The sequence below is a fragment of the Gordionus sp. m RMFG-2023 genome, chromosome 2 (genome assembly GCF_954871325.1).
Source record: "Gordionus sp. m RMFG-2023 chromosome 2, tfGorSpeb1-WG-v2, whole genome shotgun sequence".
Lineage (NCBI taxonomy): Eukaryota > Metazoa > Nematomorpha > Gordioida > Chordodea > Parachordodidae > Gordionus > Gordionus sp. m RMFG-2023.
Window position 1 is genome coordinate 28,576,704 of NC_088776.1, and position 72,089 is coordinate 28,648,792.

Consider the following 72,089-nt stretch of genomic DNA (forward strand, 5'->3'; position numbering starts at 1 on the left):
TTTCGCGGAAATAAATTCGCGATAATAAGTTCGCGATATTGTCTTCGCTATAAATGTTTCGTGGAAAAAAATTCGCGGAATTGGTTTCGCTATATTACCTTCGCTATAAAATTTCTTCGCGATAAACGACATTCGCGATAAAAGTTTTGCTGAATGGACCTGATAAGTATGGAAAAGCCATTTTAAGGGAATCGATAGGCTAGGTAAAAGCAGGCGAAGTTTCCCAAAATGGAGGGTAGAGGGCAAAGCTCCCATAAAAACGAGGCCACTGAAATAATAATTTGCCCACGAGGCCGTAGCATAGCCAGTCCGACCGTGATGAATATGATTTTTGATGGATAATGTTCCATTTCATCATAACCATACAATTAGAGAATGGATAGAAACGAGAGATACAATAAAATATTTATGACCATTCAGCCTTTATCTCAACTAAATTAATCGATGCTTACTCAAAATGGATCGAGATCGATAGAATTAAAGATACAAGTAAGAATTTGATAAAGAGATTAGAAAAATGTGGTAACCGACAATGGTCCACTTTGATAAATGGTGTAAAAACAAAAATATACCGTATCATACGAGAAGTAATGATTTAGTAGAAAGATGCATTCAGATCAAAAATCGTTATTTCACAAATAAAGAACAAACAATATTGGAGAAAAATACTTAAATGAAGTGCTATTTACGTATAGAAATTCAGAACACTCAACGGGGCGAATACTAGCAAAACTATTTATGGGAAGGAGACTAAATACATTATTGGACTGGGTCAAACCTTCTATTATTAAAAAATTAGAAACTTCTTTAGTGAAACCTAACCAGTTAGACAAAGGAATACATAGACATTTTGGAGAAAACTAATAAATTTGGATAAAAAACCTAATTGAAAAAGGATGGCATGAAGGAAATATAATAAATCAACAACCTAAATTCTCTTATAATGTAGAAGAAAAAGAAAACTACGAACAAGGAAAGAACTAGTTGAACCCAAGTCAAGAAATTCAAAACCGATATTAAACGAGGGAACGAATAGTCAAGAAATTCAAAACCGATATTAAACGAGGGAACGAATACAAACAAAAAGATTAATAGACAAATTTGAACTTCGTGGGAAATAAGATATGTTATATTTCATATATATTGAAAGGTTATTTTATTCAACGTTATTTGAATAATATATTTATCACACAATAATATAGCGTTTTTATATTTAATATTATATAAAAAGTCAGATAAATTGAATAATTATAGATCTATATGTACAAGAATTGAGAATAAAAAACCATTGCCCATATATTATGAGGTTTCTTCAAGTAATTTCATAATACAATTAGCGGATCAATAAAAAGAAGAGGACATATATAAATATTTACCCTCATATAGCCCTTATCGTAATCATATTGAAAATGTATTTTTTCAAGGGAAGACTTTGTCAGAAACCAAATCCTAATCACGAAGAGGAATTTATTCGTTTTATTGAACATGTAGAGAGGAATATCTTAGGAGAATACAAGCAATTATTTTGAAAATATGGAGACCTATATTCCAAAATTTAGAAGAGTATTAATGATTAATATAAATTTTTGTTTCTTACTATATATATATATATACATCGTAATTGTAATGAATAATTTGATATGCAAAATATGTTAATTTGAAAAAATTATATTGCTAAAGTGAATAAAAATTAAGTAAAATTTAAAAAATAAATATATAAGGAGAGAAAAATCATAAAAAATTAAAAAGTTGTTAAAATGAAAAAGGAAACAAAATTGTTAAAAATAACATTAAAAAGGAGAAGTAAAAAAATAACGGAAAATAAAGAATTATTTTTAAAATGACAAAAAATAATTTTCAAAAAGCGAAGAAAAATAGATTGAGAAAATGTAAGAAAAATAAAGATTACAAATGCCTTAAAGAGATTGCAAAAAGTTAGAAATAAAATAAGAAGAAAATATAAAAAAGCTAAAAATTTAAGAAAAATTGAAAAGAAAAAAAAAAAAAGTAAAAATATTTTAAAAAATAACCATTTTCTTTTTTTGAATAGGAATTTTCCTTTTTTGATTGCTTTCCTTTTCATTTGGGACTTTCCTTTTTTTTGACACTTTTCTTTTTTGATCAGACTTTTTCTTGAGCCTTTTTTACTTTTCGATTGACACTTTTCCTTTTTTGATAAGACATTTTCCTATTTTGATCGAATCTCTTTTATGATTGACCCTTTTCCTTTTATGATCGGACCATTTCCTATTGTGATTGATAATTTTCCTTTTTTGATTGGGACTTTTTCTTTTTTGAATCGAAACACCTATATATAAATTTCAACGTTTTCTTAAAAATTAAAATTTTTTATATTAATTAATCTAGGCCCAATTCTAGGTCTATTTGAAAGGGTTGAAGGGGGGGGGGGGTTCAACAATTTTTTTAAAATTATTCTTATTGCATATTAAACTGATTTAAAACAGGTATCTCCAAATAAGCCAACATCTAATGGCGTTAAAAAGCCTGATTCGGGTTGATTTTAAAAAATGGCCGGATCAAAATTATTACCAAAGGAATATTATGTAAGTCTGGAGATTTTGCTCATAGGTGGTAGAAAGGTTTGGACATCTATTTGCCAACCCGAGGTTTACATAATATTATTTTAGATAAAATCTATATGGGTTAATTGGGGTATTTTGGTAAAAAAAACTGTTACTAAGAATGAAAGAAGATTTTCTTGAAAAAGATTTTCTTTAAAGTTTTATAAATACGTATAGGTGGAATAATTAATTGAAGCTGGTATAGTTTTTCGCTTTCATTGTGAGATCTATAACTTAAAGAATGGTGAATCAAATCTAAACCAAAACGGGTTTAACAACTGAAAGAAAATTCTTTTATGCAGGGGCCTTGAGAAACATTATAATTGCAGAACACATGTGATGTGAGTGACGATAAAATTTGAATATTAAAGTCGAAAAAAAGGATAAATAAATATAGATTTAAAATTGTTAATAACACGAATTAAATTATTTACAAAATTAATTTGAATAGAAATGAAGGATAATTGAATTTTTTAAGGTATTATAAAAGGAAAGAAAATTTTTGTGCTTGATATATATAATTCAATATTTTTAGTTGTGATAAATTTTATTGCTAATTAATAAATAAATTAAATTAATCCAGTGTAATTACAGTTATACGGCTTTACAATTTTGTCTTTTAAAACAACATGGAAGGAGAGGATAATAAGACTAAAAGATTTCCCCAATTGTTTTATATAAACTAATTAAAAAAATTAAATAAAATTTTCAAAAATTTTATTGGAATTGAAATGGAGATTAATTATTTGCTAAAACTTTAAAAAAATTTAAAGATTGTGTTGCATCAGATTTTGTCAAATTTCTATACTCATACAAAAATCCATTTCCAAATGTTTTTTAAATATTCCTTATGAGTTTAGATCTTCCACATCGAGTTGTGAGTAAACTTTACATCATTAAAGAGAATTATTAAATCTGATAAAAGTTCGAGTAGTGATATAAGATAGGACAACTTGGTTTTATTAGGACTTAGTGAAAACATAACTGATTAAGTTTGCAAATATTTTAAGATATTTAAAAATACATCTTAACCAAAATTATATTTTTAATTTATTTTTGTTAGTTTTACACTGCTCAATCATTGACAAAACCAATAATAATATAGTTATAAATATTTCCTAAATTACATATTTAATGGTGATTCTGAATATATATATATATATTTAAAGTGTTTTATTAAATAAGTAAAATAAGTAAAGTAAGTAAAAGTATCTTTAATACAAAATATCACGTATATATATATAATGAATTCAATCCTTCAGGTTATGTAATTTACAAACGAAAAGTTAATATTATATTCAATTTAAATTCAATTTACAATTACATTTATATTACAGTTCTCCCCACTATAAATTGAATTCATCGTGATAACGTAGTGGGGGTTTCGAAACTCTTTTTTCAAGAGTTGTATTCTCATGTTCTGCCTTTTCCACTTCTTCGGTCAACGTAACGGGTATTTCCTTCTCTTGTGTATGTGCATCCCTCAATTGATCTGCATGCTTGTTTTTAACGATCCCCTCTGATTTCACATCGTACAATATTGCGCTTTTTCGTTGTAACACTTTTCCTTCATGCCACCCTGCTGTCCTTTTGTTTGCTATCCAAACTTTTTGCTGCTCTTCAAACTCCCGAGGTTCAACACTTCTATCTTTGTAGTACTTTTGTTTCCATAGAGCGTTTTCCGTCCTTTCTCTCGTTGATAATTTCCACTGATCTAATGTCGTCCTAAGCGACCTTCCAAACATCATCTCGGAAGGGGATTCACCAGTAGTTGCATTGGGAGTATTACGGTGAGTAATTAAAACATTCGCTAAATTTAACTGGTCCGGAGTCGCACATCTCCTTCCAGCATAGAAACGCGTCTTTATCGTCCGTATATATCGTTCAGCCAAACCATTCGATTTGGGGCTATAAGGGGCCGATCTAAAATGTTTTATATTGTTTTTAAAAAGAAACGTTTTGAATTCAGATCCAGTAAACTGAGTACCGTTATCTGAGACAATGTAGCGAGGTAACCCAAATCTAGCGAAATAATTACGCAATTATTTATTACACTCGCCGAATTAATATGTGTTAAAATTGCAACTTCAACCCATTTGGTAAAAGCGTCTACGCAAATTAACCAATACTTTCCAGATACGGGGCCTGTCAAATCAATGTGTAATCGTTCCCAAGGTCGGGTAGGAATGTTCCAATTGTATAATGGCACTTCTTTAGCTCTCGGCCTTCCTTCTTGACAACTCTTACAATATTTAACAAAGTCTTCAACATCAGTATCGAGATTTGTCCAAAACACGTAATATCTACACAATGATTTCATCCCCACTATCCCAGGATGTCCTCGATGAATCACATATAATACCTCCTTTTTTAAAATACCTGGAATAATAATTCTATCATTATAAAATAATAATCCTTCTTCGAACGAAATATTATCTTATCGAAATATATTTTTTTACAATCTCCGAATAATTATTTATATTATCAATATACCAATGATTTTTTATTAATTTAATAATCTCTTTTAGGTTTATATCATTGCTCGTTTCACTTACGACTTTACTGCGTGTGAAAGATAAATCCTCTATTAAATTAATTTTTAATCCTCTGATTTCTTCTTCGAATTTTTTTGTAACTTCATTGGTTTTTGCTTTATCTACCCACAAACGGGACAGAGCTTCGGCACATTTATTTTAATTACCTGGTCTATATATTATCTCATAATAATATTTTAATAGTTTCGTCGCCCACCGTATTAAACGGTTATTTGTTATTTTGTTAAGATCTCTTTTATCACCTAAAATATATTGTAATGGTTTATGATCAGTAACCAAGATAAAATGTCTTCCAAAAATATATTGATGAAACTTCTCGATAGCGAACATGATCGCCGAAGCCTCCCGATCAATTGTGGAATAATTCTTTTCAGCCGTCGAAAGTGTCTCTCCTGGCCAGTAAGAAATCGGTGTGCAATAACAGCTCCTAGACCATCTTCGGAAGCGTCACAAGAAATCACGACAGGAATATCGGTTGAATAAGGAATTATTGTATCTTCTTTTGACAATATATTTTTAACTTTAGTAAATATTTCATTTTCTTTAGCTGACCAAAACCAACCAACATTTTTACTCGCTAGTCGGTGTAAAGGCGCACAAATAAAATGCAAATTTTTAATAGATGCCTCATGATAATTCACTATTCCAAGAAATGAACGTAGTTCTTTAACATTGGAAGGTGTTTTAAAATTTTTTATAGCGCTAATCTTATCTTCTGTAGGGTGAATTCCGAAACTGTCAATAACATGACCTAAATAAGTGACTGACTTTTCTCCGATTTTAATTTTATCGGTCGTCGTGGTCAGTCCAGCCTTCTCAAATCTTCTTAATACTTCTTCCAAATTAACTATGTGATCGGAATTATTCTCACCTGCAATAATTATGTCGTCTAAAAATACACTAACCATAGGAATTCCCTTTAATAGGTTTTTCATAAAGCGTTGGAATATTATCGGAGCGCTAGTCAAACCAAATGGAATTCTTTGGTATCGGTAATAACCGACATGTGTCGAAATTACTAAAAGGTCCCTATACTCTGGACTAACTCCGAATTGTAAAAATGCATCTCTTAAATCTATTGTTGAAAATATTTTACCACCCGCGATTTTATTTGTTAGGTCGACGAAAGTTGGTAGTAAATCGTTATCGATCGCTAGATATTTGTTGATTGTTAAACGAAAATCTCCGCATATCCGTACGGCACCGGATTTCTTTAAGATATTAACCGTTGGCGTAGCCCTAGTGATTGGAGTTATTGTTGGATCCACCTTCTCGATAACGCCTTCGTCTAAAAGTCTGTCCAACTCAGCTTCAATGGTTCGACGCAACAGAAAAGGAACTCTTCTTGCTGGTAATGCAATCGGTAACGTGTTCATTTCTATTCGGATGACTGCCTTTTGCAGTTTGATTTCACCTAATTTTTTTTTAAAAACTTGAGGGAATTTTGAAACAATCGTATTTAAAGAGGGAAATATTCATATTCATATTTATTTTATCAATACTAACTTCTTCCGGTAGTTTTATATCAAATTCTCTAATGAAAGGCATCCCAAAAATAAGGGAATTCTCCCCTTTAACTACCCAAATAAGTAAAAATTTCGAAATATTTTTTACTTTGACTTCTACGGTACATTTACCTAGTACTTCGATTTGGATATGATTATATCCCACTAATTTATAAGCCGGTGATAGTTGTGGTCTGCCAATACGATTCCAGGTGACCTCATCAATCACACTACACGCGGCGCCGGTATCAAACTCCATAGCTAGCTGCAACCCATTTATCTTCGCATCGATGGTTGCTTTATTTGAAAATGACAGAGGTGTCCGTGGCAGAATCATTTGTATGGCATGGGTTCTACAATCTTTCGCTATGTGGTTTGCCTTACCGCAACGAAATCATATCACTTTCTTTTGAATAGAGTTAGGTTTGATACTAGGTCTATAATTATTATTAGGAATATAATTGTTACTAAAGTGTTTATTATTATTGAATCTATTGACGTTTGTATAATTATTATTTCTAAAATAATAATTTTTCGAACCCTGTGTTGGCTTATTTTTAATTATTTTATTAATTTCAGTCTGGGTTTCATTTTCCAACGAAGACAGCGCGATCGCTAAACGCATGGTCTCTTCAAAAGTAATATTGCCTTCGATATACTTTGACCGAAGTTCTTTGTCCAACTCAGGTAAGCCTACTCCTAGGATAAATATATCTCTTAAAAGTTCATCAAAAGGCGGTTTAAAATTACAAAGAGAACAGACAGTTTTAACCATAATTGAAAAGTCAATAATCGTCACACTGCATCTTTTTAACGTAAAAAAATTTTTCTTATTACGAAAATGCTCGAACTATCCTTGAACACTAAATTTAAGCTTTTTATTAAAGTATCATAATTTATCATCTCTAAATTTATTGGAAAGTGAAAGTTCTTAATTTTGATAAGATTGTCTGTTCCGATATAGGCTAAAAGCAGGTCTTTTTTTGTATTTAAATCTATAATATTTTTTACTTTATAAATTAACTCCAAGTTAAATAAGTAGTCCTGAAAATTTACTTTTTCTTTGACGAATTCTGGAATATGGAATTTAATAGGAACTACTTCCATTGAGTCTTTAACTTTAATAGGAACTACTTACATTGAATCTTTAACTTTAATAGGAGCTACTTCCATTGAGTCTTTTACTTTAAATTTAATAAATCAAATAAATCTTCTCTAAAAATCGTCACCAATAAAATGTTTTATTAAATAAGTAAAATAAGTAAAGTAAGTAAAAGTATCTTTAATACAAAATATCACTTATATATATATATAATGAATTCAATCCTTCAGGTTATGTAATTTACAAACGAAAAGTTAATATTATATTCAATTTAAATTCAATTTACAATTACATTTATATTTCAATATACTTATTAATTAATTATATTTACTCAAATACTAGAAGTTTTTATCAATAAAATTATTTTTTTTACATTTATTCATTTTGGGTAAAATATTTTTTACCATTATATTTGATGACTGAAATTTTTTTTAGTTTTGACATATATTTTTTTTAAACATTTTCAATGCCTTTCCGATCAAAGTTCTTCTTCCTTTAATCTCTCGCCGTCAAAATTATTACATTTACCAAACCAAGGTCCTTCCTCCGTTCACCATGGTCCATCTTCTTCGAACTTCTGGCCCCTGCAATTAATTCTCACACAAGATAATATTACTCATGATACTACATTTTCATCTACACATTTTTCCCTCTCTACCTTATTCCCAAATACAAATAGAATCTTAGATCCTATTAAGAGTAAAATAATAAGTATAATAAAGAAACTAAAAAATCACAAGGCGTGTGGACAAGATAATATTCGTAGCGAATATTTAAAAACTGACCCTATATTATCCACCGAAATTCTTTTCCCAATCATAACGAGAGTATGGAAGGAAAGGACTTGCAATAGTGATTGGCTAACGGCTGTCCTAATTAATTTCCCAAATACTAAGCATCCTAAAGCTCTAGAGGATTGGAGAGGGATTTTACTGAACTCTATAATCTATAAGATTTTCACTAGCATTATCCTAAATCTTCTCAAACCTTTTGTGGAACGAGATTATGGGGATTCAATAGTTTCATTTAGGAAGGGACATAATGCTCTTGAAGCTATTCTCAATCTAAAAATACAAATAGAGAAATCTATTATACAGAAAAGGCAATTAATAATTATAGCTCTTGATTTTAGGAAAGCTTTTGATTCTATTATCCACGACAGTTTATGGAAAGCTTTAGAAGAAGTTAATACGCCAACTTTCGATCCAAATTATCCATGCAGGTCATAAATCATCAAAAATTCCAGTTAAGATAGGTCTGAAACAGGGATGTGTCCTTTCTCCTCTTCTTTTTAATTTTATTACAAATTATATCATAAAGAGTGACTAAACAATGCTTGGTTCAGATACCTATAGCGAAATTTAATATTCTGGCATTTGCTGATGATCTTTGCATTATGGGAGATTCTGTATCACACCTTCAATTGCTAGTGGATATGGTTATCCAAGCTGCTGGTTTTTTTGGTTTAAAAATAAATGTTGATAAAACTAAGTTGATGATATCATTATACTCCCCTTCAAATATGAATATAAAGATACAAGGGAGAAAAATAGTAGAAGTTCAACAATTAAAATATCTAGGAGTGATACTGGATAGAAAAGGAAATACTAAACTAGACTTAATAGCCAAATTAAATAAAGGAAGAATGAAATATAGATCTTTAATAAAAATATGGAGTTCTAATCAAATATCAATTCCTTTAAAGATTCGATTATTTAAAAATATTCCCCTCTCTATTTTATGGTATAGAAACCTGGAAAGATACTAAACAAGAAAGTAAAAAGATGCAAACTTTCGTTAACAAATGTCTTAGGTATATAACCAAAACATTCTATCCTTATAATACTATGAACTATAATCTTTGGTCCAGATGCGACACCTTCCCTATATATAGACTGGGCGAATATAGAAAAATCGAAGTATTAGGGCATATTCTCAGACAAGCCCCAAACAACCTAGTTTATCAAGCTCTTTTTATTACCCCTTTGGATGAGTCATCGCATAGTTGGTTTGGAAGATTAAATCGATCATTATCGGAAATAGGTTTATCTTGGGAATTCATACAACGTGCTTCTTCTGATAGGAAAACTTACAAAATTGTACTAAGACTTATCTATGAACACTTGACGAATAACTGCTGAGAATATAACTGAAAAGCTATTGTGTAGAAAGGAAGTGTAGAAGAAGTCATTTATTCTAAATAAACAAGTCAAGAAGAGTATGTTAATTTTATTATATTATTTAAAAATACAATTTCATATATTGTTTTGATCTATATCTAAGTGTAGAATTAAATTTGATTAGGGTTATAGTAAATGAAGGCGCATTAAAGTATTTCAAGTTATAAGAAAATTATAAATAGGTTAACCATTACACTATGAGAATCAAGGTACAAATAGGTTAAATAGGTATATTTAACTAAATAATTATAAAAACCAAAATATAATTTTTATATCTTCTAACTAATTAATTGGTAACAAATCATAAATTAACTAAATGAAATAAAATAATCCTATTAAATAAGATCCTTGCTCAAGGATCAACAATAAAAATAATTTTTATAATAATAATAAAACTAATAATTTGTATTGGATGATATACGTTTTCTCAAAATTACTCATAACTATTCCTTATGCTAATATTATTATTGGATTGGGTGAGTTCCACACCTTTAATAATTATATCTTACAAGGTTTGTTGGTATCCTTGAGGATTAAAATCGGCATAATTATTATGGAGGATAGGGCCTCTATAGTAAGTAACGTTCGCTCATTTGGGCAGGTCCATAACCAACGTTTAAGATAAGATAAGATAAGATAAGATAAGAAGAAATTATATATTGGTAGGGGTGCCTTTGATCGTAAGACACTTCATCGTATTTTTCGTCCAACTCGTCCAATTCGTTCAAAATGGAGATTAATAGGTTTGAAATGGTAAAAATTAAATTTTTACCATAATCTTACGTTAAATGTTAATAATTCTTTTGGAATGGTAAAATTTAATATATATTATTCAAATATAGAATATTTAGCAGGTTTCAAATGGTAAAATTTATCTTAGCTCTTACACAATATCAAAAGAACAACCTAGGATATAATTTCTACAGCAAATTAAGAAGATTAATAGGTTTAAAATGGTAAAATTTAATATATATTATTATTCAAATATAGAATATTTAGCAGGTTTCAAATGGCAAAAATTTATCTTTTTATCTTAGCTCTTACACAATATCAAAAGAACAACCTAGGATACAATTTTTACAGCAAATTAAGAAGCTTATTTTATTATTCAAATTTATAATGTATATGACATATGTTAATTATATGTATAAATCGAATACAAAAATATAAACAACTAATATTTATTTAGCATGTATAAAACAAATAAAAATTATTTACAATGTATAAAACAAATATAAATTAAATATTATCAAATACATTTGAATTGTATACTAATTTAATATAAGCTGATGATTTATCAGCAAACTCCAATTTATTAATAATATGATTATTATATTGTGTAGTCAGCTTTTCCAAATTTCTTTCTTTTAGGATATATTTGGAATTTGTTTTTTTAGAGTCATTCCTATGAGGTAATATAATGCCTAATAATTAAATGATTATAAAATTTGATAACTTGATATGGCATTAAGAGGTTGCATGTTAGGTGTTGAGATTGAGCAAATATATTACCTAAAAGTAATGAATATAAAAAGATAATAATTGATGATACAGTCAAAACCGTTTAATTGCGAAAACTTGGAACCGAAATATTTAAAAATTTGGCAATTATCCGATTTTTCGCAAATATACGATTAAAATTCAACAATTTATTTATTAAAAATCAGTTTGTGTTTTTTATAAAGATATTTATCATCTATATATATTTTAATCATATAAGCCATCAAACTTTGCAATAAATACAATTTTTAATTAATGTAACCAACTATATATTTTAATTTGAATAAGTTATGTAACGAATAAAAAAACTAAATTTTAAAAATTTATCTTATTTGTTGAAACATATGATCATAGCTTTTTTTTTCTTCCCACCAATAATCCTATATTTTTATCGTCAATTCATCAAGTTATTATTTTATAAAAAGTATTCAATTAATTTAGATCAATCAAATAATATTAAAATATCTGAAGCACTTGAAAGTAATGTGATATATTTTGATATATATATTTATATTTTCTCTAGATCTAGACATGATTATAGACAGAAAGGAACAAAGAAAACAAGACTTAATTATAAAAAGATTGTAATTATTTATGTATTAGCATTATAGTTGTTGATAAATTATTTTTTATTGAATAAAATTATAATTAAATTTGTTTACTTGATTTTATCTCATTTTTTATTTAAGATATGTAAGAATTAAAGCAAAAAAAAGCTTTTGTGAAAGATAATAACATTTTTTCCTTTACAATACCCAAATATTTATTTCCATTAATTTTAACTACTTTTGTCATTTTACCTTCATTAAATTTACTGAAATATAATTTTACACAAATATATTATCACTTTTTAAATTCTAATTTATTATTAAAGCCAAATTTTAAAATATTTTGCCTAAAAAACTGGAAACAATAAGATTAATATAAAAGAATTTAAGTTTATTAAGTGTTTTGTTTTCATTCACATGATATTTGATTTAAAATCCTATGCCTATTCAAATCTTATAAATTCTAATATTATAAATGTAAATGTATTAACAGACCATGCTGGAATGAAAGTTTATTAATGCTTTATAACATAAGATTTTATTTGAACTAATTTTATTATACATGTATCACAATTATTATAAAGTAATATAAGATTTAATAAAAAATATTTTGTGATAAGAGTTTGGCTAGACTCTGGAGTAAATAATTCCTTTTCCACTATATTCTCTAGCTTTCTTAGTGAATCTTGATCCCTTAGATGTTCATGAGCATATTCAAGAAAAGTATAATAACCATTAAGAGCCTGATTTTTTGTAATTAAATGATCAGATATCTCTAGGTTCCCTTCGTCATTCTCGAAGCTTTCATAACCTTCTATAAAAAATAAGATTAATTAAAATTTTAAGTAATTAAACCTTCCAACTCTAATCTTATCTGATTACAAATATCCTGATCATCTAAAATTCCATGGCAGCTAGCATCATCATTGTGTAACACATATTCTTCAAATATGGGATCAAATTCATCTTCTTCGTTGTCAGTTAATGCTATATCATCCTCCGATTCCTAATCAAATGCCATAGACTTATCAAAAAATTTATAAAACACTTTATGATTGTGGTACTTGTCACCTCACCCCATGCAAATTTTATAAGATAGAGGCTATCATAAAGTGTAAATCTTTTATAAAAAGAAATGGTGTCATTTCCTTCCATCAATGTTATCATTTTTCTCATGATACCCTTTCTATAATGACATTTAAAGGATCTAATTGCACCCATGTCCAAAGGTTGAATTAATGATGTTGTATTTGCTGGTAAAAAAATTAATTTTATATTGTTAAATGTTAATTTTGTTTTGTGACAAGATGCATTGTCACAAAACAATAAAATTTTCTTCTTTAATGAGGAATCCCATTCTTTAAGAATATCTTCAAAAGTTGAGGTTGTCATCGAGCTGCTTTTATTGGAGTAGTATTTAACTGGTAATTTTTTATTTTTAAAGCACCTAGGGTTTTTAAATTTCCCTACAACATATAAATTTTTATCAGATCCATCCCCATTTATGATAAATAGAACTGTGACCTTTTCCTTGTCTGGTTTGAAGCCCAGTGGTTGAGTTCCACTAAATTCCATTGTGCCCTTTGGTAATGCTCGGTAGTATAGTCCTGTCTCATCACAATTGTAAATATTACTCCTTTGATAATCTTTAATCAGAGATGGGAGTGTATTTCTGCTCCATTCATTTGCATTAATAATATCTGCACTCCCCTTTTCATTGCAAACATTATGAAAATTTATATTCTGTCTTTTCCTAAATCTCTGCAACCAGCTGCTAGGAGGAATGCCTATAATTTATATATATATATTATAAAAACTTATAATTACCTTCATTGAATGTTTGGCTAAAAAACATAGCTTTTTCTAACATCACTGGCCCATTTAGACAGCAATTTTTACTTAGCATTTGTGTAAACCAAACCAATAAAGCTGCTTCTGTCTTTGGGTAACAACTCATTCTAACTCTTTTAGTTGTAAGAGGTTTATTCCTTAGAAATTGTGAGCATAGATTTTCTTTATTCGCTATTAAACGGTAGATTGTCGAGACGTGGCATTTGTAATTTGATGCTAATTGTGTTTTTGATGTAGTGTTTAATTTATCAATTATTTCTTTTTTATGCTTCAGGGTTAATGTTTGGAATGATTTTTTTACCATTTTTATATTAATTTCTGGCGTGGTAATGAATGAATGAATGAATGGAAAAAGGTTAAATAAAAAAAATGATGAATAATTTTTTTCGATAAATTTTTTTTATTTTTTCACTTATCCGATTAAATTAACGTTATTGTTATATAAATGGGACCTGAAAAATTTTGCAATTATCCGATATTTCGCAATTAACCGATTCGCAATTATAAATGTAATTTAACATTATACCATAGTAATTATTATCAAAATCGCGGGGTTTTTTCGCATTTAAAAGTTTTTGCACTTAAGCGATATGCAATTAAACGGTTTTGACTGTACTAGTTAAAGTTGGTTGAGAGTTTGTGACAAAGAACTGAGACTGAGTAAACATATTGCCTAAAAAAAATTGATTATAGAAATTTTATTTTGTGAAACTTGATATGGTATTAGCAGACTGCATGTTGGGCATTGCTAGAATTTGAGATTGAGTAAGCTGATAGTCTAAAACTATATTGATTTTAAAAATCTAATATTTTATGAAACTTGATAATGAAGGTTGTATAATTTGTTGAGATAATTGGAATTGAGTTATTGGTTGACTATCAGACATAAGTAGAAGGTTATTGACTAAATAATAGGTGTTATAGTGAATTATCTATAAAAAAAACTTACCAATAGGGGATTTACATTGTTCTAAGGTATGATCCTGAGTTTCTGTGAACTTACTGATTGAAAAATACCCCGTCCAGAACAACTTTTTCTTCTACATCAGTAATATGATTTGGAATTAATTACTCTATGCAATATATACTCCAAATCATTAAAACATAGAATATCATGTCCTCTTTTGGATTTTTTATTAGTAATTTTGTTTTCTAAAATTACATTACTAAATTGATTATATCTAGATTGTTAACATTGAATTTTATTGGGATTAATTCTTTTCTCAAGAAGAATTGTGATACTGTTTGATACCGTTTTAATTTCCATTACAATGATTATAAATAAAAATATTTTTAAACTATTACTTTTCCCGCACTTTAATGAACCAATCACAGAATTGTACGAAACTTTACGATGAAGTGTCCATACGATCATAGGCACGGAAATCTATATATTTTGGTACAATTCGGATTAAAATATTAACCGATAATGAATACCTCCACAATTATTTTCAAGACTTTATTACCTAAATTTTCTGTATTTCCATTAATTAATCTAAGTATTTCGAGATACAGTTCTTCCCTCCCATTTAATACAATGATGATGTTTGTGCCTCAGCAAGAGGCATGGATAATTGAAAGAATGGGCAAATTTAATCGGATATTACAACCAGTAATATTTATATTTTAATTAATTTTTAGTTTGAAGATATCCTAGGGTCTTAATTTTCTTTTACCTTTTATTGAAAGAGTCAGATATGTACAAAATTTAAAGGAAATACCTATTGAAATTCCACAACAGGGTGCTATTACAGCTGGTTATATATATTAATATAAAATATAATATCTTTATTACAGATAATGTTGGATTAACTTTAGATGGTGTTCTTTATCTTAAGATATTTGACCCTTACAAAGTTTGATATTATTTTAAATAATTAGATTTTGATATCTAGGCAAGTTATGGAGTTGAAGATCCAGAATTTGCTATATCTCAATTAGCTCAAACTAATATGAGATCAGAAATTGGTAAGATATCATTGGATTCTGTTTTTAAAGAGAGGGAATCTTTGAATATAATGATTGTTGGTAAATAACTAATTCATTTTATAAAAATGATTTTTTATGAAATAGCTTCAATAAATAAAGCATCTGAAGCTTGGGGAATCAGTTGTTTAAGATATGAAATAAGTATGTAATTAAAATAATTGTTGCATCTTGTAAAATTATTATATATGTATTATAAATGTTGCAAATTCAAAATACGAGTATACTTGTTAAACATATTTTTTTACCCTCCCCTATGACCCCTCACCCTTTTTCTTTAGCCATGCCACAGGTTTTCTTAATTAGCATCATACAACAGTTTTAATCTATGATTATGTTTTATTAATAGGACAATGGATTACAATTTTGCAAGATACATCAATATTTGTTAATGTTTATATAAATATAAGAGGGCTGAAAATGGTCCGAATAGGCAAACTTTAAACCTGGCCTGGGCTTAAATGCAGCCTTTGAACTTGCTAGATGTTTAAAAGAATAAAGATAGCAGGATGATAGCCAGGAATTTTTAACTGGAGGGCCATCTGTTTATTCTGGGGGTGAGGGGGGCAATATTTTTTAAAATAATTAGCTAGGTACTCATAAAATTTTAGCTATTTTTATCATAGACCTGCAGAGGCAGCATTTGCACAGCCTAGCCTGGATTTATTTTCCGCTGTCTGGGTATGATTTTTATAGCTAATAATGTGATTTTAAATTTTCTGCCTAGCATGGGAATTTTTTTAAAAAAAATTTCATGGCATGGCCCGAGTATATTAAAAAAAATTAAAATACGACATGACCTGGCAGCTCTCTGATTTTTTATTAAAAATTTGTAAATGTAAATATGAATTATAAAATAATACTAAGAAATGAATAAACAAAATATTTTATTATAAATTTTAACGTAAATGAATTAAAAGCTAAATTTTGTTGTTGCTCCATAGAACTTTTTAGTATGAGTGAGGCAGCCGTATATATCCCAATGGTGAAGGCTGACAATTCCTTAAATTCAAAATATTTTTTTATATATAATATTTATGATATTTTTAAAATTATAAACTTTAACCTCTACAGCTAATAATCCTTTTATTATTTTCATTTTGTGATTTAACACTTTCATTTAAGTTTAATAATGTTTATCTGATATAAAATAACCAGGGTCAAGGGGGGACAATGAAACCTCAGCAGTTATTCCACTTTGTTTTTTATTTAGCCACTACCCAATTTATAAAAAGTGTAATGAGGATTTTATATATTTTGACTTCAGAATAGGCAGAACAAAATGATGCTTGTTTATGCGCCCTCCTACAAATAAAACGATTATCCAAAATAATTCCAAATATCCCATTCTAGCTCAATCTTGCTGAATTTAGGAACTGATGTTATCATTTTTAATGTACAAAATACATTTCTAAAATTTGAAAAAAAATTAATATGTGTTAAAATTAGCTATTAAATTAAATCTGGCTAGAAAGTTTGTACCTAATTTTAAACTAGGATGGGGCATAGCATAGCGATATTAATTTATTAAGCTTGTGCATGCTGAAACACTTTTTAAGAAAGTTTTGATGGCCCGCCGAACGGTCTATTATTTTGAATCCTTTTTTTAATACTGGAAATTATTTTAAAATTTAAAAAAAGAAAAGATTTATATTTTGATTTAAATTTCAAATTAAAAAAAAAATTTCTAATATGAAATTAAAGAAAAATTAAAATTTTTTTTTATATTTTTGAAGTGGGGTTTATTAAGTTATGAATAATTTTGATGTTTATAATGAAATATGTTGACGATAAAAATAAAACCCCTTTAGATAAAAATATTTTCTTTGCAAAAATAAAATAAAATTTACTATTATATAAATAAATTGTTGAGAAAATCACTTTTGCTTAATTTCACAGCCTTCTTACTCACATACGATAATACACAATGTTGTGATGAATTAATGAAACATATTGACGATTAAATTAAAAACCATCCATATAAAATTATTTTCTTTGCAAAAATAATAAAAATATAGACAAAGTATTATTGAAAATTCTTTTATTACTCCTTTTGTTATTTTAATTATTTTTGCTAAGAAAATAATTTATGAATTTTAATTTAATTGTCAATATGTTTCATTAAATCATCACAACACTGTATATAAGAGGAAATCCGGTCTATATCTTTGAACGACTAATTTAATAGATAATTACAACACTTCACTAGATTATTACAGTGTTGTGATGATTTAATGAAACATATTGACGATTAAATTCAAACCCATTCATATAAAATTATAATATTTGCAAAAATAACAAAATGAATAATAAAAGAAATTTCAATAATGCTCTGTCTATATTTTAATTATTTTACAAATATAATAATTTTATATGAATGGGTTTGAATTTAATCGTCAATATATTTCATTAAATCATCACAACACTGTATATAATATTATGTTTTAAGTATGTGTTTGATTTGATTTTTATGTTCTGTTTCAGTTTTAATATGATTATTATATTTATATAATTATAATACGAATGAAGCGATGATGATGTTATTATTAATATTTTTTGATATTATGATACGAGTTTTTAACTTTAATAAAATCTCTTCCGAAATTTTTAAAAAAGGAAATAAAATGATTTTCATCAAATTTATAATTATAACTGTATCCAACGAGAGTGTTGCATATTGTATAATACATTTGAGATCTGCAAAATTAGGCCCGGCCTGAACGGGCTTCGGGCCAGGCCTATTTTTAAAAAAATCGGGTTCGGTCTGGGTCGGGCCTAATATTTTTAAAAGAAATTCCGGCCAATTAGGGATGGGCCTTAGAAATTTTTTTTTAAATATAACTAAATTTATCAATTTTATGTTGAATTTTATATGTAAAATAAAAATATTTGATTTTATTTATAGAAACTAGACGCCACGCTATATAACATATATCTTTTATTTTGAGTAATTATAAAAATTAATTTATATATTTAGATAAATTCTGCCCTTGCCGATAAATTTTTTTAAAAAAAAATACAGGTTCATGTCGGAAAACAATTTAAAAAAATATCGGCCGGCCGGGCTTGAAAAATTAAGCCTGATGCAGATTACTATAATAATTATGGTAATATATTTTCCTCTCGTTAACCAGCAATTAGTAAGTAATTACTATGTTTAGACCCGGGGTTCAGATGAAACACATTTGCATTTTATATATCCAGTAACAATTTAAATTTTTCTTTATTTCATATTAGAAATTATTTTCTTTTTTTTAAAAAATTTTAAATCAAAATATAAATCCTTTTTATTTCAGTTTTTAAAATAATTTTTGGTATAAAAAAAGGATCAAATCAACAGGCCGGTCGATGGGTCATGGAAACTTTCTTTAAACTTGTTTCAGCATGCCCTGGCTTAATAAATTAGTATCACTATGCCCCTTCATAGTTCAGAATGAGGTGCTAACTTTCTAGCCCCTGTTTAATTTCTAAAAATGCAACTTTTTCTCCTGCCTATTCTGAAGTCAAAATATATAAAATCAATACTTTTTATATAGTTTTAAATTCACATAATTATAGTTAATTTATTTTCAAAGTTTTTAAAGGTAAATGTGTTATTTTAATTATTTTTACAAATAAAATATTTTTAACTTAACAATGGGTTTTATTTTTAACTTAATCAACACAACATGTTTATTAAATCGTCACTACACGAAAAATAATAATTAATAAACAAAAATATAAAAAACGCATGATTGTTAATTAAGGACCCCGGGTCTGAACCCTGGGTTCGTTCTCAGAGCAGGCCTGAGCAAATAAATGGGTCGTAAATTTTACGACCAAGCAAATTAACACTACCCCTTATCTTAATTGCTTTGTTTTATCTATAATCAATATAAATATGAGATTTTAAAAATAACGGCCATACCATATTAGCTTATTTTTATAAATTGCAAAATTTAACAATTAAAAACTTTTTTCAGAGTTGTTAACGTTCCTTAAAAGTAGCTAGCTCCCGCTCCCACTCCTACCTTCTCAAATGTATGATTTTCATTTTTTTACGAAAAAATCATATTTTTTTTATCAAAAATGTTTTATTTATATTGAATGATATATCAATATATTTATAATCTTTTATTAGCTCTTAAAAGTAATAAATTTTCTAAATTTGAATCCAACAAATATCCACGTTTCTGCCCTAAAGCCTGTTTAAACAGGAGCACTATAGGGAAGCGGGGTATTGTATTTTATAAAAATATTTTTTAATTCATGGAATCCAAAAAAATCTTCCAAATCATTGTAGGGTTCCCATGAACTAGCAGCTATTTTTGCATCAGGAATTTGTTTTCTTAAAAAATTAATTAATTTGTATTTTAGTTCCATATTTTGTGCATTTTTATCCATTCCCAATTTAATTTAAATGCAGGTTCATCATTATAAACAATTGAAAATCTGCAATATAGTTATCTAAATAGATAATTTATTTTTTAAAATAAACCTTTTATTAATAGCGCTTATAAGTGACTCTACAAGAGGTTGACAAAACTCTAAATCTGCTAAGCATTTATTTTTAACTAAGTTTAGAAATGGTTGGCGTTAAGAAACCTATATCCATATGAAGTTCCCCTTCAAGGATTTTTAGAGCTTTTGCCAAAGGTTTTATTTTTTTCAATAAGATAACGATTATAATAATATTTACATGGCTATACTCTTTAATAAATTTACGTTCTTGAGAGTTATAACGTATAAGCCCATGGTTATCATATCACATAACTCATCAAGACCTTTTTGTTTTCACTTAATATTTTATCTAACAAAATCATTGATTCATAATACGAATTCCAACTATTGAAATTTGAGCATATCAGATACCTACCCAATTTTTTGATAATATTAACTGCCATATTAATTAGTAGAAATATTTTGTTCATTCCATAAAGATTGACACTTTTGGAAGGAACTTATATTTTAACTGATAACCAATATAAAACTCGGTTTAACATTTAATATTGCATAAATTTAAATAATATAAAATTTCAATTTTTATTAAATTTTAATTAATAAATAAATAGATTTATTAATTCAAAAAATAATTTAACACTAAATTTAAAAGAGCGAGAGCGGCGCTCCTCCACTCCAACCCTAAATGGAGCTATCTCCCGCTCCTGGATTTTTAAAAGGAGGGGGCTCCAGGTGTTTTTTAAAAAGTGAAACAACTCTATTTTTTTAAAAAAAAATCCCCTCTACATTTTTTTAATTTTTGAAAAATAAATCCATAATTAGTATAATTTTAGTCTAGGAGTTTGTGTCCAAAAATTTATTTTTTACTAAAATTACCACAATTTTTAACTGTAAATCCTGTTGGTGATTTATAGACTGTATGAGTGAACGACAGGTAAAGTTATAATAGTGTTAAAATGAAATTCTATAACCAATTGTCGATCAAATGGAGGTGGTAATATTTTTACAATGTAATATAATATTAGCCAAAAAATGTCATATTAATAAAATATGTGGATTAGCAGTCTTAGTTCGAACATCTAAAGACTGGTTTTAACCTTTTTATATACAAACTTACATTATATGTACAAACACTAACATTAAAAATAATGCCTAAAAAACTAATAAAAAAACAGGGATCCAAATCGAAACGAATATCGGTTCGGGTTCAGGTTCGGATAAAAATAACGGTTCAGGTTCGGTTTGTAAAAATTAAAATACCTGTTCGGTTCGAACCTCTAAAAACCGGTTTGAACACTTTTGTATTCAAACCTACATTCGAATTATGTATAAGGAAAATATTTTTTTATTTTATCATTAATTTAAAAAACATATATAAAAACTTCATTTTTATTAATTGCACATTATAAAATAATATTTGATTTATATAAAAATAAAAATATATATCAATGATTAATCTTAATATGAACAATATTTTCCTTTTTTTAACTTAAATTTTTTTTATTAAGCCGCACAATTAATATATTTTCAAAATTCGTCTCACTCAAATTACATCTATAAGGAGATAGCATAAATTTAATTATTGAAACATCTTCACTAACATGGGTAGCCGGCACTGCCAATATGATATCAGATTTGATGTGTCATTTATAATATTTTGGATTTAATTTTTCTCTATGCATTTAAGCTTAAAATATTTTAAAATGACAATATACTAAAATTTATAAAAATTATGACCGACACTTATCAATCAAATATGATTGACGATAATCTTTAAAATAATTCGAATATAATTGAAATCTAATAATAACTTACATATTATTTTATAAGCATAAAATTATGAGACTCGAACCGGTTCAGAGGCATTTTAGCGGTTCGGTTCAGGTTCGGCTGGAATTTTTTTAGAGGTTAGGTTCGGTTCAGGTTTAATAAAAAATACCGGTTTTTAACGGTTCGGTTCAGGTTCGGTTTGGATCCCTGAAAAAAAATATTTTTTTAAAAAATAAAAAAAATCATGCACAATAAATAAGCTAAATAAAATAAGTCATATATATAATATATTTTTAAAAAATAAATATAGTATAATAAACCACCCTTAATTCCTAAGAAAATATATACTAAAAAAATACCTAAAAATCTATCCTTAAAAATCATGCATAAAAAAAGGTAATCTAAAAAAAATAAATTATTTTATTAAAGAAATATATAGAGAAAACTCAGCTTAAAAATCATGCATTAAAAAGTTAAAAAAATAACCTAAATAAAATATAATAAAAAAATTAAAATTTAGTGTTGTTGTTAAATGTCTCGATATGAGCCGATTTTTAAAGACGGCTATAATAGATGTCCAAACCTTAGAGCCATCTACGATCAAAATCTTCAGGCTTGCGTAATATATTTGTTGATAAAATATTGAGTTAATCGTTTTTAAAAATCGACCCAAATTGAACCGTTTAAGAAAAGAAAAAGAGTGAAACTACCTGAAACAAATATATAATTTACATAACAGAGCAGAGTCAACTTAGAGTCGACTAATGCGACTCTTTAAGTCAAGTAGGAGTCGTTTTTTCGACTAGAGGCTCGAATCGCAGCTAAGTCGACTTGGCTTAACTATTTAACAACACTATTCACAGAGACCTGCAGGCCGCCCTTCGGCCGGACCGTATTTTAATTTTTTAAAATATACCCGGGGCGGGCCTGAAAATTTTTTTAAAAGAAAAATCCGTGCCGGGCCGTGCAAATGGTACCTCTGCAGGTCTCTGACTATTCTATATCATTTTTTCAATTTTTTGTAAAAATTTTTATTATGGCAAAAATTGGAGAAAATCCCAATGTTGCCAATTGTCATTTTCTTTTTAATAATCATATAAATATTAGCGTTGTTAAAACTTATTTTTGGAACTTAACTAGTTACAGTTATATTTCAAAAGGAACTAATTACATTATAAATATATAATTTATTTATATAAAAATATAATTACACTGAGAAAAAATCCGGTGAATAGAATATATTTACACGGAAATAAAATATCAGAATATTATATATATATCTGCACTGATTATTTTAATAAAAATTAGGAAATTTTATTAGCTTTTAATAATAACCAATTTTAAAAATTTCTGTCCAACGGGCGGGCTTGTTTCTCTTTAAAAATAAGCCTCCCTAGAGTGAGAAAACGTTCTACGGGAGCACTTGGTTGAGTAGAAAATTATATTTAATTACAAGTAATCATTTAATTTCTTTTTAATTAGTTCAGATGATGGCACAGTTTGTAAATTCCACACTGTTGGAATTTTCATATGGCAATGTTATATGCTTTCTTATAATTATATAAAAAGATCTTGCTGATATCTTATGCTGTTAGTAAGTATAATGTATGACAACATCATTCCCTGAGAAGGTAGTCAAAGTAATTTTAATTATTAAGTTAGTTTAATTTAATTGATAATAATTAAGTCAAACAAAAATCTTGTTACATGGACTTCTAACTAAAACTTAGTACAATTATTTAAGACATATTAATAGATTAAAATTTTGGCGCGTAAAAGGACTAATTTTCAAACTTGTATTTTAATAGGCCTAAGATCAGCATTAAGTATTGCCCTTGTTTCCTTCATATCATCAACCAAATCAGTAAAAAATATTACCGCGCAAATTATTGATAAAGATAATTTATTAGATGAAGCCATACGTTATGGGTTATGTCTTACCAAACACAGTCCCACCAGTTTCAACGAAACAAAAATATTGGGATCAAACATTGGTATCTCGTTCCTTCAACTTGAGCAACCAATATAAATACCTAAGAACACTTAATTTTAACAACTCCGGCCATGAATGGTTGGACTCATATCCCAGCATTTTAAATAACCAACTAATAGATAACCACTCATTTCGTTATGCAATCAATTTACGCCTGGGCGTACCTTTCCTAAACCAATATACTTGCATTAAATGCAATCAATCGGCTGACGCATATGGGAGACACGCTCCAGCCGACATGATAAAATAAATTCAATAATAGCTTCTTTTTTGAATTAAACCAATTTTCCTTGTATTTTAGAATCGACATCTTTTTTAGAAAAAACGTCCCGAAGGCAAAACAATCCTACCGTTTTTAATGGGAAAGCCTTTAATGTGGAATTTTACCTGCATTGATCCCATGGCCCCATCTAATAATTTGCACGTACCACTTAATAGAGCTGAATCTCTAAAAAATCAAAAATACTCGCACCTAATGTGTGACAACCAATTTGTTCCTATAGCAGCTACATCAACCTGCTCTTTGACAAGCGGCATTAAATCGCTTCAAAATAATATCCAAATCAATAAAAAAATCATAGCTTTCTCCATTTTATAAACTCAAGCAGAAAATAACTGTCTCTTTGATTAGATCTAACTATCAAATATTTAAAACATCCTGGTCCGACCTCGACACCTGTTTATTATCTTTTTATAAATATATAGTGTTGTGATGATTTAATGAAACATATTGACGATTAAATTAAAACTCATCCATATAAAATAATTTTCTTTGCAAAAATAATTAAAATAGGAGTAATAAAATTTTCAATAATGCTTTGTTTATATTTTAATTATTTTTGCAAAGAAAATAATTTTATATGGATGGGTTTTAATTTAATCGTCAATATGTTTCATTAAATCATCACAAAACTGTATATATTTTTTAAAAAAACTTGTACTTATATGTGACATATATGACATATTTTACTATATACTTTATATTATACCATCCATGTTATTAAATAATAATATTTTATCATATTTGTATATGAATTTTAATATAAATCAATAGAATGTAATAACATAATGATTTTGACAGATTAATGATAAAATACGAATAATTAATATTGTTTTGTATATTACATCAATGTGCTTTTTTAAAAAAATAAATTGATTAAAAAATGTTGCCAAAAGTACTCATTTAGCGCGAAAGGGTTAAACACCCCTCAATAATTTTAAAAAAAAATAATTGTTAATTTTACTATATTTGAAATTATCATAAAATAAAAGTGTTATTCATGAAGTTTAATACAATACTATCAGGGCATGGGAAGACTTTAATATGGCTAAAAATATATTTAAGGATAAATGTGGATAAAATTCTAGAATGTTTTATTATTAAAAGCTAATAATATTTTTTAATAATTTAATTATGTATTTTATGTATAAATAAAATAATTTGAATAAAAAATATTTGGTTTACTTGAAAATTTTTTAAGAATGTAACTGTGTCTAGATATAGTTTTATGCCAAGTATCTCTTAATACGTTTGAAATATCTTTTAACATTTAAGGGGATGTTAAACTACCTAATAGGGTTCAGGAGGCAATGCAGATGCAAGTTGAGGCGGAACGTAAAAAGAGAGCGGCTATATTGGAATCGGAAGGTTATATAATTAAAATCATTATTTTTAGCTTTCTAAATTTTTAATGGCATTAAAATCATGTATCATGCCTAATTATACAAATATTATATTGACACAATGATACAGGTATGAGAGAGTCAGCCATAAATATTGCAGAAGGAGAAAAATCCGCCAGAATTATGTCGTCGGAAGCAGAAAAGGCTGAAAAAATTAATGTTGCAAATGGTTAACATCCTTAACTTATTAAATAATTAATATGTTAGATAATTTTTTTAATTATTTATTTTATTTATAGGAGAAGCAGAAGGGTTGATAGCTAAAGCAATAGCTCGATCCAAATCATTGGATATAATTTCCAAAGCATTAAGTCTGAAAGTGTGTTTTAACATTTATAATCTTATTTATTTATTTTTCTATGACAAGGATGGTAAAAGTGCAGCATCGTTTGCTATAGCTGAACAGTATGTTAAGACTTTTGGGAATTTGGCAAAACAAAATAATACATTGATCCTACCTGCTCAAACCGGAGATGTTTCAAGCATGGTGGCACAGGTTTCCAATTAATTTGGCCCATTAAAAAACTTGATATTAGTGATCTGCATCGGGCCTAATTTTTCAATGAAATTTTTTTTTAAAAATTTTGCTGGCTCGAACCCGAAATTTTTTTTACCGGTCCAGCCCTAATTTATATAAATATAGAAATTAAATTTTATAATTACTCAAAATAAAAGATATATGTTATATGGCGTCTAGTTTCTATAAATAAAATCAAATATTTTTATTTTTCATTAAAAATTCAACTTAAAATTCATAGATTTAGAAATATTTTTAAAAAAAATACAAAGCTCGACCCGACCTGGCCCGATTTTTTAAAAAAAACATTAGGCCCGACACAGTGCGAACCTGATTTCTTTTTAAAAATAGGCCCGACACAGTGCGAACCTGATTTCTTTTTAAAAATAGGCCTTAAGCCCTTCCGGGCCAGCTACTTTTGCAGATCTCTACTTGATCTTCTCCATTTTATGTCGATTTCCAGGTTTACCTAGGTAGGTCAGTTTTCCCTCTGATTTTTCTTTTCTATTTTTGAGGGTCCTGAGGACATCGCTATCACATTTGTCCACATCATCTTGGGCCTTCCTCTAGGTCTTGATCCTCCTACTTCCATCAAGGTACATCTCTTTACCCAGTCATCTTCATATGCTCCACATGCCCAAACCATCTTATTCTACGCATTACAACTCCATTTATTTCTATACCCAATCTTGCTCGCAATTCCTTGCTGGTTTTTCTCTCTCAGAGAAACCCTACACATCCATCTAATCATTATCTCTGTTCTTTCTAATTTGGCTTCGTGAGTCGCTTTCATTGCCCATGTTTTGCCGTCATAAACTAAACAACCTCACACAGCTTATGTAATTTTTCCCCTTTAACTTCAGAGAAACCTTTTTATTTGTAAGAATAGACTACATCTCTGAACTTTTTCAAAGCTTGTCTCACCCTTGCAACAACGGTAGAATACCACCATCTGCGTTTAGCATATCACCCAAATAACAAAACTTATCCACTTTCCTAGGGTTAACCCATTGCCAATATCCAGACCACCATTTTCTTCGCTATCATTATTATGTACCCCTTTTATGCACGTTCTACAAATAAAGGTCATTCTTGCTAACATCAAACTTCCTTTTTTCCCGTTACATCTATTGCACCCATTTCTGGCATCTGATGCATTGGATTTAATTTCTAGCAACTCTTTTCCCACATACACCACAAGGCCAGGCCGGATTCCTCCATCTTCATATTATCCACACCAATCATCACCTTTGTCTTTGCTGCATTCATTTTCAGGCCCTTTGTTTCGATGGCCATCTTCCATTTACTAATTTTATCCCTCAATTCTTCCTCACTGTTTGCCATTAATACAAGGTCATCTGCATATAATAGCACCCAGAGAAGTCCTTCATGCCTTCTCTAGCCACCACATCCATTACTAAGATAAATAATAATGGACTCAGTACGGATCCTTGATGAAGTTCTACCTTCACTTCAAAGCTTTCACTATCTCCACCATCCGTTCGTACTGCTGTTTGTGCTCCCACATACATGCCATCACTGCGATAATCAACTATTCCTCCACACCTAATTTTTTCAAGGCCTATCTAGCAACCTCGCGCGGCACCCTGTCAAATGCTTTCTCCAAATCAACAAACGCATACAGCTTCTTTTCCTTCCTAAAATACTTCTCTATTTGTCTCACCACAAAAATTGCATCTGTCGTGCCTTTCCTCGATGTAAAGCCAAACTCCATTTCATCAATTTCAGTTTGTTCCCTTATCCGCTTCTCTAATACCCTCTCAAATACTTTCATTGCATGTTCCAAGAGTTTAATAGCTCTGTAAAACCCGTAATCTAAAGGATTACTTTTTCCCTTTTATACTGGGAAAATTATACTTCTTCGCCAGTCCTCGGGAATAGTTCCTTCTGTGGCAATTTGATTTGCCAAATTCATTAACCATTCAATCCCTAAGTCATCAGAACCTTTAAACATCTCTGATACACCATCGTTAAACCCGATGCCTTCCCTTTTTTCATCTTTTTCACTGCTCTCTTTATTTCGTCCATGCCAAATTTACACCCTGGACCTTCTACCTTTCCACAACTAACATTATTATCCCATTCATTTTTTTCGTTCAAAAGTCCTTCCATGTAGATCTTCCAGGTGTTACCATTACTATCAATCACCATTTTTCCTTCCATATTTTTTAAACATCTAACACCTACCACATTTTGCCATCTGCTTTGCCATTCGATCCACATTTCCCATTCCTTCAGCGCATTCTATTTCTTTAGCAAACTCCTACCTTTTATCTTCTTGCGCCTTCGCTATTAATTTCTTAGCATTTCTTTTTGCCATCTTGTAAATATCGTTATCACTATTATCTTTACTATTATACCATTCTTTGAAGCACCTGCGTTTCTCATCCACAGCTTTCGCTACCTCTGGGTTCCACCACCAAGTTTCCTTATGTCTAGGGCCCTTTCGTCCATCAAGTACCTCCTCAGTTATCATCACCCAGGCTTTCTTCATGGCTTCCCACTTGTCATTTACTCCAGATATCGTGCCACCTCCACCTCCTTTATCGCCAATGTCATATTGAATTGTCGTCTTGCACAAACTTTCTTTTATTGATCCTGGCACCTATAAAAGTAAGATCTCCTATAACTAGTCGATGCTGATTAATACATTCCTCTCCCAGTATTACTTTAATATTTTTTATTATACATCTATCACATCTCCTTAATAACAAATAATCCACCTCACTTTTGGTACTACCCGATTATAAGTCACAATTTCTGATTCTTTCTTAAACATTGTATTACAGGCAATCATATCCATAGCATCTCTAAAATCCTCTCCCCAGATTCCTTCCTCATGCCGTAACTACTCTTCTTGTACTACTTCATAACCCTCACTACTCGCTCCTACATGTCCACTGAGATCACCAGCCAGGATAATCCCCTCTTAATTTGCCAGTCTCGATGTAACCACCAGAAGACTGTCCCAAAATATATCTTTCTCTTCTTCACTTCTTCCAACCTGAGCAACATATGCCGAGATAATATATAGCTTTCTACCAAAATCATCTTGATAACCATATCATCTAGCCTTCTCACGATTACTTTGTCTAGCAATTTCTCTGCAATCAATACCCCAACTCCAGCCTTATTATCTTTACTTCCTTGCCAAAAGAATTTATACCTTTCACTAGTTTTGCCAATCATTCTTGAGCCATTTCCTTTCTACCTGGTCTCCTGTATGCTGCCCACATCTATATGCCTTCTATGCAATACATCGACTATTTCTCCCGCTCTTTCCTTCATACTCCCAACATTCCATGTCGCGACCCTTACTCGATCCCCCTTAAACTGGTTTCTCTACATATTATCAGGTCGTTTATGGCCGTCATAAGTTTCATTTTATGAATCGTGGTTCCACCAGGTTTCCCATCTATATTTTGTCGTAGGCGGATGAGGAGGCCCCCGCGGTATTTTGGGCTCTACCCCCCCCCCCCCCATGCTTTGTTGTAACCATAGGGAAATTTTGTAGCAAGATTTTTACAATCGGATGCCCTTCCTGACATCAACCCCTTTAAGTGGTTTTTACACCCCGTTGAGGAGACGGTGATCCTATTCTAGACCCAGATCACAGGGAACCTTTAACACCTCCATTAGCCGCCAAAAGACGTTGCCACTCCCCCACTACGATGAGGCTGAAGGTAAGGTTTGGGAGAGAGATCTCTACTTGATATTAATATAAAATTAAATAAACTAAAAGAACTTGATTTCAAGTAAAATTAAATAAATAGTCTAATATATAAAAAATTGTGTAAGATAATATTAATATATAATTTTAAGATAAACTGTAGCAAACATTATCACAACTTATATAGAGTATAAATTTTATCAACATATACTTAAAAAGGCTTTATCCATTTTCAAATCCATATCAAATGCGTCTAAATCAGATGCAATAAAAAATGAAGAAGAAATGCTTGAATCACCTCAATCAGGAGAATCTAGAAATGATATAAAAGATAAATTTATTTCAAATAGTCATCGAAAATGGTGATATTACAAAAATAATTTTATCATACTATTTTATAACTATATCGATCAAGAATAAAATTGGGAAATGTGTAATTGTTTCATTGCCTAATTTTGCTGAATAACATTTTATATTAAAAGTGTTTTGAGTTATTATTTTTTAAATTTAATCTTGTAGTCTAAATTTTGGCTATTGCCTATAATCTTATTTTTTGAAGATTCCATCAATAATAAATCAATTAATTATAACAAGATTAATACTCAATCCAATCAAATGTGAATTTTATTCACCTTTAATTGTTAAATCTTGAAATTAACTTAAAAAATACACTTGAATTAATCCTTAAAAAATTTCATGGCCCCCTTGGATGCAAGCTTCACTTCCATCTAATAGGCATTGGTTGACTAATACCATTACAGCTATCCTTATGTCACCTGCAAAATTTAATCTGGCGATTCCTTTATTGTTGATTCACATCAAGTCATTGCGCTTGGCTTTGGATTAGAAACGCCCCAAACAGTACATGTCCTAACTCCTGCTGACAAAATGACTGGGATTTAACTTTAACACAACATTCCGTTGAATACCTACACTTGAATGCAGTGCAAAAGAATTCCCCATCTCTCTTGGATCATTATAAAAGTCCTTTAACTAAAGTACCAATAATTCCATTCCCGAATCAAGCATATTGACTACTAATATATCTCCACTTCACATAGGCTGCATTCACAATGGAGAGCGACACAACATTAAGTGACAGCAGCTAATTTGTTGTAAGTGACATTGCATTTTTCTTTTTTTTAATCGACTCTGAAATTGATCTTAGTATATCGTTTTATGCTAAGGCGAAGAAAGAATACTTTAAATAAGCAGAGGAAGGAGAGTATGGTGTGCTTTTCCAAACTTTTTAAACAATCCTGATTTTTTTTAAAATTATATGTGGTTAACCAAAGTAATTCATATTTTTAATTTTTTAATCACGTTTTCTCACGTTTTTTTAGCAAATTAAAATAATCACACTTTTTTCACGTTTTTTTAAAAAAAATTTAAAAGCAAATTTAGAATGATCTGCATAGGGCCTAATTTTTCAGCACGGCCCGAAATATTTTTAAAAAAATTTTCTTGGCCCTGTCCGAACCCGATTTTTTTTTGCTAATCCCAAAATAAAAATTATTTGTCCGCCCGATAGAAATTAATTTTTTTATAGTTTTTTACTATTAGCTTGTAGCTTATTTTTGTATTACATACAATAGACATTTATTTAGTATTTAATTATTTTTTTAAATACTACTATTAAAAATAACTATTAACCAATCAAATAATTATTATATTATAATATTAAGTTATGTATGTTGTATGAGGAAAGTTAAAGGTATTGAATTTTATAAAGATGACATAAATTTCTTATTATAGCGTCCAATAAAAATTTACATCACATGTTCCAAAGGGGTCAGATAATTTTAAAAAGGGAAAAATAAATATCATTATCTTGGCAGGGGATAAAAAAGAACTATATGTATATATTTAAAAAAATTAGTTTATATCTATTTTTTTCTAGGAAAATAAATATTTTATTTTGTATATAATACAGACTAGATGACTGCATCCCAATATTTTAAATAAAATTAACCCGTCCACCCAGCTCGCCCATAATTTTCAAAATATATACTAGCCCTCCCTTTCCATTTGTCTAAAATTCCTTACCCGCCCGCCCATTAGTCTAAAATTTTTTACCCGCCGACCCATTATTTAAAAAAAATTTAACCCAAGCCCTCTTATAAAATTTAATTATAGCCATTTCAATTTTTTAATCATCTAATAAAAATATTTCAATTAAAAAAATTTAGTAAGGAGATTTATTATTTTTAATAAAAAAGAACAGAAAAAAAATAATTAAAATTGATAATGCTAAAGGCATGTGTTTAATTGTGTATATATATACCAATAGATATTTTGTCTATATTATATATATAGTATATTAATCTTCTTATCTTATCTAGCACGTTGATTATGGACCTGCCCAAAATGAGCGAACGTGAATTACTATAGAGGCCCTATCGTCCATAATAATTACGCCGATTTTTTCCCTCAAGGATACCAACAAACCTTGTAACCCAGATATAATTATTAAAGGTGTGGAACTCACCCAATCCAATAATAATATTGGCATAAGGAATAGTTATGAGTATTTTTGAAAAAGCGAAAACTGAAAAAAAGAGGTACTGTATCATTCAATACAAATTATTAGTTTTTTTATTATTATAAAAATTATTTTTTATTGTTGATCCTTGAGCATATTTAATAGGATTATTTTATTTCATTTAGATAATTTATGATTTGTTACCAATTAATTAGTTAGAAGATATAAAAAATATATTTTGGTTTTTATAATTATTTAGTTAAATATACCTATTTAACCTATTTGTACCTTGATTCTCATAGTGTAATGGTTAACCTATTTATAATTTTTTTACAACTTGAAATACTTTAATCCGCCTTCATTTACTATAACCCTAATCAAATTAAATTCTACTCTTAGATATAGATCAAAACAATATATGAAATTGTATTTTTAAATAATATAATAAATTTAACTTACTCTTCTTGACTTGTTTATTTAGAATAAATGACTTCCTTTACACTTCCTTTCCACACAATAGCCTTTCAGGTATATTCTCAGCAGTTATTCGTCAAGTGTTCATAGATAAGTCTTAGTACAATTTTGTAAGTTTTCCTATCAGAAGAAGCACGTTGTATAAAATCCCAAGATAAACCTATTCCCGATAATGATCGATTTAATCTCCCAAACCAACTATGCGATGACTCATCCAAAGGGGTAATAAAAAGAGCTTGATAAACTAGGTTGTTTGGGGCTTGTCTGAGAATATGCCCTAATACTTCGATTTTTCTATATTCACCCAGTCTATATATAGGGAAGGTGTCGCATCTGGACCAAAGATTATAGTTCGTAGTATTATAAGGATAGAATTTTTTGGTTATATACCTAAGACATTTGTTAACGAAAGTTTGCATCTTTTTACTTTCTTGTTTAGTATCTTTCCAGGTTTCTATACCATAAAATAGAGAGGAGAATATTAGAATTTTAAATAATCGAATCTTTAAAGGAATTGATATTTGATTAGAACTCCATATTTTCATTAAAGATCTATATTTCATTCTGCCTTTATTTAATTTGGCTATTAAGTCTAGTTTAGTATTTCCTTTTCTATCCAGTATCACTACTAGATATTTTAATTGTTGAACTTCTACTATTTTTCTCCCTTGTATCGTTAGATTCATATTTGAAGGGGGGTATAATGATGTCATCAACTTAGTTTTATCAACATTTATTTTTAAACCAAAAAAACCAGCAGCTTGGATAACCATATCCACTAGCAATTGAAGGTGTGATAAGAATCTCCCATAATGCAAAGATCATCAGCAAATGCAAGAATATTAAATTTCGCTATAGGTATCTGAACCAAGCATTGTTTAGTCACTCTTTATGATATAATTTGTAATAAAATTAAAAAGAAGAGGAGAAAGGACACATCCCTGTTTCAGACCTATCTTAACTGGAATTTTTGATGATTTATGACCTGCGTGGATAATTTGGATCGAGTAATCATTATAGATATTTTTTAATATTTTTACCAAAGAAGTTGGCGTATTAACTTCTTCTAAAGCTTTCCATAAACTGTCGTGGATAATCGTATCAAAAGCTTTCCTAAAATCAAGAGCTATAATTATAATAGCCTTTTCCGTATAATAGATTTCTCTATTTGTATTTTTAGATTGAGAATAGCTTCAAGAGCATTATGTCCCTTCCTAAATGAAACTATTGAATCCCCATAATCTCGTTCCACAAAAGGTTTGAGACGATTTAGGATAATGTTAGTGAAAATCTTATAGATTATAGAATTCAGTGAAATTCCTCTCCAATCCCCTAGAGCTTTAGGATGCTTAGTTTTGGGGAAATTAATTAGGACAGCCGTTAGTCAATCACTAGGGCAGGTCCCTTCCTTCCATACTCTCGTTATGATTGGGAAAAGAATTTCGGCAGATAATATAGGGTCAGTTTTTAAATATTCGCTACGAATAATATCTTGTCCACACGCCTTGTGATTTTTTAGTTTCTTTATTATACTTATTATTTCACTCTTAATAGGATCTAAGATTCTATTTGAATTTGGGAATAAGGTAGAGAGGGAAAATTGTGTAGATGAAGATGTAGTATCATGAGTAATATTATCTTGTGGGAGAATTAATTGCGGGGGCCAGAGGTTCGAAGAAGATGGACCATGGTGAACGGAGGAAGGACCTTGGTTTGGTAAATGTAATAATTTTGACGGCGAGAGATTAAAGGAAGAAGAACTTTGATCGGAAAGGCATTGAGGATGGCAGTATAATAAAGAAACTAAAAAATCACAAGCGTGTGGACAAGATATTATTCGTAGCGAATATTTAAAAACTGACCCTATATTATCTGCCGAAATTCTTTTCCCAATCATAACGAGAGTATGGAAGGAAGGGACCTGCCCTAGTGATTGACTAACGGCTGTCCTAATTAATTTCCCCAAAACTAAGCATCCTAAAGCTCTAGGGGATTGGAGAGGAATTTCACTGAATTCTATAATCTATAAGATTTTCACTAACATTATCCTAAATCGTCTCAAACCTTTTGTGGAACGAGATTATGGGGATTCAATAGTTTCATTTAGGAAGGGACATAATGCTCTTGAAGCTATTCTTAATCTAAAAATACAAATAGAGAAATCTATTATACGGAAAAGGCTATTATAATTATAGCTCTTGATTTTAGGAAAGCTTTTGATACGATTATCCACGACAGTTTATGGAAAGCTTTAGAAGAAGTTAATACGCCAACTTCTTTGGTAAAAATATTAAAAAATATCTATAATGATTACTCGATCCAAATTATCCACGCAGGTCATAAATCATCAAAAATTCCAGTTAAGATAGGTCTGAAACAGGGATGTGTCCTTTCTCCTCTTCTTTTTAATTTTATTACAAATTATATCATAAAGAGTGACTAAACAATGCTTGGTTCAGATACCTATAGCGAAATTTAATATTCTTGCATTTGCTGATGATCTTTGCATTATGGGAGATTCTTATCACACCTTCAATTGCTAGTGGATATGGTTATCCAAGCTGCTGGTTTTTTTGGTTTAAAAATAAATGTTGATAAAACTAAGTTGATGACATCATTATACCCCCCTTCAAATATGAATCTAACGATACAAGGGAGAAAAATAGTAGAAGTTCAACAATTAAAATATCTAGTAGTGATACTGGATAGAAAAGGAAATACTAAACTAGACTTAATAGCCAAATTAAATAAAGGCAGAATGAAATATAGATCTTTAATGAAAATATGGAGTTCTAATCAAATATCAATTCCTTTAAAGATTCGATTATTTAAAATTCTAATATTCTCCTCTCTATTTTATGGTATAGAAACCTGGAAAGATACTAAACAAGAAAGTAAAAAGATGCAAACTTTCGTTAACAAATGTCTTAGGTATATAACCAAAACATTCTATCCTTATAATACTACGAACTATAATCTTTGGTCCAGATGCGACACCTTCCCTATATATAGACTGGGTGAATATAGAAAAATCGAAGTATTAGGGCATATTCTCAGACAAGCCCCAAACAACCTAGTTTATCAAGCTCTTTTTATTACCCCTTTGGATGAGTCATCGCATAGTTGGTTTGGGAGATTAAATCGATCATTATCGGGAATAGGTTTATCTTGGGATTTTATACAACGTGCTTCTTCTGATAGGAAAACTTACAAAATTGTACTAAGACTTATCTATGAACACTTGACGAATAACTGCTGAGAATATACCTGAAAGGCTATTGTGTGGAAAGGAAGTCATTTATTCTAAATAAACAAGTCAAGAAGAGTAAGTTAAATTTATTATATTATTTAAAAATACAATTTCATATATTGTTTTGATCTATATCTAAGAGTAGAATTTAATTTGATTAGGGTTATAGTAAATGAAGGCGGATTAAAGTATTTCAAGTTGTAAAAAAATTATAAATAGGTTAACCATTACACTATGAGAATCAAGGTACAAATAGGTTAAATAGGTATATTTAACTAAATAATTATAAAAACCAAAATATATTTTTTATATCTTCTAACTAATTAATTGGTAACAAATCAGAAATTATCTAAATGAAATAAAATAATCCTATTAAATAAGATCCTTGCTCAAGGATCAACAATAAAAAATAATTTTTATAATAATAAAAAAACTAATAACTTTTTTTCAGTTCTCGCTTTCTCAAAAATATTCATAACTATTCCTTATGCCAATATTATGGATTAGGTGAGTTCCACACCTTTAATAATTATATCTGGGTTACAAGGTTTGTTGGTATCCTTGAGGAAAAAAATGGCATAATAATTATGGAGGATACCTTTATAGTAATTAGGCCTAAAACGAATTATTTGTTATTTTATATTCGATTCGTATTTTACGAATACGAATAACACAATTATTCGATTCGAAATTTCGAATATGAATAATGAGGAAAATTATTCGAAATTATTTATATATAAATATTCGTAATTATTCGCAAATATTTTATTGCAAGTAAAATAAAAAGAAGTTTAAATTTTCCTAGTGGATATCATTTCGTTTTATTTTATTTCCTATTATCAAATATCAAATCATAACAAGTTATATTTGCTGAAAAAGTTTAATGGAAGAAAAGGAAAAGCTTCAAAGTAAAATATAATTATTTTATTTTGATTGTTTCTCTTTAATCATTTTTGATGTTATTGAACAAGTCAAAACATTTTTATAGTGTGTGCCTCTTTCCCATATTCTCGAGCTCCTGACATATAAATAACTAAATTTTTTTGACTAGTTCTTATTATTTGATTAGGAAAATCCTTTTCACATTTAGTAACCTTATTTTTGACAAATTTTAAAGACAATTTACATTGTCATAATCACCTCTAAAAATTATATTAATAATTAAATAAAGGAAATTTATGCTACTAAAGTATTTTTAATAAATAAAATCTATAATGAAATACTTTCTAAAATTTTGTTATATTTTGTATGCAAATATTAAAAATGTAAATATTTTAAATAGATTATAATTTTAAAAATTTTATTTTGTCATAATCACCTTCACTAAATATTTTTTTATAAGCAATTCTAATTCTAAAAATCGGATATTTTGGTCAATTTGTTTGGTTAACGTTATATGAAATCATTGGGTTTTATTTCGTTTATTTTCTATAAATTTTTATATTGTAATGACAATTAGTTTAGAGAATCCTTAAAAGTGTCATCTTTAAACATCTGTAAAATTTTTTTTGCAAAATATTTTATAAGCTTTAGAAAAATTTTCGAATCGAAACGAATAATAATTTTATTATTCGTACTAATACGAATAGCATTCGAATTTTCGATCATTTTTTTGTAGGCCTAATAGTAATTCACGTTCACTCATTTTGGGCAGGTCCATGACCAACGTGCTAGATAAGATAAGAAGATTAATATACTATATATAATATAGACAAAGTTATCGGTATATATATACACAATTAAACATGCCTTTTGCATATAAAGAAAGATTAAAATACTATACTGGTAGAGTGATACCATAAAACCTCATATGTTGTTTGTTTTAAATTTACAACAATATGTTGTTGGATATTATTAAATGACTTTTTGACTATTATTTTGCTTATTATGTATATTGATATTGCTAACAAATATTTTTATTGTATTTAAACCTCGCCAATTAAAATAAAATAAGAAACGCTTTCATATTATGTATACTATACTTTGTTGAAATGTATATTTTCATAGTTGATTTTTTTTTGAAAAACAATCATAAATTTACACGGATTTTTTAATAAAAATTATACGAGATATTTATTATGAAATACTTTTAAAACAAATTATATTCAAAACACCAATAAAATCCAATATAATATATGTGATGATTTACCTCATAAATGACTTTAATAAGTTTATCTCATAAAGTATATTTTCGTATAAACACATGTATTGTAACTAATATTTCATGTCAAATAGAAAGTACTATGAACGATAAAACAGAACAAAAATCGATATAATTCGAAGGTGCTATTCGGTAAATGATATACGAAATGACTCATACCAAAATTACGATAATGGACGAATTGGAGGATCGATAAATTTTAAGAGATGGATACTGGGCTTATGAAGGGTGGGCGTGTCGCAGTTGTTTAATAAAATACTGCGAAGAATAATATTTTTTAATGAACGTCAATCAAAATATATTTTGTTTTTTTTTAATTTTATTTTTTTTATAAAAAATATTATGATAAGAATTTTGATTTGGAATAAAAGACTTTTGAGTTTTGGAAAATTTTGTTTGTTTTATTTTTATTAATACAAATATTTTAACTATCTAACCCCAGAAAACATAATTGCGTTTTGTGCATCTTTACTTTTGGTAAATAATTTAATAATATTTATTTAAACTATTTGGAATAACATTATACATCTGAATTTTGGGTCCAGAACCCATGTCTGTGCTCGGGGTTCGTGCTCAGAGCAGGTTTCCATTAACAACACCACTTGACCACTATATGGTTGCTTACTATATTTATAAAAGTTAAAAAAATTAAAATATTCATATTTTAAACAACACATGTTTTATTCATCATTAACAATATATTTATTTTAAAAAAATTTATAATCTTCTAAATAATTTTTTTTTCTCATAAATTATTTACTACTTTCAAGCGCGTCTACATGAGCTAATTGGGGAGGGGGGGGGGGGGGGTAGGAGTTTGCATCCAATTTTTTTGAGGGTAGGGTGTAGGCGCTTTTAAGGGGGTAGGATAAATATTTTTTTTTGGGGGGGGGGGGTTATCTATTAAATTTTTAAATGAAATAAAGCAAAATATATTGCTGTAAAAATTAATATTTTATTATGGGCCTATTGCTGAACATCGACCAAATCTATATATTTTATACAATCGACATTATTTTTCAAATAAAACTTTCTGCATCCTTTTAGATGTAATTTAAAACTATAATTATGCATTCATTGTAAATGAGAAGGGTTTTAATTAAATTAATGATCTAAAAAAGAATTCTTTTATACTCACAATATTTATATAGTTGATAGTAGAGATAATAATTGAAGTTATTCTTTTTATAAAAGGATGTATTTAAGCATGTAGGAATATCGGCACCGAAAACAGCGAAATTTTTTTAAGGAGGTAGGTTTTGGTTTTTTATGGAAGGGGGGGGGGGTTACACCCAGTGAAAATCATCTCATGTTAACGCTGCTTTAAGCAATATACCTTAATCTAAAGTGTAGTGCAGATTTCATTCAAAATATTTCAATATTTTTTAATTCCTTGTAAATAAAATTATTTAAACTTGTAAAAATTGATAAGAATATATAAATATTAGTGTTGTAAACGATGAACGCGTTCGTGAACGAAGTTTGTTTTTTTGAAAAAAATGATGAACGGCGTTCCTTTTATTTTTGACGAATTTTGAACGTGAACGCGTTCCTTTTTTATGACGAACGCGTTCGAATTTAACGTTCGTTCAATTTTAAAAATATTTTTATTTTTATTTATTTGAAAAATTTAATATTTCCGAATTTTTTTTAAAAATATATTATTTATATTTTTTAATCGGCTGTGTATTTCCTTTTCACATTTCAATTTTTTTTTAACATATAGTTTATTAATTTGAATATTATTGTTTATATTTTAATTTAATAGATTAACATAAGCATGGATATTATTATTTAATCCTCATCATCTGATTCTGAAAATCCAAAATCAGATGAATTATCATTACTATGGCCAAATATGATAAATGTTTTACATTAACATCCTATATTGAAGGAACTAATCCAATGCTTACCAAGTGTAAAATGTGGCCAAAAAGTATTATATTGTCAAAATCTTCAGGTTCCAATTTAAAACGACATTTGATTTTAATATTAATTATTTGATTTTATATTATATAACTAAGTTAATTGAAGAAATAATGCATTTGAATTTTTATTTTTTTAAAGATTTGAACATATATATAAGGATCAATATGTTCTTTCTGCAATTATACATCCAGCATTCAAACTTCAATGGCCATGGATAAAACTTTCACAGAACGAACCTATTAATAAAAATAAACTTTAGCGTTATTGAAAAAAATGCTTTGAAAACCCTAAGAGAACTGTTAATTTCGAGATATCCTTTTTTTGTCGAGAGTAGAGAATGGATTGGAGGAGGATAACTTATCTCAATTTTTTGCAAATAACAAAACAATAGTGCTGTAAACATTTCTAAAAAAATCGAACGCGTTCAACGTTCATTGACAAAAATCGAACGCGTTCACTTTCATAAAACCGTTCTAAATTTTTTTTAAATTTAATTTAGTATAAATAAACTTATAATTTTTAATACAATATATTTTAGCCATGTTAAAAAATAATATAGTTTTATTTTGATAATTTAATTATAAATCAAATATAATATAATATAGCGAATAAAAAGATATTTTTATTTATAAAAAATTTTTTTTATTAAATTTTAATAACAATTGTTTACAAAATATTGATCTGATAGACAGGAACACTTGGCAGTTAATACGGCATTAGCTATACTAAAAACGCGCTCTACAGTGGCAGATGAGGGGATTGCGGTATTATACTTAATAAACAGCTCTTTTAACGTGGAGAATTAATTAAAAACATAGTTTTGTTATTTGCAAAAAATAGAGATAAGTTATCCTCCTTTAATTTATTCTCTACTCTCGACAAAAAAAAAGGATATCTCAAAATTAACAGTTCTCTAGGGTTTTCATAGCATTTTTTTCAATGACGCTATAAGTTTATTTTTAATAGGTTCGTTCTGTGGATGTTTTATCCATGACCATTGAAGTTTGAATGCTGGATGTATAATTGCAGAAAGAACATATTGATCCTTATATATATGTTCAAATCTTTAAAAAAAATAAAATATATATAATTGAGAGTAATAGGTTTAATACCTTTTATTAATCCCATTTAATACGGCGTCTATTAATGGTTGACCATATTTGAGGCCACTAATTTTTTTAATTTTAAAATAACTATCGTTATTGTTGGGGTCAAGTATCCCAAATGCATTATTTCTTCTAAATTTAATGATTTAACTTAGTTATATCATATCATATAAAATCAAATAATTAATATTAAAATCAAATGTCGTTTTAAATTGGAACCTGAAGATTTTGACAATATAATACTTTTTGGCCACATTTTACACTTTACAAGCATTGGATTAGTTCCTTCAATATAGGATGTTAATGTAAAATATTTATCATATTTGGCTATGGTAATGATAATTCATCTGATTTTGGATTTTCAGAATCAGATGATGAGGATTAAATAATAATGTCCATGCTTATGATAATAAATTAAATTAAAATATAAACAATAATATTCAAATCAATAAACTATGTGTTAAAAAAATTGAAATGTGAAAAGGAAATATACATAGCCGATTAAAAAATATAAATAATATTTTTTTTAAAAAAAAATTCGGAAATATTAAATTTTTTTTTCAAAAAAAACGAACTTCGTTCACGAACACGTTTACAACACTACTACAGAGCGTCCCAGCAACCCTCTTGAGGCATTACAATTATTAAAGGAAACTTTAACTTAAGAACAAATTTCAAGACACTCTTAATAATATTAGCAACACTTCTCATAACTACTTGCACCAATGAGAGGTCATTTTCATCATTTACTCTACTAAAAGTTATTTAATGGCAACCTCTGGCCCGGCGGGAACCAATGGATTAGCTCTTTTGAATATATATAGTGATCTTAATCCTACCCCTAATGAGGTCATTGAGGAAATGGCTAAAGGGCCACTAAGAATTAAAATATAAAGTTTTTTAACAAAGTATTTATAGTTTTTTTTAATCAAAAGCAATGGAAATATTTTTTCAAATAAGCTCTTATTTTTATAAATTTGTTTAGTTTACATAAAATTATATTTATTTATAAATTGTTTTATAATAGTTTATATAAAATTTATGTTTTGTTATATATATAAATTTTTTTAACATTTATTTTATTATATATAACATTTATAATATTTTAATCTATAATTTAAATGTGTTATATAATACTACTAATCAGTAGCGTCGCTAGGGGGGGGGGCGCAGGGGCTCGAGCCCCCTGAAAAATTTGAATAGCCCCCTGAAGCAAATTTTTTTTTAAATGACTCCTTAATATCCCCTTGAACTAATAATAAATTATTTTAATTGCTCCCTGAACAATTTATTTTATAATTCTATTGAGTAATATATAGATTTTATTTTATTATTTAAAAATTAATAAGACTATCTAAATTTTTATTAAATTAATACTATTTTAATTATTAGATTAGATTAATACATATAAATTATATTTTCATTATGTCAGCTTGCGATCAATTTTTGTGTTAAAAAATATATCAATATCACTCACTAAATATTAATTTAGCATTAACAGCTGAATCTTAATTGACTTTTATTATTTAAATTATTATATTATCCTATAATTAAATAAATATAATCATTTATTAATTGAAAACTAAAAAAATTAATATTGTAATTAGCCGAGGTCAAAATGACTAATCAACTATATATTTATTTTTAAATTTTATTACCATACCTATTCCTAAAAATATTTTCAAGGTCCAAATAAGTATAAGAGATTTCTTTATAAAAAGTAAGTAGACATATAGTTTATAATCTTCTGTTATATACAGTTGTTTATAAAATAATAGATAAAATGCCACTTTTATAGACGTATTTAACAGTTATATTATATATCACAGTTAATATTATAATGAATTTTACTAATAATTGATACTAAATATAATATTATACAAATATTTAACGCCATCTATTTAGTTATAAATAATTTTAAAAATTAAACATTTTATTCATCCTTCAATAGATGTAATAAATTTGATATCTTTTCTTCTCTTTTTTTAGGTGTTTTTATAGGAAAGCTATTTTTTTTTATTTTTCGAAAACAGTTTTGAGTTAAATTTTTAAACTCTATTATTTATGATATAATAACCAACTATATATAAAATTTTAATTGCTCATGATATCACTCTGGTTCTTATTTTATAGTTACAAAATGTTTCATTTCTAATATGTCATCCTTACCGTGTAAATGACTCAAGGTTTCAATATATTTGCATAATTTCTTCTAAAGATTTTTAGTGTTTTTGTTTCATAGCATAATAAATTCTGATATGGGTTACCATCGTGAGTGTCATGGCTATTACTGTAAATTAACCAGCATCTATTATTTGTGTGGCTAATTAAAAGATTATTACTAGAGCTGCTGAGAGCATATGATTGCATATTTTAGATATGCAATAAAATATGCAATCATGGTCAACTGTGTAGTCGTTTAAATATCATTAAAAATAGAAGATAATCTTTTAGAAATTTAATATCTCACAATAATTTTCTCTATTACTTATCTAGCTTCCATCATGTCATCTAATAGGAAGCTCTAACTACCATATAGTTTTATGATTTGGATTGGTCGTTTATATTATCTTCTTCAAGAATTGTTAATTTGGTAAGGCCTATAATTTTTTCTTATTAATCCATTTTATAAAACATTGTCTAAAATAGTAACAGAGAGTTATATTAGTTTAATGACCTTTTGTTAATGTGCTAAGAATTATATAGCCTTATGTGGTTTTTAAAATCCATTATCAATTGAGGCATATGTATGAATTAATTAACCTTTTTTATCACTTGTAATTTTTTAAACGAAAATTTTTTTATATCAACCATTGAAAATATTTTATACTGTAATAAATAGATTTTGTATTAAAAGATATTATATTTAATATGTCTTGTATTGTTATAATTATTTATATGTTAGTTTATTTTTTATGCAAAATATAATATAGTACAAAATATGAAATTCAAAATAATTGTTTAGAAAAAAGTATAATATATTAATATAAAACCCAGCCAAAGGCCGGGTAAAAGCGGTCCGAAGCCCCGCAAATTGTGGGTATGGGGGGCTTAGCTCCCATAAAATTTTTTAGTTGAGCCCCCCGAGATTGTAAAGGCTAGCGACGCCCCTGCTACTAATTATAAAATATATCATTAATACCAATAGTTATAAAGTATATAATTTATAATTAAGGCAATATAATATTTATAGTTAAAGCAATATATTATTTATATTTTAAATAATCGCTTTTTATTTGTATATTGATTTCTATAAAAGTACATAAATTGAAACGTATATCTGTAAAAGTTATGTCGAAATGTGATATTTTAATTAAGCGTTGTTAATGGCTCAATTTGAGCCGATATGGCTAACTCAATATATTAGAAAAAATTTTGCTCATGGATGATATAAAGGTTTAGACATTATTCGTAAAATCTCTAGGCTTGAGCAATTTTTTTTGGCTAAAATATTGAGTTAGCATAAAAATCGGCTCAAATCGAACCGTTTAACCATAACTAATTAAATGATCAATAATTCTAGGACTTTTATATTACAAATATGATTTTTAAGATATATCCGGCCGAAAGCCCAGGCTTTTATATGTATGGACCCCATCTAAGGATAATTCCTAGCTACGCCCCTGCCTTTGGTCTTAGTCTCATAAGTGAACATTAACTTGATAGGTGGAATACCCGTCGTATTTGGTATGTTTTTGTAATTAAACAAAAATTTTTCTAGCGATATATCGGCATCTGTATTCTTATCTTTAGCTAGTGTAGTAAGGTAGTGGCATAATCGTCATCTATAGTATAATTACTCTTGAAAACAAGTTCAATTTTAGTTATGTATACATCAATGTTTCCTATATATTTAGGCAACGTCTACATAACAGGATTTTCACTGGGTGCAAACCCCCTTCAAAAACCTTTGTCTGCCCCCCTAAAAAGTTCACGCCGCCTTTGGCGGCGGTGTCTTTTTATTATTATTTTCACCTATTTATTTATTGATATTCTTTTCAAAGAATTTATAAAGAATAACTTAAATTAATCTATCTCTACTACCAACTATCGATATTTTGTGAATATAAAGAATTTATTTTTTAGATAATAATTTCAAATAAAACCTCCATTATTTACAATTAATTAATTATTATGGCATTATGAGCTTGCTGAAATATCTAAACCTTTTAAATTACATTTAAAAGGATAGTTTATTTGGTAAACAATGTGTATGATTGTTTGCAATATATAGATTTGGTCGATGAATTGTATTATAATAATACTATAATAAAAGTATTAATTTTTACAGCAATAAATTTTGTCTTATTTCATCTCAAAATTTAATAGATAACCCCCCAAAAAATTTATCCTACCCCCATTAAAGCAGCTTACCCCCTCAAAAAAATAGGATGCAAACTGTTCCTACCCCTCCCGCTCATGTAGACGCTGTATTTAGGAAACTCACATTTATATGATACAGTATCATTAGAAAGAATGGGGTTTTTAATATCCACCATTTTTAAGTAATTATAAAAATATCGTCAAAATTATTAATCTATAATCCTAATGTTAGATAAATAATTTAAAAAAATATATATTTTTTCGTTCAAAGTTGTATGCAACTCGTCTAGTGTCATGTGTGTAAGTTTGAAGACATTAATGATTTTCATCCCATATCTGCTGTAAGAATTTTAGATGATTGATATCTTTCAGGTATAAGGAAAAATCAAGACTTTTTTTAATATTTTTTTTTTAGAAAAAAGAAATAATTAACATGAAACTCATCTCTGTATTTTAATAAAATTTTAATTTAATAAAGATAGTCGCTCATGTAACAAGCAGTGACCAACAATAGTTGTAAAAAATAGAAATCTCTTTATTTCAATTTAAATAATAAAAGTTTACAAATATATATAACAAATTTAAAATTATATATATAACAAAAATGATTAGTTAATTTGAATACATTAATATAAAATTATTTAAAAAATAAATTGATATATAAAAATGTAAATATACTTTTAACTCGAAGGTTGTATAAAACGAATTTAAGTTTTTATTTAAAAATTTATTTTAAATCATCAGAAACCATATAAATTGTGAATTTAAAAAAATGCAAATTACTTCTATGAACCTTGACAGTTTCCTAATGTAAAAGCTATTACACTTATCAAAAAAATTATCTTTTAAAATTATCAATAATATTTTTTATTTTATTTTCAATTGTATGTATGCTATATACATCATTGTCGTGATATAAAAATCTAATTTTATCTTGTTCTATAGATGGTTATTAAGCAAATGATTAGTTTTTATTTTGAAATAAACCAAAATAGAGTGCCATAGTTCAAAATCTGTTTAGTCTGGGTGAAACAACGAGAAGTATACAAAATAAGTAAAACCAGGTTTTAAGATTTTTAATAAGTATATTTCAAATTTTTATTATAGAGATAGATAGTATATTTTTTTTTTAAATTTCAAGATTATTAATTAAATAAATTTATTTAAAAAATATTTAACCATAAAATATTTATGTTAACAAATATAGAATTAAATAGAATTGCTTAAATAATATAAGATAAAAATAAATATTTTTCTGATATGTGTAATCCCTAATACCAGACGCGTACGCAGTGGGGGGTGGGGCAGGGGGACAAATCCCCCCCCCCCCAAGCCATAAAATGCAGATGCCGGATTATATTTTACAAAAATATTATTGTTAATATTAATTTATATTTGTTAATATCTATTCCTATCTCATATATATATTTAATGACATTATTTTTACATCTAAGTTATTTTATCAATTAATTTCGATTTCAAGTTTTCCTTGGCTTAAAATTTACCTATTATTTTCAAATATTAGTGGCATTTCTAGTCAAATAATAATTATCTCCGAAACTCCTTGTCTAACAGGGAGAGAGAAATTGCAAGCTTGTCCAACGAGATCGAGTCTCCGCCATCAAGCAGTAATAGCTTTTATAGAGTTAGAAGAGCCTTTGATTAATGCTATTACTGAAATATCACAATAACTTGAAAGAAATATTTCCACAGAAGCAAGAAAATTATTGGATTTAATACTTATTCCAAATTTTTTTTCTCATTAGAATGTATTATTTAATTATACAACTCTTTTATGTAATACTTTTTAAAAACATGACTTTGAGTTGATTAAGAAGATGAGAATAGCGGAGAGAATTTTATTAGAACTCAAGGAAATTAAAGCTAATGTTGATGAAGAATTTCGTATATTATTTTATTGTTGAGTCAAAAGCAGAGCTATAAGTGTTTAATATTTGTCCCCCACGACTTGCAGCAAGCAAGCTCATCGTCAAAACATTAATATAGGATCAGTAGAAGAGTATTATAAAACAAATGCCCCCTTTCTTAGATACATTTATAACCCAAATAAATGAATGGTTTTTAATTCATCATGCAGCACTTACAAATCCACAGATATTACTCCCACAAAAGCCTTTCCAACCTTTTTCAGATGGTGATAGAAAAAAAAGAAGTATATATTTGTTAGATTTTTATCATGAAGATGTTAAAGTATCTTATGATGCCTTATTAGCTGAATAACTATGAATAAAAGATTATGTGGTTTATTGAACAAAAATTCATTAATTTTAAATATACATCCTAGATTAGTGTAACTCCATTCTGTCACTAGATATCTGAATTAATTTACATTAAACAATAATTAAAAATATATCATTACCTAAATGTTATCATAAATTTTTCTTGACCCAAAATTGAATATTCTATATAATTAGGTTTTTTGCCCTGTATTTTAATATATTAAGTTTCCTATATTAGCAAAATAATTATAAGTAACATCAAAATAAATATTTTACTGAATAAGTCATTGTAAAATAAAATTGATGACTTTATAATTTAAAATAAAAATGAGAATATTTTTAATGTAGTTGACTAGTGAAAATAACAAGATGTAATATTCGAAACACTTAATATTTATAATATTTTATGTTAAAATATAATGTTGAAGACTCATATACGTATTATACCTAGTTTAGCTTGCTTAAATTTAAAATGTTAACTTTTTAATAATTTTTTAAAATTCTAGATGTAAGAGTTTATTAGCTACGAATCATGTGTTATAGTGCGCACAAATTGAGCGTTTCAAACGTTGCGTTGCAATCGCAAATATTGCATTTCAAATGCATTCAAAAAACGTAATTTGGTTTGCTTTGGCAAATAGGTAGCTAGATATTGTCTTAGGTGCAATTTTTTATATATTTTGCTGTGATATTATCCTGCCCCGGAGCTTTAATTTTCCTTAGTCTTTACCACTTGTAAATTCATTTATGGAGGAACGAGACGAAAGTGGGGCAAAGTTTGTATTTATGTTTGTTGGTAGAGTTGCTTTCCGTGAGAGGTAGACTGAAGTGTTTTATTAAATAAGTAAAATAGGTAAAGTAAGTAAAATATTTTTAATACAAAATATCACGTATATATATATCATGAATTCAATCCTTCAGGTTATGTAATTTACAAACGAAAAGTTAATATTATATTCAATTTAAATTCAATTTACAATTACATATATATTACAGTTCTCCCCACTATAAATTGAATTCATCGTGATAACGTAATGGGGGTTTCGAAACTCTTTTTTCAAGAGTTGTATTCTCATGTTCTGCCTTTTCCACTTCTTCGGTCAACGTAACGGGTATTTCCTTCTCTTGTGTATGTGCATCCCTCAATTGATCTCCATGCTTGTTTTTAACGATCCCCTCTGATTCCACATCGTACAATATTGCGCTTTTTCGTTGTAACACTTTTCCTTCATGCCACCCTGCAGTCCTTTCGTTTGCTATCCAAACTTTTTGCTGCTCTTCAAACTCCCGAGGTTCAACACTTCTATCTTTGTAGTACTTTTGTTTCCATAAAGCGTCTTCCGTCCTTTCTCTCGTTGATAATTTCCACTGATCTAATGTCGTCCTAAGCGACCTTCCAAACATCATCTCGGCAGGAGATTTACCAGTAGTTGCATTGGGAGTATTACGGTGAGTAATTAAAACATTCGCTAAATTTAACTGGTCCGGAGTCGCACATCTCCTTCCAGCATAGAAACGCGTCTTTATCGTCCGTATATATCGTTCAGCCAAACCATTCGATTTGGGGCTATAAGGGGCCGATCTAAAATGTTTTATATTGTTTTTAAAAAGAAACGTTTTGAATTCAGATCCAGTAAACTGAGTACCGTTATCTGAGACAATGTAGCGAGGTAACCCAAATCTAGCGAAATAATTACGCAGATTATTTATTACACTCGCCGAATTAATATGTGTTAAAATTGCAACTTCAACCCATTTGGTAAAAGCGTCTACGCAAATTAACCAATACTTTCCAGATACGGGGCCTGTCAAATCAATGTGTAATCGTTCCCAAGGTCGGGTAGGAATGTTCCAATTGTATAATGGCACTTCTTTAGCTCTCGGCCTTCCTTCTTGACAACTCTTACAACATTTAACAAAGTCTTCAACATCAGTATCGAGATTTGTCCAAAACACGTAATATCTACACAATGATTTCATCCCCACTATCCCAGGATGTCCTCGATGAATCACATATAATACCTCCTTTTTTAAAATACCTGGAATAATAATTCTATCATTATAAAATAATAATCCTTCTTCGAACGAAATATTATCTTATCGAAATATATTTTTTTACAATCTCCGAATAATTATTTATATTATCAATATACCAATGATTTTTTATTAATTTAATAATCTCTTTTAGGTTTATATCATTGCTCGTTTCACTTACGACTTTACTGCGTGTGAAAGATAAATCCTCTATTAAATTAATTTTTAATCCTCTGATTTCTTCTTCGAATTTTTTTGTAACTTCATTGGTTTTTGCTTTATCTACCCACAAACGGGACAGAGCTTCGGCACATTTATTTTAATTACCTGGTCTATATATTATCTCATAATAATATTTTAATAGTTTCGTCGCCCACCGTATTAAACGGTTATTTGTTATTTTGTTAAGATCTCTTTTATCACCTAAAATATATTGTAATGGTTTATGATCAGTAACCAAGATAAAATGTCTTCCAAAAATATATTGATGAAACTTCTCGATAGCGAACATGATCGCCGAAGCCTCCCGATCAATTGTGGAATAATTCTTTTCAGCCGTCGAAAGTGTCTCTCCTGGCCAGTAAGAAATCGGTGTGCAATAACAGCTCCTAGACCATCTTCGGAAGCGTCACAAGAAATCACGACAGGAATATCGGTTGAATAAGGAATTATTGTATCTTCTTTTGACAATATATTTTTAACTTTAGTAAATATTTCATTTTCTTTAGCTGACCAAAACCAACCAACATTTTTACTCGCTAGTCGGTGTAAAGGCGCACAAATAAAATGCAAATTTTTAATAGATGCCTCATGATAATTCACTATTCCAAGAAATGAACGTAGTTCTTTAACATTGGAAGGTGTTTTAAAATTTTTTATAGCGCTAATCTTATCTTCTGTAGGGTGAATTCCGAAACTGTCAATAACATGACCTAAATAAGTGACTGACTTTTCTCCGATTTTAATTTTATCGGTCGTCGTGGTCAGTCCAGCCTTCTCAAATCTTCTTAATACTTCTTCCAAATTAACTATGTGATCGGAATTATTCTCACCTGCAATAATTATGTCGTCTAAAAATACACTAACCATAGGAATTCCCTTTAATAGGTTTTTCATAAAGCGTTGGAATATTATCGGAGCGCTAGTCAAACCAAATGGAATTCTTTGGTATCGGTAATAACCGACATGTGTCGAAATTACTAAAAGGTCCCTATACTCTGGACTAACTCCGAATTGTAAAAATGCATCTCTTAAATCTATTGTTGAAAATATTTTACCACCCGCGATTTTATTTGTTAGGTCGACGAAAGTTGGTAGTAAATCGTTATCGATCGCTAGATATTTGTTGATTGTTAAACGAAAATCTCCGCATATCCGTACGGCACCGGATTTCTTTAAGATATTAACCGTTGGCGTAGCCCTAGTGATTGGAGTTATTGTTGGATCCACCTTCTCGATAACGCCTTCGTCTAAAAGTCTGTCCAACTCAGCTTCAATGGTTCGACGCAACAGAAAAGGAACTCTTCTTGCTGGTAATGCAATCGGTAACGTGTTCATTTCTATTCGGATGACTGCCTTTTGCAGTTTGATTTCACCTAATTTTTTTTTAAAAACTTGAGGGAATTTTGAAACAATCGTATTTAAAGAGGGAAATATTCATATTCATATTTATTTTATCAATACTAACTTCTTCCGGTAGTTTTATATCAAATTCTCTAATGAAAGGCATCCCAAAAATAAGGGAATTCTCCCCTTTAACTACCCAAATAAGTAAAAATTTCGAAATATTTTTTACTTTGACTTCTACGGTACATTTACCTAGTACTTCGATTTGGATATGATTATATCCCACTAATTTATAAGCCGGTGATAGTTGTGGTCTGCCAATACGATTCCAGGTGACCTCATCAATCACACTACACGCGGCGCCGGTATCAAACTCCATAGCTAGCTGCAACCCATTTATCTTCGCATCGATGGTTGCTTTATTTGAAAATGACAGAGGTGTCCGTGGCAGAATCATTTGTATGGCATGGGTTCTACAATCTTTCGCTATGTGGTTTGCCTTACCGCAACGAAAGCATATCACTTTCTTTTGAATAGAGTTAGGTTTGATACTAGGTCTATAATTATTATTAGGAATATAATTGTTACTAAAGTGTTTATATCTTCGCATCGATGGTTGCTTTATTTGAAAATGACAGGCGAGGTGTCCGTGGCAGAATCATTTGTATGGCATGGGTTCTACAATCTTTCGCTATGTGGTTTGCCTTACCGCAACGAAAGCATATCACTTTCTTTTGAATAGAGTTAGGTTTGATACTAGGTCTATAATTATTATTAGGAATATAATTGTTACTAAAGTGTTTATTATTATTGAATCTATTGACGTTTGTATAATTATTATTTCTAAAATAATTATTTTTCGAACCCTGTGTTGGTTTATTCTTAATTATTTTATTAACTTCAGTCTGGGTTTCATTTTCCAACGAAGACAGCGCGATCGCTAAACGCACGGTCTCTTCAAAAGTAATATTGCCTTCGATATACTTTGACCGAAGTTCTTTGTCCAACTCAGGTAAGCGTACTCCTAGGATAAATATATCTCTTAAAAGTTCATCAAAAGGCGGTTTAAAATTACAAAGAGAACAGACAGTTTTAACCCTAATTGAAAAGTCAATAATCGTCTCATTGCATCTTTTTAGCGTAAAATTTTTTTTCCTATTTACGAAAATTCTCGAACTATCCTTGAACACCAAATTTAAGCTTTTTATTAAAGTATCATAATTTATCATCTCTAAATTTATTGGAAAGTGAAAGTTCTTAATTTTGATAAGATTGTCTGTTCCGATATAGGCTAAAAGCAGGTCTTTTTTTGTATTTAAATCTATAATATCTCTTACTTTGTAAATTAACTCCAAGTTAAATAAGTAGTCCTGAATATTTACTTTTTCTTTGACGAATTCTGGAATATGGAATTTAATAGGAACTACTTCCATTGAGTCTTTAACTTTAATAGGGACTACTTACATTGAATCTTCAACTTTAATAGGAGCTAATTCCATTGAGTCTTTTACTTTAAATTTAAAATATCACGTATATATATATCATGAATTCAATCCTTCAGGTTATGTAATTTACAAACGAAAAGTTAATATTATATTCAATTTAAATTCAATTTACAATTACATTTATATTACATAGACTATCATATAACAATCAAGCTATAATGCCATTTGATAATCCTGGTCAACAATTACTTTTCCATTTCCTAAAACTATAGAGAGCAGTTTTCTATTCTGCGTCATAGATCCTGATCTCATATATCTTTATCAATAGCAAAGACATTTTCGCTATATAAATCTCTCTATCACTTCATAGAGCTTTATTTTTCCGGAACCTTAAAAAAATCTTCCTGAAACAGGATGTGTGGTGTTCGGTTGGATAGTCCTAAATTCATCACTGACTACTTTTTATCTATTCACTGGAATTTTCACGCTCAACAATTTGCGGTAAACCGATTAGTTTATTTTTTTTATGAGTATAATTCAAAATTCAATTGATATGAACATAATCTCAATTATTGATAGTAATCAGGAGCGTATGCAACGAGGGAAGGGGCAGAGGGACAACCCCCCCCCCCCCCCCCCAAGTTAAAAAATGGAGATGATGGATTATATTTTTCAAAAATATTATTGTTAATATTAATTTATATTTGTTAATATTTATTCCTAACATATATATTTAATTACATTTATTTATCACATCCACTAAGTTATTTTATCAATTAATTTCGATTTCAAGTTTTCCTTGGCCAAATATTTACCTATTATTTTCAAATATTAATGGCGTAATATTTATCTAAATTTCTAGTAAAATAATAATTATCTCTGAAACTCCTTGTATAACAATGAGAAAGAAATTGCAAGCTTGTCCAACGATATCGAGTCTCTGCCATCAAGCAGTAACAGCTTTTATGGAGTTAGAAGAGCCGATTATTAATGCTATTCCTGAAATATCATAAATATTGAAAGAAATATATTCTCAGAAGCAACAAAATTATTGGATTCAATACTTATTCCATTTTTTTTCTCATTAGAATGTATTATTTAATTATAAAACTATTTTGAATAGCGGAGAGCATTTTATTAGAACTTAAGGAAATTAGATCTAATGTTTATAAAGAATTTCATACTTTATATGTTATTGTTGAGTCAAAAGCAGAGCTATACGTGTTTAATATTTGTCCACCTCGATTTGCAGCAAGCAAGCTCATCATCAAAACATTAATATAGGATCAGTATAAAAGTATTATAAAACAAATGTCCCATCTTTTAGATACATTTATAACCCAAATAGAATGGTTTTTAATTCATCATACAGCACTTACAAATCCGTAGATATTACTTCCACAAAAGCCTTCCCAACTTTTTCAGATGGTGATAGAAAAAAAAAATATATTTTGAAATTTTTATCACGAAGATGTTGAAGTATCTTATGATGCATTATTAGCTGAATAACTATGATTAAAAGATTAACTATGGTTGTTAGTTACAGTCCCAAAAATGCTATGGATGCTTTTTATTATTTCAAACACATTTTAGATTATATTATCAATGTATTAAAATGGATATATATATATAAGCAACTCTTCCCATTAGTAAACTAATGAGACATTCTCTTTTTTAAGAAGAATAACAGATCCCTGCAGATGTATTATTTGCAGGGACGGTCCATAATTTTTTTAAAAAAATTTTTTGTACCGTCCCGGGATTTTTTTTAAAAAATTTTCAGGCCCGGCTTTTTTGAATTCAGGCCCAGCCCAAAATTTTTTAAAATAAATTATATTTATTTTTGATTTTTATAGCTAATAATGGCGAATTCAAATATTTGGTTTTAAAATATATAGCCCGGCCCGGATATTTTATTTAAAAAAATTTTCAGGCCCCGCCCGGGTGTTTTTTTTAAAAAATTACGAGCGTAGTCCGAGTATATTTAAAAAAATTAAAATAAGGCCCGGGGGCTGGGCCTGCAAGTCTCTGAAAAACATACCTATGAAGTAAAACTTCTGAAAGTAGAATGAATGGTTTGGATCTTTTGAATATTCATAGGCATTTAACGCCAAGCAAGGATGAGATAATATAAAAATTGGCTCAAAACATACAAAATACAATTATTCCTAAGAAATATTTTGTGTATTAATTTATATTTCTATCATTTATTTTTTTTATACTTTATATATAAATTTTAAAGGCTCAAAAAATTCAAATTTCTATTTTGGGTCATTTAAGTGATTCATATAGTGGTTATATTCACTTTATATTTTATAATTCACATTTATTTTTTAGTTTTTCAATGTCGCCATTTATATCCGTTTAATATTTTTTAATTCACATTTATTTTATAGTTTTTTTATGCCGGTTTATATATATTATTTTTTTATAATTCACATTTATTTAAAATTGTGTATTAGAAAAGTTATTAATCCTAATCAATTTATGCTCAATGATATTTCTTAAAAATTTTTATTACCCCCCCCCCCCCCAGACTAAATTCCTACTTACGCACCTGATAGTAATCATTAAGATGTTAAACTTAAAATCAACCACCTCCCACAAGTAATTAAATTATTTTTGCAGTTCTTGGGTATAGGCTTATTTTTGCCCAATTCTTTTTATTATTAGCCTATAGACGTTTAAACAACAGTACTCGGACTGTTGTGCTTACAAGTACGTCCGGCTTGCCCACAAACTAGTGTTGTTAAACGGCTCATTTTGAGCCGATTTTTATAAACGGCTAACTCAATATTTTAGCTAGAAAAATATTACCTATGCCTCGAGATTTCGATAATATATGCCTAGACCTTTGTTCCTACTGTGAGCAAAATCTTCAGGCTTGCGTAATAATTTTCTGAATGAAATATTGAGTTAGCCGTTTTTAAAAATCGGCTCAAAACGAGCTGTTTAACAACACTACCACAAACTTGTGAATAGCTCCTCATTTTCTCCCCCTTAATTAACTATCCATTTTGATGGATTTTTGAGGCTGTTATATCCACAACCAGGATGAGAAAACGCTTTTATCACGTATCACGTTTTTTTTAAATTTTTTATTATAATAAATAATAGATTTTGATATGATAAAAATGGATATTACTTCAAAAATGGAAGAAATATGATATATTTATAAATATGAATTGATAGACATCGTACAAATGGTTGGAGTATATAAAATTTATGGAACTTACAATTGCTGATAGGCCAACTAATAGTTTTTGATACTAGTGAGAGTATTAAGAATGTTATTTCACCCCAAAGCCAAATGAAAAATTATTGATTCTTATAAATAAGAAGCCACCTGCAAATAGGTATTTATAATCATCTAAAAAGCTTATATTTTACCAAGATTATTTCTACTTTCAATGGAAGAAGGAAGGGCTATATGGTTTTAGTGTAACTAACCAATATCTTAAATCGGAAGTAATGAAAATCTTCTATTCCATTACAATTAAAATTACATACAACCAATAGAACAATCAATAAAAAATGTCAAATTGCTCTTGAAATATTGTATAAATTTGGATATATATATGATTTTATTGTATTTATATTTTTTTCTTTTCGTAGTTAAAATAAATATTCATAAAGTTTAAATTTATTAATAGTGTCCAAATTTATTAATAAAAATGGAAAAATTACATTAAATTAGATTTATTTAAATATAAATACTTAATTCCATAAAAAAAGTATTTAAGTGCTTTTATAATATAGAAATTATAATATCATTAATAAATAACTCATTAACTTCAGTTTTTTATTAATTTTTTTTGTCAAATAAATTCTGGGATTTTAAATTATAAGGTGATCAAAATAAAGATTTATAAATTTAAACACAATTCTATTTTATCATATAAATTTATTTATTAGGTAATATTCTAATTAATAACAAAAATCAATCACATATTTGATATAATTAACATTATTTATAACAATGATATATAAAAAAATAATTAAGCCTGAAATTTGTCTCTTAAAATTATTGATTCAATCTAGTGGTCATATTCGGCATTGTATCTTTTACATATAAAGAAAATATAAAGTGCTAAAATATTTGTTGTACCTGTGCCATCAACATCAGCACCTATTCCTTCATTGCTTATTATTATATTATGTAACAAATTTTCTATTTATGTCTGTTAAGGCACAAAACTATTGTGAATATATGTTTGTAACAAAAAAATTGAAATCATTTTATACAGATATGTTTCCCATCCAAGGCACCAATACAATTGGGGAACCCTGAATAGATCAGGAACTCCTGGGAAATCTAAATAATTATTAGAATATATAAATATAATGTACTTTTTCCCAATCTTTTGAAGGCTTTGGCAAGTAAATATTTTTGGCAGCATTCCAAATTGCTTGATTTAACTGCATGCAACATATAATTTGGATATCCTTGAACTATAATTGTGAAAAGGACATACTAGTTATTAAATATATTTTATGAATAAATATAGGATAATTAAGTGTAACATACTCATAGAGTAATTTCTTTTAATATATATTTGAGATGCTTTTCTTCTACTTTTCCTCCATCTTTTATGTTTTGTCAATAAATATAATGCTAACATCCTTTTCTGATCCATGCTGATAAACTCCATTTTTTTTTACAAAATTTATAAATAATTAACGCCGCCTCAATTTAAATAAAGAAAGCGTTACGTTTATATTAAGAAAGTACGGCGAAACGCAAATGCGTGCGCACTATTGTATCGCTTGGCAATGGATTTTGAACTAATAGCGCTTACGATAGAGTCGAGGTTTTATTTACAAATCTTTACTTTTTTGGCAATAATTTATAGATTAAATATTTTATTTACTATATATAGGTTCTGTAGTGTAGCGGTTATCACGTTTGCTTTACACGCAAAAGGTCCTGAGTTCGATCCTCAGCAGAATCATTTTTGAAAAAATTTTTATAAACTGAAAATGAGATAATTTAAAAGAATTAGTAATCATTTAATTCCCATTTAAATTTCTTGTATCGCGATTACCCATTACATCCTGAATTATATATACATCCAGATGAAAATAACCCCGGGAAAAACTTCATGAAAAAATATTCTTTTTAATCAAATTTCCACTTAAAATAATAATGGTCAAAAATTTTGCATCGGTTAATCTTCCGTCAGCGTGTAAGATATGCCTAACATTTTTAATTCATATTTATTTTATTTATATTTTTATACTAAATTTTAATAATATTTTATATTTAGCAACAAATTAGATTTAATATTTTTTATATTATAATATTATGAAATATAATTTAAATGATTATATTATGACTAGTTGATCAAGAATGACGGGAATAAAAAAATCATGAACTATTAACAGGAAAATTTTTTTTGTATCTTAATTAACCTTCAAATTTATTGGAATTAAAATGCTCAAATAACTCCCAAGTAATTATTAAAATATCAACTAAAAAAATAGATATATTTTATTTAACCAATCAAAAAATAAATATATAAAAAAAACATATAATAGTGGAAAAATTTATGATTCCCATCAATCTTACTCTCTCAAGTATAAGATTTATCTTTAGAAATAAACTAAATTATTTTAATTATAATATTTCACACATTATTATTTAAAGTCAAATGGACTCTACTATATACCTATTTAATTTATGGAATTAAAATACTCAAATACTTAAACTATGTAACTATGCCACAATATGCCAATCAAATTCACTACAGTACATATTACATTTTAAATTTAACAAATAAATTTAAATTATATTTAGCCAATTGAACCTTTACTCTCACCATTAATATGTGATTTCTGGAATACCAATTTAGTATCAAGTAAAATCCAACCTTTTAAATTAAAATGCGTCAATTTCCTATTCTCCCATCGTTTGTTATTACTATTATTCGATCATGTAGACATCTAACTTATTTAAAAAAATAATTAATCAACCCTCAAATTTATTGAAATTATCTTCAGGGGGAAAAAAATAAATTATCAAATTTTTAAAAATGAGTTTTTAAAAAAAGTTTAATATTTACCTCGTTCATATAAAAATATGGACATGAGATATTGTGAGAAGAACATAAATAAATATAAATTATGTTTTAAGTTAAAGAAATTTATCTTCTTAAAAATTTAAAAATGGTTAATTGATATTTTAATAAATACTTACTTTAATTATTTGAGCATATTTTGTAGGTACAATCATAACTTTAGTACTTTTTGAGAGGTATATTTGCTTAACCCGACATTAAGTTTTCCATGGTATAAAACAGGTAATATAAACCTACATGATCAAAGGGTTGACACTGAATTAGAAAACAGGTAATATAAACCTACATGATCGAAGGGTTGACACTGATTTAGGAAATTGACGACGTTTTAATATAAAAGGTAGTTGGATTTCACTTGTTACTAAAGAATTTGAACAAATTGTTGGTTTGTATAAATGTTTATATTTTCCATGATAATCTATATATATAATATTAAATTTTATTTATATAATAATTTTACTTGACAGGGTAAGAAATAACTTTATCTTCTTAAAAATATAAAAAAGGTTGTGATCTTCTTAAAAATCGTTAATTAAAAAAAAATCGTTAATTAAAAATGGTTGATTATAAATTAATAAAACAAAGAAAATAAATTTAAACCAATAAAATAGAAAGAAAATAAATTAAAACCTATGAAATAAAACCTTAATAAACCAATAAAAATAAAGATTAATAAGCCAATAAAAATAAAAAATAACAGCAAAATAATAGCGTATATAAGAAAGATAATATTACAAAATTTAATATAGAAGGTGGCTGAGCGGGAAAAACGCTTGCCTTTAAAACGTTAAGTCATGGGTTCGAATCCCGTTATATACAAAAAATTTTCTTAAAATTTAACATTAGAAAGATATAGTCTCCATCGATTTATTTAACATTAAGAAGATAGGAAAGTTGATAGGAAAAATAAAAATTAACATTAAGAAGATAGGAAAGTTGATGAGAAAAATAAAAATTAACATTAAGAAGATAGGAAAGTTGATGAGAAAAATAAAAATTAACATTAAGGAATATACAAAAACGTTCATTTCTTGATTACGGTGATTATATATATAGATAAATTTGATGTTTTTTATAATAAAAAATTATTTTATGTGCTATAAAGTTATAAATAACTTTTATTTTTTTTTTTACAATTTATTAGTAATTTCTTCTCCAAAAATTTAAGCAGAAAAAATGTTTGAAGTTCAAAAAGATTTTTAAACATATTTTGATTTGATCAGAATTTCAAATCTACTTTATAAATAAATCGTTTGAGGAATTGTGAATATTGCTGTGATTATATTTTTCTGAGTAAAACATTGAGTTAGTCGTTTTTAAAAATCGAGCCGTACAACAGACAACACTAGGTAGAAGTCATTTTTGAGAGAATGTATTGATTTTGAGATATATTCATTTTTGGTATAATGATTTATTTGGGGGGAGGAGCAGTTTTTGCCTTGAATTATATTCTTTTTAAATGCAGTAATTGATTTTATTATGATTGTTTATCGATAATTTTATTCTGACAAATGGAAATTAAAAAGAGATATGTCTATTAACAATAATAAAAATACTAAATTTTTTCTCTAAATTTTAAACCTTTTTATTTATTTTTTTTACCTTAATATTTTAAATTTACACGTAAAATAATTTGATCATATATGATTGATTTTAATAATGAATCAGTCCCATCCCATATATCAATTAAGAATATAATAAATCATTTAAAATTTTAACAAAATACTTTATTATTATTAAAAATAAGCTATTTATAAGGTTAACAAATTTTAACATGTAATGTAATTTTTAAAAAATATTTTCTACATTACCTAAATTTTAAAATTATTAATAGAAATAGTAAATTAAAATTAACTTCTAGTCTGTGTTTCATTTTTTTTTGTGTGTTGTATTAGTTTGGTTACCATAACCAAATCATTACTAACTGCCTGCAATAAAGGTTTATGTGTGCATTTCAATATTTCTTTCAAAATAAAAAAACTTAGTATGAAACATTCATCAATCGGTAATGGAATGTTACTTGGGTCACTCCATTGGGATTGATCATTTAATGAGAAGAAATATAATCTGGGAATCTTCAATAATTTTGGATATTTACTAATTATTAAATAAGGAGTATAGTTAGACATGTGCGCCGACAGCATTTTCGGCGGCGGCGTTTCTTTTTTTAAAATGATCGGCTGGCGGCGGCGAATCGATTTAGACGCCGCCACAAAAATCGGCAGCGGCGCGGCGGCGTCAAATATTTTTCTAACTTAAATTTTTTTAAGTAAATTTATAAATTCATTGGAAACACTTTTAAAATAAAATTTATACTTTATTATGTATAAAACTATAATTTAATGATTTTATTAAGTTATAATTATCATGAATAAATATTATTTTATTAAGATTTAAAGGACATAATAATGATCTTTTAGAGTTCATAGTGACAGCTATAGAAAATACACGCTCGCTGGGTGTGCTTGTAGCTGGAACGCACAGGACCTTTCTAGCTAATATTGAAAGTTTAGGAAGATCCAATGCTCTTATCTTCCAAAAATCTAAGACATCTTTTATCTCCAAATTATAAGGCGAAAATAATGAATAACACTCTTTTTCTAAACTAGTTAAATAGTGTTGTTGTTTCAGGTTATTGTTTTGAATAGATGAATGCTTCGTAGCCAATGACTTAAGATAATCGAGTTTTAAAGCAACTTCCGTCGTTTTACATTCGTTTAATTCGTCCGTGTAAGACCGTAGAGAGGTAGCGTGTTGACATAAAAATTCAACCGGAGTAATATTTTTTTCCTTTAAATATTCATTTACTATGTTTATTGATTGAAAACCAGGATCCAAAAGTGCTCCTAACACCTAAGTAAAAAAAATAAAAGAAAGAATAATGTATAAAAAATAATTAATATGTATTTTAAAATACTACCTGAAGATCGGTTATTGGAAATCTATGATCAAATTTAGTAAGCATATTTTGTTTAAGGGATGCTATGGGTGGACTATCATTTTCTTTTACAATTAAATGATTTTTAATTTCACTACGAAATAATAAGGCTAAATTTATAGTAACTCCTTTTGGACAGATAAAAATTCAACAGTTTGTTTGAAGGTTTTAAGAAAATTAAAAAGTTCATACACCAAGTCCCAATCGGAGTTAAATAATTTGAGATCCGGTTTCTCCATTCTATTTAATAGAATATTTATAGGATTTTTGTTATTGCCAGTCACACTTTCCAGCATTATTAAAATACTATGCCAACGTGTAGGCACATTTAATTTTAAGGTTTTATGTTTTTTCTCATATGATTTTTGATTTTCACTATCATCATCATACCTCAAACGATCTTCATAAAAAGGATCATTATCATCCAAATCTAAAATATCCGATGTATATGATATCGATTCAAAACATTTTCTATTTTCTATATCGTTTATATTTTCAAAATCCGCTGTTTTGAATCTTAAGGCAACTATAACTTCTCTAACTTTTTTAATGAGATTTTCAATTTTATTAACTTTTTTTATTCCATCGACTGTCACTAGATTATGTAATCCATGCCCCAAACATAAATGATGGTCATATTCTCCTAGAAGAACACTTTTCTTTACATTGGGTCCTGCATCCGTAACCATTTGAATTTTCTTGGACCCTAAATCAAATTCATTTTCAACTTTTTCTATTTCGGAAAGAATAGTTTCAGCGGTATGTTTTTGGGTGACATGATGTGTCGCCAATGTATAAAATACAATATTAAAATTATTATCTATTTCGTGAAAAGTAAAGGTGATATAATTTCGCCGTCTATATTTGTCTGTCCACATATCAAAAGTTATAGCACAAAATTTAGGACCTACATTAATTTGTTGGTATATGTATGCTTTCATTGATAAATAAACATCATCTAATCCACTCCGCATAAGTGTAGTTCTGTCAGGTAATTCTTTGGCATCTGAAATAATGCCATATTTCTACCTAATAAAAAGTTAATAATAAAATATTATGCCATAAAAAATTCTAAATGTGGGATGTTATAAAATAATTAAATATCTTAACAAATAAAAATTAAGATTGCCCTATAAAAAATTATAATGATTTTACAAATAACCTTTAGAAAATCTTGCATTCCAGTATTATTTGTAGAAGAGAATGGCATTAAATCCTTGCAACACATGAGAACATAATTCCTTACCAGAATCCATTTTTTATCTTTTATAGGGTCAGTTGTATCTTTTACAATGGGTTTGAAAAATAACTTTAAATTTTGTTTAGATATTTCTTCTTTACATGATAAATCATGTTTGTCAAGTAAATGTTTTATTATATTTGATGTGCTGATATTTTTTGAAAAAGATTTGATTGGATAACTAATTAAAAAATTTACCAATTTTTATAAAATAATCAAAAAATTTACTCTGAAAATGAAGAATTATTTTCATCCTCACCATCTTTATCAAGTGCTATTTGCAAGCATATATTACAAAAGACTTTATCTGTAGCAACACTGGTTCTCTTATTATTTGTGTCAGTTTTTAATATTAAGGATCCAAAATGTTTCCATGCAAAAGAAGGTTTTGCTTGCAAGGATATACTATATTTTGTTACAGGGTATTGCAATGATGCATCCAATATAATTGTTTTAGTCCTGGTATTTTTATATATGTTATAATGGCAACAAAATAAAAATCATTAAATAAAATTTCTATTATGATAAAAAATAAATTTTATATAACGAGTTGTAAATTATTTGAATCAAAATAAAAGAATAAAATATAGATTTACCTTTTCAAATTTAATGTCCTAATCTTATTTTATCTAGCACGTTGATCACAAACCTGCCCAAGGTGAGCGAATAAGGATTGTTACAAATCAAATTTATAGCAAATAATATTTATTAATTTTAAAAAATAAAATCGCATTTTTTAATAATTCAAAAAATATTTAATATTTTTCTTATATTCATAAATAATATATAAAATAAATAATAAAATATATGTATCACGCCGCCACGCCGCCGAATTTTTACATCGGCCGCGGCGTGTTGAGCGCCGACAATTTTTTGGCGCGCGGCGTCGGCGTGGTCAAAATCATCGGCGGTGGCACATTTGACCGGCGGCGCACATGTCTATACATACCTAATAGTTGTTTAAAAAAGAAAAATGTTATAACTGATATGTCAATATTAAAATTATAAAATATTCAATAACTATGCTGTACAAAAAAAACAAGTTGAGTGAATTTTTTTTTATAACTATTTTTGCTTTATAGATATAAAATAGAAATATTTTTCCCTTAAATGTATTACATATCACTTAAACTATAAAAGAAAATAATAACACAAAATTATGACCAAAACAAAAAAGTCTCTAAAATATTTTTATATTTTATACTGACTTTTAAAGTGGCGTATCCAAGATATTCCTATGAGGGGGGGGGGGCACTATCAGTTGAGTTTTTTCCCCATTAATTTTATTGGAGATCTTTAGGTACACTTTTTCTAAATCTTTGGCTATATTAGATTTTTATAAAAATAATTTTAGGTTTTCACTTTTTTTTATATTAAAATCCTTTTTTTAAAAATTTATAGAATTATAGTCATTATTTTAAAAAGTTAAACTTATACTAATAACTAATTTGAAATATTCGTCCTCTAGTTGACTCAAGTGTATAGACTTGAGTTCACAACTCGAATCCACTTGTCACGACTCGAATTAGTTGACTAATTCGATTAACGATAGAGACTCTGAGTCGGAGTCGGGTGAACTCGACTTTTTAACAACACTATTTTTTACTTTAGACTTACAAAATACGAATAAAATACTTGAGTCGATTAGAAGACGAATAGTTCTATGAACTTAAGTCATCAACTTGAGTCGACTAGAGGACGAATATTTCAAATTATTAATCAAAATATTTGTTATGTTTTACATTTTTTATTTTAGACTTACAACTTGAGTCGTGAATATTATATATTTGAGTCGACTAGAGGACGAATAGTTACATGAACTTGAGTCGTCTCAACTTGAGTCGATTAGAAGACGAATATCTCAAATTAGTTTTTATTATTAATTTACAAAACACATTTTTTGCTTTATACTTCCAATTTGAGTTGTAAATATTCAAAATGATATCGAGTTCAATTTTGCATGTTATTTTACTTAATATTTAGTGTTGTAAAATGGCTCTAATTTATCGATTTAAATTAACATTTTAGCCAAAACAAATTATATACTTCATTATCTTATTCCACATTTTATTTGACCAAATAAATTCTTATTTACATTTTTTGATTGAATGCTGTATTTTCAAATAATAATAAAATATTTAGTAGATTTCTGAATATTTTAAAATTATATCTTAACCATATTTGAATTTTATATAGGAAAGGCAACGTGTGATAATAATCAAAACTATGAACTGGCAGGTGAATTTTTTGCAGCACTCCTCATCATCTATATTTAATAGTGCTGTAAAGTAACGTCAAAAAATTAACGTCCTTACTAACGACGTTACTATTTTTGAAGAAAAAGAACGCCATTCGTTACCTTCATCTAAAGGTAACGAGTAACGGTAACGCGTTTCTTTTTTTGAGTAACGGTAACGCAAAACGTTACTTTACTCGTTACTTTATATTTTCATCAATAAAAAGAAAAACATATTTTATTGTATTATAAAATTACTTTTATTTATTTTTTATTTTTTAATTCTTAATATTAATAATTTAAGCCGAGTTTTAATTCATATCAACCACTTCCAAGTTCCAACATTTTTTTTTTATTCTCGTTGTTAAATTATTAGTCGAAATTAATATTCAATCAAAATTCAAAGTAAATATAATGATATTATTAATTAATTTATAATTTATTTTAAAAGAATATTATGTCCATAGTACAATTCTTCATCTTCAGATGAAGAAGATTTAACCCTTCCCTGGCCCCATTTTGAATTATATTATAAACCAATTAAGAAGATTTCTGGTACAAAGTCTACACTTTGTAAATGTAAATTAAGTCCCAACGCAAATATTTTAACGTCAATGTCAAGTAGCTCAAACTTGAAAAAACATTTAAAGGTAAAGAATGAATTAATATATAATTATTTTTTAATCATGTATTTATTTTAATGATAGTACACAATAAAATTTGAAATGTATAAATTTTATACAGATTATTACATTAAAAATTAAAAAATATATATACTAATACAAATGATTATATTATCAAAATATAAATAACTTTTATTGCAAATGCAAAACCTTTATAAAAAACATATAAATATTATGATTAAGAATTTATTATCATTAAGTTTTGCATATAAAAATTTTAATACTAAAAGAACATATTATAATTTAATCATTGTAATTTATTATTTGAATTTAAAAAGTGAGAACTCTGAGATAGATTTGGTTATTTAACCTTTTTAAAGTTGAAAATGACCTTTCTTTAGTGCAGGTATTAATATGTAAGGTAATAAAATAAAAAAACAATGTTTTGATATTAAGCAGGGAATCTAAAGTGTAATTCACATGGAAAAGTTCTGCAAATCATTTTATGTCTCAAAGATTGATCTTTTCTGTCAAGATTTTTATATCAGAATTTGAAATTTTATTTTAGAGAACGGAACCTAGATATTTTTCCTGATTCCTTTTTATATAATAATTCTGATCTGATAAAGATAAGAATTGAAAAATTATCTTTGGCAATTATAATTTCAATTTTAATGCTTTCCAATAAGCTTAGTGAGGGATTAAAAAATGCAATTAAATTTTTAAAAGATTTATCTTCAATTATTAAAAAAGCTTAGTTATTTTTTAAAAAAAACTCTGGAATTAATAATATTCAAATTAAAAAATTATAGACTATACATTCTTCAAGAATAAAAGAAATAAATCAAAATTTGAACAATAAAAAAAAAATTGAAACCAATCAACAAACACTCATTGAGGTGCAGAATCCATCTACGTCAAAGACAAAAATAGCACAATCAATTGTTGATGAATTAGTTTTTAATTTTGTAATTGAAGAATTACACCATTTTCAATTGTAGAAAGCATGCTTTTATTAATATTATCAAAGAATTGCAGCCATCTAAAAATGTGATGTCTAGGCCTACTCTCATATTAAAAATTAACAAAGCATATGACACCATGACAAAGAAATTAGTGGATTTATTATGTATCCCAAAAATTGTCCGTACAACTGTGGATTCTTGGTCAGCTTATCATCGGTATATAATATATTCTATAAATTGATAATATTGTCTTTTTAAAAATTTCTTATTTAGGGATGACAGTACACAGGTTACACCCAGTCACTCTTGAAAGGGTTTCAGCCTGCTTAGATTGTAGAAGGCTAAACCAAAAACATACATATGAATATCTAGCAAAAATAATCTTTGAAATTTTTACCATATATAAGATACAAAATAAGACCAAATGCATTACCGATAATGCTCGAAATTATTTAAAAGCCTTAAAGTAAAAAAAATGATATAATATAAGGAGAGGAATCGAATGATGAAATAGTTCCTCTGCCATTATTTGATCTATTTGAAGATTAAAATATTAGTGATAGTAATGTATACTTACCTAAGCATCATTCCTGTTCAGCACACACTTTAAATCTAATTGCAAGTATTGACACTGAAAAGGCACTCAACAATGCGCATTATAAAATTATTTCAAAAATTACATTTTCTAAATGTAAGCTTTTGTGGAATAAACATGGGCAATCTTCTAACTGTGCTGTCATATAAGGAAAATATGGGAAGATATTTAATTAAACCAGTTATAACAAGATGGAATTCTTTCTATAATTCTGTAAAATTAATAAATAGTCTTATTAAGGTGAATTATCAAAAATTCTATGAATCTTGCAACAAATCTGATTACAAAGATTTTCAGATCGACAAGTCGTTCATAGATGAATATTGTGTGGTTAGTGTTAATTAAAATATGATATGTATATAATTTTATAGGTTAGGAACCGATAGCTATGGCTCTTACAATTTTAGAGAGTGTAGATAATATGCATTTGGGATATCTCACTCCCACTATAACCATTATAATATCAAAACTTAAAAAATTGGCTTTAAATAATTTTAAGCTTTGTAAGCCGCTTATTGATTCAATCCTGGAAGGAAGCCATAGATAAAAGGTATACAGTTCAAATATTGCTTATAATTTATATTTTGACTATCATATTTTCAATAGATTCAAACACTTCTATAATAATGAATATATACTGTCGGCAATAATTCACCCATTATTTAAATTGGATTGGCCCTGGATAAAATTAGAGGTCAATAAAGGAAGAATGCTGAAACTTATTTCCAGTTTGAGAAAAGTTATTGATAAAGAAAGAACAGGCTTGATTCCTTTATCCAATACACACTAGAATATTTTCAGATAAAGATAAATTTTTTTTTGATTAGGAAATAAATGAAGATCGCTGTGAAAATGATCTTTCAAGCTTTTTCCAAAATAAATATATTTCCATAAATATTTTTAATAAATTCCCCGAATTGAAATTTTTTATTAAATGTAACACCACTCTCCCATCCACTGAGCCAATTGAACGTGTGTTTAGCACGGCGAAAGCTGTGTTGAGTACTAAGCGCTCATGTTTATCTGATCAAAAGTTTGAAAATCAATTGTTGTTAAAAATAAATAAAAAATTGTTATGAAAATTTTATTATTAAAAGTTCTAATTTTATTTGTTCTTTTTTGTATAGTTTTATTTTATTATAGTCGGGAAAAAATAAATATTTTTTTGCATTATATGTATTTAATTTTTTAAAGTAACGAGTATCCCGTTACTTTTTTGAAAAGTCGGTAACGCGCGTTCCTTTTTTAAAATGGTAACGAGTAATGGTAACGCGTTTCTTTTTTGTAGTAACGTTTACAGCACTAATATTTAATATAATTAAATATTTATATAGTCCCTTTTTAGCAGGGATCCAAACAGAAACGAATATCGGTTCGGTTCAGGTTCAGGTTCGGATAAATATAACGGTTCAAGGTTCAGGTTCGGTTCGCCAAAAATAAAAATATCGGTTTGGTTCGAACCTCTAAAAACCGGTTTGAACATTTTTGTATTCAAACCTACATTAAAATTGTGTATAAATAAGGAAAATTTTTTTTTAATTTCATAATTAAAATAAAAACCTTCATTTTTATTAATTGCACATTATAAAATAATATTATTTATAAATATAACAAATAAATATATCATAATTTTAATATGAACAATTTATTAAGCTGCAAAATTAATATATTTTCAAAATTCGTCTCACTCAAATTACATCTATAAGGAGATAATATAAATTTATTTGTTGAAAAACATCCTCCTACACTAACTTGGGTAGCTGGCATTGCCAGTATGATATCAGATTTGATGTTTCATTTATAAAACTATATGTAAAAATTTATATATTAGATTTAATTTTTTTCTAGGCATTATAATTTATAAGCTTAAAATATTTAAAAAATATTGAAAAATGGCAATATGCTAAAGTTTATAAAAATTATGACTGACTTTTATCAATCAAATGTGATTGATAATAAATTTTAAAACAATTTGAATATAATTAATATTTTTGCAATATACTAGTAAAAACTTACACATTATTTTATAAGCATAAAATAATGAGACTCGAACCGGTTCAGAGGCATTTTGGCGGTTAGGTTCAGGTTCGGCTAGAAATTTTTTAGAGGTTTAGGTTCGGTTTAGGTTCATAAAAAATACCGGTTTTTGGTTTAACGGTTCGGTTCAGGTTCATTTTGGATCCCTGCTTTTTAGTCATTCTTTTAGATAATTATTTTATTTATTCTTTAATTGTTAATAACTATTAAAGTATTTAAAAAGTCCCCTCTTTAGTTTGAGTAATTGTGATGTAATATTGGTATAAATCCTTGTGAATAAGAACTATGATAACTATAATCTTATAATATTATTTAGCAGAATTTATTTCTTTCAAAAATCAACAAGTGTTTCCATTTCTAAATAATAGTGCTGTAAAAATTACTACAAAAAAGAAACGCGTTCTTTACTCGTTGCATCTGAAAAAGGAACGCGTTACCGTTACTCGTTACCTTTTCAAAAAAGGAATGCGCGTTACCGACTTTTCAAAAAAGTAACGGGCTACTCGTTACTTAAAAAAAATTAAATATATACAAAAATAATGTTTATTTTTTCTGACAATATACAATAAAATAAAACCATACAAAAAGAATATATAAGATCATTTTATAATAAAAATATTCATATATTTAATTATAATATAAATAAAATTATGCAAAAATAATATATTATAAGATAACATCTTTATGTAACAATTTTTTATTTATTTTTAGCAACAATTAATTTCAAAATTTTGATCAGACAAACAAGAGGGCTTAGTGCTCAACATAGCTGGTTAAATAATGGGATGTTATATTAGTATTTGAATAATAAATAAAATCTATAGTGAAATTCTCTGTAAAATTTTGTTATTGGGTGAATCCTGGCTACGCCACTATTTCATATATATATTATTTAAACAAAATTTTTTTAAATCACTATTTTTTATTCTTTAAATTTATTAACAATTATAGTCAAACCAATTGCAATACTAAAACAAGAAATAGAAGATATAAAAAACTCAATATAATACTTTGAACCAAAACCAATATTTTGTTAATCTTGGGTTTTTAATGTTGGTTTCCAGCCCCATATAGTATAAATTAATTGCTTATATTTAGGGCAGTGCCGATCCACATATTTTTCACCGATCCGATCCGATATTGCTTCAAAATAGATCAGATACTGATACCGATCCGATATTTATATTGATTTTTTACCACCCCCTTTTGAACCAAATGTAATTAAGAATTCAATTTTTTTTATGCATAAAATCAAATTATACATTTAATTTAATTTTTTTATTTCTACAATTAACACTATAATTAAAAAAACATATAATTGATAATATATCCATTTTATGTTGATAAGCCATTCCATGTCAAATCGATCAAAAAAGGCATATTTTCGGCTGACCCCTTTTAAAATTGTTAATAATTTTTGGAATTATTTAGATAGGTATATAAGTGAGAAAGCCGTTTATTTAAGTTCGCTAGCACACCGGGTTCTCGAGATATAGGGGTTCAAAAGTGCAAAAAAGAGCCACTTTGGAATTTGTAAAATGCTTATATCTCAGAATAGTAATAAAATAAAATATATCATATTATATGTAAAAAAAATCTTTAAAGGGCTATCAAAAAAATAATAATTGGCGCCAAGAGTCTTTAACTTCCGGTTTACCTATATTGCCTCACCTGTATTTTTAAGCAAAAAAGGGAGCTTGTTTTCGAAATTTTATTTTTGCTTTTTATTTAGAGGCTTTTATAAATATATATACCATGTCAAATGGCGACGCTATCGACTTTTCCAAAATATACATTTTTACCAAAAATTGAAGAAAAAATAGATGGCGCTAATGGTTGAAAAATATTATTCTTAAGGAAAATGAAAATATTGATACGTTTATAAGAAATGTGATAAAATTTTCCAGTTCTGCCCCCCCCCTTCCACCATCCTTAAAAAGATTTGCATTTTTTAGATCTCTACTTTGCTACTATAGCAAATGACTTATTAGCTCGATAATGTATAACAGATGTAGTATAAACGAATATTTTATTAGTATTATCGATTATATTTTACAAAATTACCTGTTTAAAATGATCTCTCTTTCTACGTAATATTTTTAACTTGTCCGTTCAGATTAATTTTGAATAATTCAACCCGTCTGCAGCTTATTATTTTATCGTCTGTCTACCAATAACATTCTGGATTTGGAGAGTGCAAAAACATATATTCTAGGTGCAGATCAATTAAAATTTTATTTTATATCACAGATGGACGTACCAAATAGTTGCAACCCATTTAATCTACAGAGACATGCTTATTATCGCGAGAATCTAAAAAAGATTCTACCCTGGATGACACAAAAAAATTTACCATTCAATTTAGATATGTTAATATGCTCTTCCTGCCGACAAAAATTAGCAAAATTTCCTTATATTTCAAATGACAATGTAGATATTGATTTTCCCCCTCATATAGTTAATCC

General features: G+C 27.7%; 4 protein-coding genes, 4 long non-coding RNA genes and 1 other non-coding gene across 14 annotated transcripts; 5 read left to right on the top strand and 4 right to left on the bottom strand.

Annotated features, from left to right (window-relative positions):
* Positions 1–11,752: 11,752 nt before the first annotated feature.
* On the top strand, positions 11,753–12,081 carry LOC135925244 (uncharacterized). Its single transcript, XR_010571591.1, has 2 exons — positions 11,753–11,904; positions 11,948–12,081. It is a non-coding gene; the product is annotated as an uncharacterized LOC135925244 (long non-coding RNA).
* Positions 12,082–12,632: 551 nt separating this feature from the next.
* Positions 12,633–13,945, bottom strand: LOC135924718 (jerky protein homolog-like). Of its 2 annotated transcripts, none has more exons than XR_010571373.1 (3): positions 13,800–13,862; positions 12,828–13,743; positions 12,633–12,786 (listed from the first exon to the last, which is right to left on the bottom strand). XR_010571373.1 is itself a non-coding variant. In XM_065459825.1 (3 exons), exons 1-2 carry the CDS (start codon positions 13,927–13,929, stop codon positions 12,960–12,962), a joined length of 930 nt encoding a protein of 309 aa, XP_065315897.1. In that variant the 5' UTR covers positions 13,930–13,945; the 3' UTR covers positions 12,633–12,786; positions 12,828–12,959. The 2 variants fall into 2 exon arrangements, 1 of the variants encoding a protein (XP_065315897.1); XM_065459825.1 differs by having other exon boundaries at positions 12,828–13,759; positions 13,800–13,945.
* Positions 13,946–14,443: 498 nt separating this feature from the next.
* On the bottom strand, positions 14,444–14,860 carry LOC135925500 (uncharacterized). The gene is made up of 4 exons (XR_010571658.1): positions 14,773–14,860; positions 14,644–14,727; positions 14,536–14,601; positions 14,444–14,496 (listed from the first exon to the last, which is right to left on the bottom strand). It is a non-coding gene; the product is annotated as an uncharacterized LOC135925500 (long non-coding RNA).
* Positions 14,861–15,217: 357 nt separating this feature from the next.
* LOC135925079 (stomatin-like protein stl-1) lies at positions 15,218–30,324 on the top strand. Of its 4 annotated transcripts, none has more exons than XM_065460239.1 (10): positions 15,218–15,435; positions 15,481–15,580; positions 15,621–15,679; positions 15,719–15,851; positions 15,897–15,953; positions 25,568–25,660; positions 25,766–25,864; positions 25,935–26,014; positions 26,063–26,191; positions 30,123–30,324. In XM_065460239.1, the coding sequence occupies exons 1-10, from the start codon at positions 15,253–15,255 to the stop codon at positions 30,267–30,269; spliced, it is 1,080 nt and encodes a 359-aa protein (XP_065316311.1). In that variant the 5' UTR covers positions 15,218–15,252; the 3' UTR covers positions 30,270–30,324. The 4 variants fall into 4 exon arrangements, with proteins under 4 accessions (XP_065316311.1, XP_065316313.1, XP_065316312.1 ...); XM_065460241.1 differs by having other exon boundaries at positions 15,719–15,791; XM_065460240.1 differs by lacking the exon at positions 15,897–15,953.
* A 2,597-nt stretch (positions 30,325–32,921) lies between these two features.
* On the bottom strand, positions 32,922–33,632 carry LOC135924231 (uncharacterized). The gene has a single exon (XM_065459283.1). It carries the CDS (start codon positions 33,630–33,632, stop codon positions 32,922–32,924), a length of 711 nt encoding a protein of 236 aa, XP_065315355.1.
* Positions 33,633–35,407: 1,775 nt separating this feature from the next.
* On the top strand, positions 35,408–36,118 carry LOC135924232 (uncharacterized). The gene has a single exon (XM_065459284.1). It carries the CDS (start codon positions 35,408–35,410, stop codon positions 36,116–36,118), a length of 711 nt encoding a protein of 236 aa, XP_065315356.1.
* A 19,693-nt stretch (positions 36,119–55,811) lies between these two features.
* Positions 55,812–56,559, top strand: LOC135925066 (uncharacterized). Of its 2 annotated transcripts, none has more exons than XR_010571513.1 (3): positions 55,812–55,988; positions 56,031–56,269; positions 56,331–56,559. It is a non-coding gene; the product is annotated as an uncharacterized LOC135925066 (long non-coding RNA). The 2 variants fall into 2 exon arrangements; XR_010571512.1 differs by having other exon boundaries at positions 56,334–56,559.
* A 342-nt stretch (positions 56,560–56,901) lies between these two features.
* On the bottom strand, positions 56,902–57,542 carry LOC135924903 (uncharacterized). The gene is made up of 4 exons (XR_010571438.1): positions 57,442–57,542; positions 57,264–57,387; positions 57,022–57,228; positions 56,902–56,975 (listed from the first exon to the last, which is right to left on the bottom strand). It is a non-coding gene; the product is annotated as an uncharacterized LOC135924903 (long non-coding RNA).
* Positions 57,543–57,792: 250 nt separating this feature from the next.
* Positions 57,793–57,865, top strand: Trnav-uac (transfer RNA valine (anticodon UAC)). The gene has a single exon. It is a non-coding gene; the product is annotated as a tRNA-Val (tRNA).
* The last annotated feature ends 14,224 nt before the right edge of the window (positions 57,866–72,089 follow it).

Bases quoted from the DNA above. Each gene is read 5' to 3' on its own strand.
- LOC135924718 (XM_065459825.1), bottom strand. From the start codon at position 13,929: ATGAGTTGTTACCCAAAGACAGAAGCAGCTTTATTGGTTTGGTTTACA. The intron at 13,760-13,799 runs GTAATTATAAGT...TATAAATTATAG, and splicing joins TAGCCAAACATTCAATGAAG to GCATTCCTCCTAGCAGCTGG.
- LOC135925079 (XM_065460239.1), top strand. From the start codon at position 15,253: ATGAATACCTCCACAATTATTTTCAAGACTTTATTACCTAAATTTTCT. The intron at 15,436-15,480 runs GTAATATTTATA...AAGATATCCTAG, and splicing joins TTAATCGGATATTACAACCA to GGTCTTAATTTTCTTTTACC. The intron at 15,954-25,567 runs GTATGTAATTAA...TTAACATTTAAG, and splicing joins TTGTTTAAGATATGAAATAA to GGGATGTTAAACTACCTAAT.
- LOC135924231 (XM_065459283.1), bottom strand. From the start codon at position 33,632: ATGGTTATCCAAGCTGCTGGTTTTTTTGGTTTAAAAATAAATGTTGAT.
- LOC135924232 (XM_065459284.1), top strand. From the start codon at position 35,408: ATGGTTATCCAAGCTGCTGGTTTTTTTGGTTTAAAAATAAATGTTGAT.